The following is a 72,089-nucleotide window of genomic DNA, read 5'->3' on the forward strand; positions in this document are numbered from 1 at the left end:
ACTTAAATTAATAATTTGAGAGACTCAGTAGCCTAGATCACCTTCCTTACACAAATTTTCATTAACACTTGACAGAATTCTTGGATATGAGAAGAAAAATCTGACATGAAACCTCTATCCGTGTCGCACAAAGGATTCCAATAAACACACAATTAATTGATTAACAATGACAAAAATTTATGCCGACACACATGAAGTGAAAAATTAAAGTAACATTCCTGAAAGATAGAAAAGTTTACAAAGCTTGTTTGGACAAATTACCCCGCACGCAGGCATTCGACACTAACTGCTTGCTTTTTTAACTTGGCAAATTACGTCTTCAACTAATCAAATCGGGCGGACTTCCAGAATAAAAATAGCGTAAAAAACATGCATGCTTTGGAACCGCCGCGAACCAGCTAGCAGCAGTTTTTACGTTGGTTCTAGTATTTAAAGAAACACCACTCCCGCTATAAAATTATGTTCTTTAAAAATTTACAAATACACCGCCAATCACAATTACACTTGATAACGTCGACTTCGAAAGAACGCTCCCAGTTTACACCGGAATTACGCGAAATTCTTTGAAACACCCCTCTTCTCTTCTAACAGCGATAACAACGCGTGCGCAAATTAAACTTCGTCAGATAACACCCCTTTCATTGGAAGACAAATTAACCAGACGTCGAAATTCAGCAACAGCAAACTCTTTCGATGAAGGAGAACTACCAACAAATTATGAAGGTACAAGTGAGCTTTTCCGGCAAATAAATCAGAAGTTAAAGTGCCAATTTTAATTATTCAAAGATATTTAATTTGAAGGCTAAAGTTTCAGGAATCAAATTAAATTAGTTTCGGTTTGGCCTTAGTTATTAATAGATTATAATGCGAGAGCGTGAACTTGGTTGAAATTACACAACTCGATGCTCGATCAATTGCATAAGAAAAGGTAATTGTCCAAAAAATCCAGAAAACTTCAACAGCATTCATTCCGGCAAGGTAACGTACTTTTTTCTGATTTGTATAAAAAATAACGATTGTTTCTCTTTAAGAAATTTTTGCACGTGAATCGAAGATCCTTGATGTTCGTTTGGAAGCTACGCCAGCAGAAGTTTTCAAAATGCACGTTTCTCTGTAACTTCAGTTATTTGCCTAGGTTTTGGGGTATGCCCGTCTGGTTTTGCAAAACATCTACCTACGAACATAAACTATTCTATGTTACTTTGTCCATTTGCAGTTTAAGGTAGACTTGGAAAGCTCAAACATTTCAGGTAGTGTGCAATGATCTATTGATTGAAATAATTTATTGCAAATAACATTTGACATTCTACCATTGTTACATTATTACATAAATTCTTCATGATTAACGAACCACAATTAATATTTAATATCCTATTCGAATTTCAAGCAGAATATTCATTCTAGCTTCGCTATGATATTTATCACGTATTAAATTACTCTTTTGTATTTCTAATTCGATCTAATGAAATTCTACAATGAATTAATTATGTATTATTTATAAGAGGTTTCTATTATACTTACAGAACACCGTTCAAAATAATGATACGTTTCTAAAAATAATCACGTATAATTTGCAATCGCAGCTAATCCATTAAGAAACTCTTAGCTGCCCTCGTCATTTAACAATCGATTATTCAACCGAAATTACTGCGAAGGACAATTTTTTCCCCCCTTAACTGTAGGAGGAATTTGTGCGATGCTATCTCGTGCGTTATGTTTAAAAAATAACATATCAGTCTTCGACACATATAATTGAAAGCAAGCTGATGGCCGATGACTATCTGACACTAGTTATAGGTTTCTATTGACAGGCTACCGAAGAATGACTTGTGACTTCTTTTGGGCTCTCAGTACCACCTTGCAATTGTAGCTTTTCATTATCGTAGACAGTTTCACACGTTATTTTTTTCCGATGGACGTTTTTTTTTTGTTTAACAAAAAGAACTAACGTATTCCAATGTCAAGCTTCTGAAATCATTTGATTGTGATTTATTGCGAATGAATATTAAATTGAAACATTTCAATGGCGCGTAAATTATTCTATTGTTATTAATAAAATTGAATACTCTAACTGTACAGCTTCTCCTCATCACTAGGTTCGTGTGAAAGCGCATGTATCACATCTTTACAACTCGGTATATGCATGCACTTATATACAGTATGGACCGTAATCATGATTTAAAAAATTCAAAATTAGAAAAGATTCATCCATATAGCTAGAATTAATTTATACAAAATCAGTCATGTGTCAAAGGCTCTTGAAGTCGTATAGACTTATACACTATCGTTTTCAAATGTCTCCAAAGAGATTCTATGACGCCTTCTCTACCAATCCATTTACTAGAATACCAGATGCCGTCGATTGAGTCACGGCCTAAAGGCTAGATCATAATGACGTGGAATTCCATCCTGCTGAAAGCAGAGATCTCGACCTATTGGAAATTGATGTATTAATTATCGAAAAATAATCTTTAAAATAATAGCGTGTAACGATTTATTTTCTTTATTACAAACATTTATTGGTGTTCACGGTATATTTTGTTGAAAGATCCTCGTAACTTTTGGGACGCAGTTTAATAGATGGCTCCATCTATTGTTGGAATTTTAACCATGCAATCGATTGTCACGTTCATCATTCGTTTTTCCTTCCTTTCTGTCGAGAACCGTATTGGGTTACACTTTATTAAAAACCAACAGCTGAAGTGTCAGTTTAGAACTCATGGAATTTAAATTGCCGTCATCCATATTTTATTAACCCCTGGCGATTGGATAAATTAATTTGGAGATTCCGGAAGTATTGTTAGTGAACGGGCTTTGATCCGTAGGAGGATTTTACATTGCGTTTTTTTTTCTCTTTATTGTAAATACCACCATTTGCATTTAATTTAATTCAAGTGTACATGTTGTTTAGGTTTCGGCTGATATTTGTCATATTACAATTTCCATCGATCATTGTTGCATTCATCTATAATTAAGATTAACTCTCTTTTTTAAGAAGTGTGTACATTTCAGTTTATCAAGGGTTACCTTTGATTTTCTTTTAGGGTTTTAATTTTAAGGTTCATGTACTATTTTAATTATTACTAGTTTAACGGACCTGTACAAATTCATTAATTCAATTGTAAGGATCAGCTTACGTTTCCGAGACTTTTTCTCGCAATTTTGTCATTAAATTCACCAGTGCGAGTGCCAACTCTTTCGAGATATTTTTCACCTACTGATAATGAGCGGCCACTTTCTGGAATTGGGTCACCGGGCCATGAACGAGATTTGATAGCGAGAATCGATCTTCAACAAAGAGACGTATTTTTTAGTGTATTAGTATTAACTATTTTTGCCCCTTCTGGGTTATATGCTATCACTTTCTAGTAATTTGTTATAATCTTTGCGATCTTGGTTAAGTTATGATCGAGTTTGTTGCTTGTTACTTTGAATCAGCGTAACATATGCCTTGAGATAAGCACACGGTAAGCTCAAGCAAAGTAGAGGTGGGTAGGTGTGAATATTGAGGCAAAAAAATCAAGCACAAATAAGCAAAAAGTAGTAGAAGTAATCCGGATAGGCGGAAATTGACAAATATAACAAAATTACCCTTGAACTTCCGGTCTCAACCTTGAGAACTCAAAAGGGCGCGTTCATCTTTTTCTGTAACAGAAAACAACACAAACAAATAAATAAGAGGGGTATGAATCGCGCTGCACAAAATATTGCAAGGTAGAAATTTATAACGTCTGACACGGGAGGCTAAATGTATACGAAAAACTGTAATTCATAAATACTAAAAAGAATCAATAATTCGAATAACTTTACACCAGCAAAAGCAAAATTTGATCGACTACAGATTGCCCTTACATCTGTATATGACACCATAAAAGTGACATTAAATTTAAGAAAAATACTTTACGAGATACAAATAAATAAATTTTTATTCAATAGCAATAGCAAAGTAGGTGATAATTAAGTACAGAGTAAATCAGAAGTAAAAGGGTAAGACGAAAACGCCTAGAAATAATTATTAAAAGTAAAAGGTAACGGTGTAATTGTTGTTAACATACCGCAAACGGCCTTAACACTAAGGTAAAAGATAAATCCGGTCAGCGAAAATAACGAGAGAAAAACTGTCAGTAGATCTCAAAAAAGGCAGACAAAATTTGTCAAGTAAGTAATGGCGTGTACGTTCTTGCAAGTAATGATCGAAATCGCGTGCATGCGCAGAGAGGAATTAAAGAAACTCTGCACGACCTCGAACGGCAACAGAATTAACTATTGAAAGAAACGAAGATAAAGAACCAAGGCAATAAGTAATCTACAAGAAGAATACTTTACACTACAGAACTAATTTACAATATACATCCAAACGAGCCAACCGGCTTGGAATGCTTTCTTGCTAGCCGGTTTTGGGATCCGAGAACTGAGCTCACTTCTTGGCGTCAACGTTTCATTTTATGCAATGCGTTATATGTTTTACTTGTAGTTGGCACTATTCGTGCGAATTTTTGCCCGAAGTATCAATTTATTTGTGAAAAGTTGTATTAAGATTCAGTAATGTCACCGGGAGAAATACAATTTACCGGATTGCAGATATTTCTCTTGGTCTTGTTCTAAACTAAAGTGATGATGTGCCCCTTTGGCAATAGCCGAAATATCGGGAAGTTCTACCTGCAAAAAGTCTATAGGTACCATGGTGGTGCGTCATTTGGGCCACTAATGCCGGCGATTTTGGAACTGTTGGTTTCTTCTTCGGAGATGAACTTTCGCATCGTCGCCTAAGAATCTCCTCCAAGGGTTCTCTCACAAAGATCCAGGCCGGCTTGGTAAGTTCTCTGGAAATCTCATCCGATTATAAAACACTAATTGACATAAAGCTTGAGCTTATTGTATGAGAACCCCAAATAACAAATATACCAATATTAAATGAAATTACAGCACCATAATACACATGATGTTTGTTTTAACATTTTGACATGCGAAATAGAACTCATATATACGTAACAAACAAAAGGTTATCGCACAATTAATTCTTCAGAAATCAAATAATAGAACGAACGGAAGCATATTTCACAAGTAACATTAACTTTATGAGTACCTAATGCTATCTTAATAGATGATATGCATGTGAGAATAAATAAATAAATTAGTAAATGCAAGCTGTGATACCGTAATTATCATTTTTAATATTCCCATTGGAAATTACCGTTCCTGTTTTAGTTATTATACGATTACGCTTGATAACATGCGCGAGATATAGATTATTCCAAAGAGATCGGGTGTAGGTAAGTGAATAATTGTTAATAATCCATAAAAAATGTTTCAAAGGCATTGGTTTCTAATCGAGAAAAGTAGTAGAGTGAAACTGTGCTTGAAAAATGAATTTTTTTAAATTAATTAATTGTGATAAATACGTATATCTGTGGTGATACCATTAAATTGAGCCACCACCAGCGACGTAACTATAATTTTGAGGCTCCCCCGCAAAAATTTTTATTGGCCCTCTCCCCAAGTCCCTAAACAAAAAGGCAGTGCCTAAGAAGAATTTTTATTAATTTTTACAAGTTTATAGGCTATTACTTTTTCCGTCAATCCTAATAATTATGTACCTACTTAAACGAAACACAATATATTTTCCCTGTCGCATCTAGCAGAAGTTGAGAATACTCAAATAAGGAGATTAGTTGGGGGCCCCAGCACTCTGGGGCCCCCCCGCAGTCGCTGTAGCTGCGGGTACCTAGTTACGTCCCTGGCCACCACTGCTCTGCTTTTAAATAAATGACATTTGAAATGTTATCAACTGTATAAAGATTCGCAGTTATTTTGGATCACCCAGTATATTAATACCAAGGAACGTTCACAAAAAACGTCATTATAAAATATGGTAGTGAACCATGGCAGCGAACAATGGTAGCGTACATAATTAGTTATTCGCAGTTTCTCGATTTTTGTCAATCTTGTTATTAAATTAATCCGTTGTTGTCCAATGCATTAATAATAATTATAATCATCTATGATTACAACATTATGCTCGTACATAGTCATTTTGTTTAAAACAATTTAGTCCTATCAGGGATATAGGAATTTCAAAAGTTAAATTTGGGAAAATATGTATAATCTAAAACAGCGGATACAATTTATAAAATGGTGTACGTATTTCCCTCTAACGGAAGCTGTTCGTATTGCGAACGACAGTAATCTCGTGCCAGCTAAACATTCTTGTCGTTTCTTTACGCCTGTTACGTTGAATAGTTGGTAGATAGTTTACTGTAAAATTACAGATTAAGTATTAGCCCACAACGTGTAGCTGCTGCGTTGGTTGCCTACTAACAATTCATTTATTTGCACGATTTGAATCCATATGAAACTTATTTACATTTAGAGAGTAGAAAAGAACCATTGAATAAACTTAATTTTTTATTCAATGTCAGAACTCAATAAAAAATATGTCTCCTTTTTCATTTAATAAACATTTGCAAATGTGCATAGTACTTAACATAAGCATTATCTATGACTGTAAGTATAAGAAAATGGGCATATTTAAATAGTGAATCAATATGATGTCATTGTTTAAATACTTTATTCACTACTAGCATTACAACGTATAATTAGTAGGCTGGTATTCGATGCTAGATTTTATTTTTCTCTACCTCGTGAATAATGAATTTGACATTTGGGTTGCCTATAATTAGGGGCAATAAATAAATAACTATCGTTGTACCAAAGAATACTTAATAATCTTTGGTTGTACCAAAGAGTATATAACGAAATACGCTTTGGTTGTACGTTATGTTAACGAAGTAAACAAGGATTTTATTGAACTGAACAAACAGAACTTATAGAACTTACTTTTGAAAATTATAATTAATCATACAATTATTGTACGCGATATTCTTCGAAATACACCACCATAACATTTTCACTAACTTGTGAAAAACATTTTGTTTGACGCCACTCTAAAATTTAAATAAATTTTATTGTAATAATGTTTTGATTTTTCAGGCAAGAGGTCGTTAGCGGCCACGCTTTTTGCTGCCTCTTGTATGTCTGGAGGAGTGCACGAAAATTCACAACCCATATTTATTTAACAGAAATTAGCGAAACACGCAAAATGCGACTTACAAATAATGTAATGTCAAAGTCACAGCCTTCTTGTAAAAGTACCTACCTATTATACTTAGGTACTTAAAATCCCCAAAATCGTGTTTTCTAATGATATTTAAATATGTGTTAAAACATTTCATCTGCTAGTAGTGAATAAAATAATATATAAACCACGGTAGAGAAGACTTTTCATCGCCTCGCGGTATTATTTCCCGAGGCGCTTCTTATTTCCCTCGACGCGAAGCGCCTCGGGAAATAATACCGCTCGGCTAAGAAAATCAACTTCTCTACCTTGGTGTATAATTACAATTTTGTACTCCATGGACTAAATCAACGTGCTTTGTCATTCATTTAAGGGACTAAAGTGCAATTTTTTTTCCTGGAGGGAGAAAAACGCGACGCGGGACAAAAAGTGACAGTACACACTGAATTGTCAAACACAATTTAATGATTAATGGTTACATGTATTGTAGGTACATATTTATTCTTGCACCATATTTTACACTTATTATACCGTTTTCCATATATCTTTTTGAATTTGGAAGGCAGTAGGTTTCCTTATAGTTTGTTCTTCAGAGTTTTAAACGATCATTTGTACGCCGTAGTTTTAAACTAGAATCTTTAATTAAATCAAACTGACATTTATCGTTATACGGTCACAATTTGACATTACCAGGTACATTGATCCTACAATCAATCAAATTTTTCTTTCAAATTTGCACTTTAACATTGAAATTGCCGTAGCTGATTACCGGAGTACAAAAAATAGCGTATATACCACAGAACTAAAGTGCGTCCTAATCCCTCGGGTGCTTGTTGCCCTCAACTATGTTTCGGCTTTGAATATTATATTCAAAGGTTTCGAGCAACAATCTGCACCCTCGGGATTAAAACACACACTTTAAGCTGGATTCACATGCATACGAAATCCGACGATACTGTACCTAATCCGAAAGGCGTATGATTGGCCAACAATTTCAAATGTGCTTGACATTTGAAATTGTTGACCAATCATACACCTTTCGGATTACAGTATTGTCGGATTTCGTTTGCATGTGAATCCAGCTTTAGTCCCTCAGTATATAATATACTATTATGATGTTTAATAAAATTGAATCACAATTAATCGTAGATTATTCCTACCTGAACAATAACGTTAAATAATCAAACTAGGTCACCACCTTATGGGTGGCGTGGAAATATGTACAAGGTGTGCCAAATTCGAGGGTGATCTTTGGGATCTCGCCAGCAAGACACACGAATGGCGGTCGTGAACGCGTCGCTCCATAAATGTTTGTTGTTATTTTGTATGTTTTTTTAATGCAGGTAGTAATCTTTGCATTTGTTTATATCGTATTTGTTTTGTATGCCAGATTTTATATTTTTGTGTGTGTTTCAATCTCTGTTTTTGAAATTTACTTGATTTAACCGCAATGCAGAATCATGTTTAATACCGTCATCCTTTTGTTTATAACTGTTTACGTTTTTGGTGTAATGTTTGCTTAATTTACGTTTATGTGTTGATTACTTGGTCTTGTCCGAGTAGTCATATAAATTTTGATCATTTTATTTTAATATGTGGTAATTACCGATTCGTTTGATGTATGTACTGACTTTGTTACTAGCAATTTTCTCCGTGAATGAAGCAGTCACGGGGGTGGTAAAAACTGTAGTCAAAATTGAGCTACGACACCTAATTCCGTGATTGTCTTCGACATTCAACTGTTGGCTCGAAACCCCGGAACCAGGGGCGGGATACCTATCTTGCAGGAGCGGGATTACGCTAATCAAAACTCTTCAGTTTAGAATCTATGTGCGATAAATTAGTTACGATTCGTAATTTCCACATGTCTTGTTTTTAGTTAAATTTGCCTACAAGGCCGTGTAATTTTCCAACATGCTTTTAACAAAAGGACTTTATTGCAGCAAAGATGAGTCACATCCTGTGTATTTCACTCTATCTTAGAATCTTGGTACCTGCTTACCTGACCCATAATTCGCAAAACTTGTTTTTAACCTATATGATACCTCTTGAAGCCTACATGCTACTTTTTGTGATGTTATAATTTTATGTTACGCATTCATATCATTACAAACAATTAATTTTACTACACAATATAATATTAATTTGACGGCTGGTTTTTAGCGCATTTTTGAAAAAAATACGCTATTATATTCGTCATTGCTGGCAGGCCGGCTGTCCGCGTTAGATCTCCACAACTACAATAGCTAGAGACTTCAAATTTTCACTAAAAGCTTTCTGCTATAGTGTAGATGTGCAGGCACTAGTCTATTTTGAGTTAGATTACTTGTGAGATCGATAATTGAAGAAAATAATTTCGATATGGGTTTCGGAGGTGCTATAATTTTACCGTTAGATAGCGCTACCAGTATAAAAACTTATTATTTACTTTGTGATTTGTTTTACAAAATGAAGACGTACCGTCAATTGAAATTAAATAAAATTAATTATTTAACGCAGCCAAAATTACTCGTGAGATCGATAATTTTAAACTTCGCTAATAAAATACTGACCTGCATTACCAAAAATGCGCTTTAATCATGCATATGCTGATTTACAACTTGTTTTATTGGTAGGTTCTTTTTTTTTGTCAGCCTATTTCTATTTTGATTCGGTGAACTACCGTTTTCAAAGTTTATTTTTGAAATGTAATTTATTTCGAGTTAAATTTCCGAGCTTTCACAATCTTAATAATTGCGATTATTATTAAACAAACTTTTCACAATTTCAGTGTTTTATTTAACGTTCCTTCCCTACTGTGCTTCAGGTCATAGCATTGTTTACAACTAACGTAAGGAGGCCCTACCTTAGATGTTTGATCACATGCCAATTTTCAAATTTAAGCGGGATCTTGTTTAGTTTTGGAGGGAATAGTCATTCGGGTGGCGATTTTTAAACGTTGCCGGGTTGACTTTATTTCCGTGTTCTTGTAGTGTGAAGTTAGCGTAGAACCTGGGGGTTAGATACTACTAACTTACACTACAACGCGTTACTGGATTGAATATTTGGCACTATTTATACAAAACTTTCAAAAAATACAGCAATTCTTTCAAAGTACCTATATGCATAACAAGATACAAAGAATTGCATACGATTTTTAGTAGGAGAATTTTTGCCACGTATTCGGAAACCAGACTTTTAATCCGGCTCATATTTAATAACCACAAGCCACAAAAGTTACCTCCCGTTCTAAAAACCAACTAAGGAGTGGTAGATATCGTCAGTTGCTAGTGATACCCAAGCACCGCAAAGAAATCTTCAAAAGATCATTTAGTTACAATAGGGTGAAAACTGTCAACTTTATTTTAACAGAACCAGGCATACTTCAAGGCTCCGTGGCATCACTGAAAAGAACGATAAAAGCGCACATGTTGGCTACACGACGAGTATGAATCACGGTTTGTAAATAATAATGAAAATTGTGCACGTTAACGTTCGTTCGTTGATCAGTTAAGTTTAGTAATTTTTAGGATATGGTAATCAAGGGAAAATTTGATGTCGTTATGGTATCGGAAACTTGGCTGAACTGTGATATAAGTGATGATCTTATTAATATTGTAGGATATACAGTTCTGCGTAAAGATAGGTGCAGTCGTGGTGGTGGTGTTGCTATTTACGTTAAACAACCGTTGAATAATGTAGTTTTGAATACACCATCCAGTATTGAGCAATTATGGGTAGGTATTGAAATCAATCGTAAGAAGGTGACAATGGGTTGTTTATATAGACCGCCGCATTGCGATCCCAACTTTTTTGTGGACGAGCTCGAGGAGACACTAACCAATCTGATTATGATCCATGACTATGTACTTGCCATGGGCGATCTTAATTTCAATCTGCTATTGCACAATAACTCCTCAGTTGAATATTTTACTATGTCGTTGCAAAACATTGGGTTTTATCAATTGGTTGATTCCCCGACTCGTATCACGTCAACAACTAGTAGTCTCTTGGATCTCCTAATTACCAACGACTGTGGTTTAGTGTCCGCTTGTGACGTAGTGCCAGTCAGTGATTTAGCCGATCATGACTTGGTTGTGGCGACTTTGGAGTTGGATGACCATGTTGTACCGAATCTCCCTGTACTATACCGTGCTTATAAGCAACTAGATATGCATGCTTTTGATCAAGAACTGCATTTGCTTACCGTTTCTCGATATGCTAGGATTAGAAGGAGTTAACTTAAAATTAGAATACTTTAATAGTCTGCTTACTTACCTACTGAATAAGCATTTACCTCTCAAATCCAAAGTTTTTAAGAATACTCCTTCACCGTGGCTGTCCGAGAACACAAAGTTGCTAATTAAATTAAGGGATAATGCCCTGCGGAAAAGTAGGCAAACTGGAAAACCGCAACACTGGGATTATTACAAATCTCTGAGGAATTTTACTAATCTTACTATTAATTAAGAATGATAAAAAAGCTTATTTTAATTTCCGTGCACGACAATGTACTTCATGGCTTAATTTATGCAGCAGCGGAATCATATCTAAAAAAGTCGTCGACATATAGTACCTTTGCACCTTCAAATACCTGATGATATTAATACGTTCTTCATCAAGTCTGTACCTAATCTAAACGGTAATATTGATCGAGTTATAAAGTTCTATAATAGTGGAAAGCTTAATGCTAACATTCCGGAGTTTAAGTTTCAAACTGTCACACCTGATCAAATATTTGACATTATTCTAAACCTGAAATCTAACGCTTGTGGTGTAGATAATTTTAATGTAAAATTCATCAAATTGTGTTGTCCTTTCTTAATCCCATTCATTACTCATCTTGTAAATACAGCCATTTTGGAGTGTGAGTTTCCGTCCTTGTGGAAAAGAGCCATCGTTAAACCGATACCAAAAATATTAAAACCAGGAAGTTATTCGGACCTTAGGCCGATCAGTATACTGCCAATGTTATCTAAAGTTTTGGAAAGATGCTTAGAGTTGCAAATAAGAAACTTCGTCACACAATTCAATCTACTACCGGAAATGCAATCCGGATTCAGACCAAATCATAGTTGCTCTACAGCCTTGGCGCATGTGATGGATGATATACTTTGTGCAATTGATGGTGGGAAGATTACGGTGTTGGTTCTATTAGACTACAGTAAAGCATTTGACACTATTGACCATAATATACTGTTAGCAGTGTTACGGCACCTTGGCTTTGGTAACTGTGCACTTAACCTCATGAAAAGTTTTCTAGAGGGTAGATCTCAATTAGTTAGTTTAAATCACAATACATTTTCTAATGTATTGACTGTTAAGTCCGGCGTACCTCAAGGTTCTATATTAGGACCACTGCTTTATACGTTGTACACAAGTCAGTTGCACAAAGTTCTAAAGACTTGCAGTTATCATCTATATGCGGACGACACACAATTATATTACTCCTTCTTTAAACATGAATTACATAATGCTTGTACAAAGATAAATGCGGATCTGAGTTTTCTCTATTCCCACTCCAAAGATCATAATTTACTGCTCAATCCTAAGAAATCCGTCGCGTTGGTATTTGGTGCAGGAGCATTACTTTCTGCTGAGTATGTAAAATTACGTATTGATGATGTACCAATTACTGTAAAAAATGTCGCTAAAAATTTAGGATTGTGCGTAGATAGTGATCTTGCTTTAGAGAACATGTAAGGAACTGTATACGCAAGGCTTATGGAAATTTGAAATGCCTGTATCCGCACCGAGCATTCCTGTCCGTTAAGACAAAAAAAATGTTGTGCGACTCGTTAGTGTTGTCGCAATTTAATCATTGTGACATGGTCTATGGGCCATGTCTTGATGCTGCCTCTGACAAACGTATACAGGTTGTTCAAAATGATTGTGTTCGCTTCATTTTTGGTCTTAGGCGTCGCAGTCATATCTCACACAAATTAAGAGAATTAGCGTGGCTTAATATGTCACAAAGGCGGAAGCTTCATTCTTTATGTGTGTATCACTCTTTAATTACTACTGGGTTTCCGAAATATCTTAATAACAAGATACGATACCGTACCGACGTACACAACGTGAATATACGGGGATTATTATCGATGCCCTCCTTCAAGTTTATTTCTAAATCAGCTTATCTGAAATCATTTTCTTACAACGCAGTTGTAATGTACAATGCCCTTTCACCCGAATTGAAACGCTTACCCTTAAAATTATTGAAATATCGTATGACATCTTTAATGTTAGACGATTAACGTGCACAAAGCAAATATGGCAATCACAGTAGGCATCACTGTCTATAGGGTAACACTGGTCGGATTATATTTACATTCTGTCAGTTATGGGTTCTTTCGCAGCAATTTTGAGGTTAAGTGGTAGAGCGGAGAAGAGCAGTCCCTCAGTATTGCTCTTCAACCGAACTTCGCCTTTGGGGTTGCAGTCTATTGCATATACGTGCATCTGTATCTTTAAACTGTAAAAGTATGTACTACCTAATCGTATTTGTCAACTGCTGCATCACCCAATAAAGCTATATTATTATTATTGGTGTTTCTTGTGAGAACTCAGGTGTAGCCTGGTTAACTAATCGCACGGATTAAAATCAAGTAACGATTAGTGTCTGTGTCTGTGTCTGGTGAAGTTATGTAGGGTCCTTAAAAAAAAAAAAAAAAAATCACACACGTACATTGGACATCTAGGGATAATGTAATTCGTACTTACCAACATACCTATTGTTGGGCACAATAGCCAACGCTATCAGGAAAGAGGAAAACAAAACAAAAAAATCATTATAATAATTCCTGTAATTTTATTAAATGGAGTTTATTGTGTAAGTGTTTCTTTGGCTTTGCGTTTGGGTTGAATACGAGTGGGTTGTGATAACGTGGTGTGTTTATGTGAAGAAGGAGTTTTGTGTTTTTTAATTGTATTTATGGTGTTTCTTTGTTCCTGAGGTCGTATTATTATTATTATTATTATTATTATATTATTATTATTATGAATTACTGCCAACAGTTTCTTTTTTTTTTGTTGTTCTTGTTTCTTTATCTTTACTTTCGAGTGTGTTGTTTTTTTTTCGTTTTTTTATTTTTTTATTTTTTTTTTCGTTTGTCAAGGTCAATGGTAGAACGCTTGATGCAGACCTTTCTGCATTTAGGCGAATTGATCTTTTTGGCTGAGATTGTTTACTTACACATTATATATACGTTTTTTTTTGTTGTATTCTACATATGTTCAGTGTATAAAGTGCAATTATTATTATTATTATTATTATTAATAGTACTCATCCTTGAACTCGATTGGCGAAGATTTGACATCTCTCTTTTCGTTCTCGAGGAACAGATGGACAAAACCATCACATAAATGGATTTTTTTTCTTTCGAAAAATTCTCCTAAAAACGTGAAGAAAAGGATCTTGCTTCTGTAAAGGTGAAAAGTTTTTACGTTTCTCTTATTTATAAAACGAAATTTGCTTACTATCTAAAGAATTTGCTTCTAAACACAGGAACCTAGGGTACAGCAACTTTTCTTATTGTATCATTAGTTGCCACGACATCTCAGGGCCTGCCTAGAAATTTGTGCATTTTCATGTAATAAAATCTATTTGCAAAGCGTGTTTTACTTGCTGAAAGTCGAGAATGAAAGAACTTTGGGAAATTTTGTTGAATTTACATATGTGCTTTATATGCTGCAATTCTGTTTCACTTTCAAGTGAAATTTTGCTAATACCAACCTAAAAAAACACTTACATTAAAGTAAAAGATACAAGCAAAATCCTCCGCGAGGCAAGGACCGGCGCGTCGGCGTCTTCCGCTCAACACACCGGCGGCGACCCCGTCTCCGCCGAAGCCGAAATCTTCCTCGAAGGCCAAAAAGACATGCAATGCTAACTTTTTTATTCTCGAAGATATTTAAATGAAACTTTGTATGTAAAGACTACGAATAAAGCTAAAATTTAAAAAATCCCCATATTTCTTTGGATTGTTTTTTTTTGGAGTTTTGATTTTGGTTTGGTTTTTGGAGTTCTTCTTTGGTGGGGATGTGTTGTGGCTGCTCCATTGAATACGCTTAGCGGATTTATATTTGCAAGTAATTAGTGTGAGGTATGTAAGGATTATGACTCAGCATTAGCCCTAATAGATACATATTTTTTAAGGCTTTCTTTCCCTCATGCGTCTCTCATAATTCCCGCATTGTGTTCTTCTTTTTCTCTTCTGGATTACTTTTTCGTTATATCTTTCTGGATACTACCACGTCAACGTCCGTGGTGAAATACTACGCCGCATTTGACTACTACACCTTGGAATCGCAATGGCTAAGAACTAAACTGTTCGTTCAATATAGTGGTCATAATTATTCGGTAAAGTGATTTTTCAAAATGTCTATAGATTGGATTCCTTATGAAAAACATCTATAGGCATGACTATCAAAATCTTGATGAACCTGGAGTATCAAAATTACATTTGGTGTGTACATTTTTGTACTGTCGAAAAGGACTGTAATAAAATGTAATAGTTTATAAATTTGATGGTATTGTGCTTATTAGATCGGCACAAGCAATACGTATGAAAGTATTATATAAACGATAGCTAGTACATTACATTATATTGAAAAAACCTAAATATTTATTCGTTGAATAAATTACACAATTTACAAACTACGCATTGTTGTAAACAAAGCTCGAGAGCCGAGCCGTTGAATTGTTTAGCTATGTCGTAATTCGACAGATAATGTGATGAAATTTTAACTTTCTCTCTCATCAGGAAAGATTGTCTGGATCCCTTAAACCGTTCGGGAACAATAATATTTTGTTAACAAAATAAACTTTCGGTACGAAGACTTTTTTAAGTGTAGGTGTAAAATAAACAATTCCGAACTTTCACTTCGGAACGTTCAGCTTTTGTGAGTTTTTACAATGGAGAGGAGTCACTCATTTGTGCAATGCAATTACTATTACGAGACGTAGGTTAATAGTATTTAGAGTGTGTGTGGAAGACAGGTTAAAGAATGTTTTGTCACAAACGGTTAATTTATCAGACACGCACCCGACAGACGCATTTACAACTTCACATGCTTCGCAACCAAGCGAAAAAAAGAGATCACGCTCACTTTTCCTAAATTGTAAATAATTTGTAAAAAATGTTTTTAAACAAGTAGATGAAGCAGAAACAAGTCTCTAAAAGCTATTTTTCTAAAAGAGTTTAGCAAACAACATAAAACTCCGAAAGGTCCATATGGGCAAAGTACCTACCCTTCTTCTGATACTTGGCCACTTATGATTTATGTGGCCGAGCCACTTAATTCACAGAAACATGTTGTAAGGCAATTCTCACCCTAATAATTATCTCCAGATAATTCGCATTCGAACACTGCAAAACAGACATTGCACAGTCAGACAACTGGCACACCACGGCAAACTTTTCCAGCATTTTTGCATTTTTGCGGGTCAGGAACAATGAAAATCGAAAAATTATCATCAAGTCAGGTCAGATTATTGAAGCTCCATTGAGAGGACGTCATGATAATGAAAAAAATTTCCCCTTATAGCTCAACAACTGAGTAGTAGCTAAGACTGGGCTAATCTTTAAACCCCGTTAAGTCCCTTGTCCGGCACTGCAATTTTGACTTACCCAGTACAACGTGTCTCCGGCTCGATGACTCATTACGCGAACATGAGAGGAGGTAAGGTCTAATTAATTAAGGAGAGGGTTATTAGCAAATAATTACTACCAGAACGATGTGCGAATAAGCGGAATTTACATTCGGTATGAACTTTATCTGGTAGACCTAAAATAATGCAATATATAACGCCGGTCATCAAAGTGACATTCTACTCACACGTGTGAAATTGCGATTAACTCCAGCCTCCATAAAAGAGCTAAGTGTAACTCGAATTCCACCAAACATTGAAGTTACACCATACTGATGAGTCGTCAAAATCACTCAAGCTTTTACTTTAAACGGTTGCAATTCACCTCATGGGAATCTTTCCCAACACCTACCTAACTGCTTCATCTAAGCGTGCCGATCCAAGGACATTGCAGACGTCTCAATCGCCCTTTGTGAGTACCCACTTCCGACAATCCGTTCTTGGGGTATAAGGGAATATACCCGATCACGATAGGAGGTCGAGGAGGAGGGCTATGATTGGTAGAAATTAATTCATTTCGTTGAGACCTTTCATTAGAGTACCATCAAGGATAAAACTAGTCCCCCCCCCCTCTACCTCGTACTCTGATAAGAGGACAGAAAGAAGGGCAGTAGTTGGTAGAAATCGGTTCCTTTCGTTGAAACCTTTAATTAGAATACAATGGGAGACAACATAATTTTCTCAACAAACCGTTACGTAACACTGCCCTGCGTGTAATATTGCAGTTATATGTTATGCAGTGCATACATAATACATGGTCAACCAAATACACACTTTTTGTATTCGGTTAACCATGGATCGCAATCAAAAGTAATTTTACTTAGCTGGCAGTCCTATTTCCGGGACGGAAACGGGCTTTGGACGTATTCGACTACCCTGTGCATGGAGGAATTTCGAGAGGCACATCCTGAACATGTTGATTACTAGAACTTACTCCGCCACTTCATGTAGTTAAGCGATTTGACGATACAGGAAGTGTTGCTTGTGGAAAATCCTCTGGTCGCGCAACGTTTGCTAACGAGGCGGTAGTAGAAGATGTGCGTGCTCATCTTGAACAAAGCCCGCAAACGCCAAACGTGACCGGGCCTTCTATTCCTAATTACTCAAATAATTAAATAATTAACAAACAATATAATCAAAAGTCTTTATACGACATTACTGACATCACATTAAACCAACAGACTAACTACAACCTTAGTAAAATAAAATCCAACACTCTTTATCGATTACGTTGCATTAGTGAATTAGTACGTGATGTAAAATCGCTTAGAAAAAATATGTTTACATTTTTCTAATTGATTCTTTACTTAAAAAAATTTTCTTCTCCAAGAATTTTAATCATCATGTCGGCAATATTATCTTCCGAACACACATATTCAATTGCAATAATTCTTTTGTGAGGAAATAATTTTTTTATAAGTTGAATCGTTTATCAAATGGTTTTTGATGTGTATAATTTGTTTCTAGTTTCCAAATGATTTCACCATACAAAATGCACCCTATTAGCTACACACGACGCACTGCTTTTCACGATACAGTGCCACCATGCTCAGAAAAACCCCGGAAAATATGCGAACTAATTTTGAAATAATTCAGGCTGGCCAATAGAAAGTCTGCAAAACAACGCGATACATTCCGCGCCATAATTATTAATTATTCCGTTTTGACAGTTGACGCTTCACGTTATTTTAGCTTACACTTTGCTTCTTGTATTTGCTTTATTTTACGTTTTCCGTCTCCAGTTTTATACACACTCGTCTTTTTCAAGACGCATATAGCTTGGATCTACGATCTGATAAAATATGTAATTCCCTTAAAGTGTTTTTTAATTTTGCATCAGAATGTACGGTCTAAATGTCTAGCGCCCTCGGACACGCCCTGTCAGGGACTTTCTGAGCGTGGTGCCACTTGTACTCTCTTTTAAATTCAGATCTTAGACCCCACCCCCTGTGCTGAAATTGCCAAAGTTAGATACTCAGCATATACCGTTGATAATCACGATCGCTTTCTTGAAAACCAAGATACTGGATATCTTTAATATAGCTAATACCATTCCTCTACTAACACTTTTTTTTTGCCCCGGGGTAGGAAATTCATTTCTGATGTATTTTTCAAATTTTTCCCACTTTCCACGATTCCTCTGAGGGATTTGTTAACGACATTAACTCCAAGAAAACTTTACGATGCACAAATAACTAAATTTATATTCAACAGTAATGCAATCTAATTAATTCAAAATGCAAAAAGGGTAGTATGACCAAATTCTTCGGAGTGAATCAAGTAAAGTAACTAAAAATTGGCCTCTAATGAAAAAAAATAGAAAAACCTTTGCACGACCTCGGGCGGCAAAACCAAGAACTATTGTTATAAGACACTTGGATTGCCTGTAGTGGTGTACATAAAAGAACACAACAAGAATAATTCACATTTATACTAGTGGATTACAAAGAGAATACTTAGATGGATTAATTATTAATCTATCCTGTTGGAATTTTCAACTTCTAGTAAAAGTAAATATATCGCATATAGTAAAAATCAGATGTGCGCATGTGCAGATTGCCCAATGCCAACTTTCTTATTAGTGGAGATACTTCTTTAAAATTTGACCAAAGATGCTTTCAGTAAAAGCAAACGTATCGCATATTGTAAACATCAGAATAATGGGCACATTTCCTTATATCAAATTTTGTTAGTCTAACCGTTTCTGCTTAAGCTTTTGTGTTTGCCATCAGGTTCTTCAAGTCTTTTTAAAGTTGATCACCGCCGTTAGTTGGGGTAATCATTTTCGACCTTTAGATCTTTTATATAAAGTGCGTTGTAAAGGACATCATTCTAGACTAAACAAAATAATGTGGTCAAATGCTCTCCTTGCGAGACATGTGCGGCTCTTGCCTTTATATCTACCATAGGGATGAACATGTTATCTAGACAAGGCAACGCTAAAATTTAGTCACAGAAACGAAAGCTGCTGCGTGGTGCAGTACAGTGTAGTAACTCCTTCAGAAACAATTATTATCGAAGTGTAGGTCCACGTAAACATCAGGTTTGGTTTAACTGAAATGGCGGTGGCGTCTGCCGTTAATGTAGAAACTCATCTATCGCGTGCATGAATTGATAAAATGTCGCTGGACCACCCCAATGAATTTTTCTTGCGCGTTATTGAGAGAAACCAAAATTCTGGTGTTTTCGATGTAAAAAACAACAAATCAAGCAGGTAATAATGAAGAAAGGAGTAAGCCAGAACTAAGATGCCGACAAAATGATTATTCAAAGCCAAGGGTAATGCATAATTTTTGGTACATACCGAAAACGGCCTTATCCGCTTCAGCGAAATGTCGAAAACAAAATTACAAAAGAAAAATTTTACTAAACTTATAGAGCCACAATAGATCCCAAAAGGTAGACAGAAATGTCAAGCAACCAATGTAGCGTGTACATCTTCTTACAAGTAATTGTGGAATGTGGTTTTGTACAAAAAAGCGCATGCGCGGAAAAGAATTTAAAAAAACCTCTGCATGACCTCGGGCGGCAAAACCAGGAACTACTGTATTAAGAAATCTATAACACTTGGAACAAGTTTACTACAGGAACAACTTACATCTTAGTGGATTACAAAGGGAATACCTAGATGGCGTAATATTTTAAATAAGAACACAAATCAAAAAGATACTTCGCCGGAATTTATATCTGAAATATCAATAGTAAGAAAATAACGTTACAACTGCAAACATAAAATCGGCGACCAGTTATTAAACGAAACTGAAATCATAAAATATTAATTTTCTCTCATCTTTCAATCTTTGAGATGCTGAAATTTAAGTATTGCCACGGGAACGGTTACGAAACTGGTTAATTATATACGGTATCTTGTTTATACCATCAGCGGTTGAAATACGTGCGCAACAGACTAAACCAAATAATTCTAGGTGCACTATTTCCAACTAGAAAAAAAATAAAATAAATATGTCCATAAGTTACGGTTTGTGTGCATTTATATGTAATGCGGTCTGGTAGCAAAACGGGCGCTTTTTTACAATATAATCTAAAACGCTTAAAAACCACATAAACCAGAGTTTATGAATTTTCTGGAACCCCTAGTGACTAGTGTAATGTAACTAAAAATTGGCCTCTAATGAAAAAAATTAGAAAAACCTCTGCACGACCTCGGGCGGCAAAACCAAGAACTATTGTTATAAGAAATCTAGAACACTTGGATTGCCTCTAGTAAAAAAACTATACTACAAGAATAATTCACATTTATACTAGTGGATTACAACGGAAATACTTAGATGGATTAATTATTAATCTATTCTGTTAGAATTTTCACCACAAATTCTTCTAGTAAAAGTAAACATATCGCATATAGTGAAAATCAGATGTGCGCATGAGCAGACTGTCCAATGCCAACTTTCTTATTAATAGGGATATTTCTTTAAAATTTGGTCAAAGATGCTTTCAGTAAAAGCAAACGTATCGCATATTGTAAACATCAGAATAATGTGCGCATTTTGTTAGTCTAACCGTTTCTGCTTAAGCTTTTGTGTTTGCCATCAGGTTCTTCGAGTCTTGTTAAAGTTGAGCACCGCCGTTAGTTGGGGTAATCATTTTCTAGCTTTAGATCTTTTATATAAAGTGCGTTGTAAAGGACCTATACCTACCACAGGGATGAAGATTTTATCTGGACAAGAGGTTTCCGCAACGCTAAAATTTAGTCACAGAAACGAAAGCTGCTGCGTGGTGCAATACAGTGTAGTAACTCCAACTACCATTAAAATACATGAAAAATAATACACTAATCGTTACAGTTTCTGTTCTTCAAACAATCGACTTTCCAGATCGTTAAACAACATCGCACTGTGACGGTTATGTGACATGCTGAAAAGTTATAAAGTTTCTCGCTTTACCAAAACGTGGTCAATAATTCACGCAGAGGGATAGCTACGTGTGTGTGTGCGCTCATCGGCTGTACCCGTAAATTAAAATGGTGCATAGGCAACAGATACTATACTTAATAATAATTAGTGTAGCGATTGCGAGGTGTGATAATTACGGAAATACGACCAGAAATAAGTATCTTATGCATTTGAGCAGAAACAGTCGAAGAGCGAATCAAAATTGGTACCAAAACTTGCTTAGTGATAAACTGACCGATCGGCAAAGTAGATGTGAGTAAGCAATATTGTTTTTACACAATTTTTAACTGTTCATACATATAAAGATCATGGTTCAATGCCTCTCTTCTAACTTTCGAGCTTTGATAAATACACTGTATTCATCAAAGACTTAAAGCTTGTTCCATCATACCAGGACAATATTTGAGCATGGAAATCGTTTATTAACAACCATTTGGTTTTAAAACTTAAAGATTTCAGCAACCTTCAAATTCTGAATAATCCCAACATCAAAAAACGAACCCGTTTGGTTTGTAAAGCAATCAGTCGCCATAAGCTCAGAATTTAAACCATGAAACGTTACGGACCGTTGTTTATTCCCACCAAAGATGTTCACCCTTTACTTTCGACATAGGTTTGGCCTTATGCGTTGCACTTTCCCATAATTGAAACTGCAGCCTGGTCTTTGAGCCAAGAGACCCTTGAAACAGAAAATCAGCTCTATTTATTAGCTCTTTTTCAACTTTTCATGCTAAAATCTGAATGGTTAAGATTTGATTGTTCAAATTCAAATTTAATATTTGTGTTATTTGCTATATTGACAATAATCCGACTCAATCAATAAATTAAAAATTGATTCCTTATAGTATATTAACTAGATCGGATTGGAGCTCGCGTCGCTCGCTCCTACCGATCACGGCGTTTTGTTATCACACGCCGTTTTTTGTGGTTTACCGTTTGTAAATTTTTTTTTAGCTCGACCGTTGTGCGATTGTAGTTTGGGTTGTTTTTAAGTCACGTTGGAATTTTATAAAATGCGAAAAAAAAGGAAAAGAATTTTGATTCGGCTCAAAAAAGCACCAATATATCGATAGTCTTTTTTTTTAGTCAAACTCGGCGTATGTGTTTGTAAAAATGCTACGCATTTTAAGACTTCGCTAGCGTGAGTTGATTTCCGCCTAATTCCCCTGAAAATGGGGCATTTTTTACGTTTGTGTTTGTATGTTTTCGTTGTAATATAAACCTATTGGATTTTGGATATTGTGTGCTATTTCGTTTCGTTCCATGCTATAGGTAACATACGATTCTGTTTTAACTGTTTCCCAATTTTTTATCATTTATTGATATAAATAAGAAAGTTGATTTTTGCGCATTCGTAGTAGGTATGACTTTCTGCGTATGTATTTTGTTTGTTTTTTAAAAGAGACGGCTGTTAGGTTAGGTTGAAATGTGCAGTTAGGTTAGGTTAGGTAGGGATGTGCTGTTGAGCTAAATCGAGATTTACTTTTGACTTTTAACTTGAACTGGAACTTGAGTTTGAACCTAACCTAACCTAACCTAACCTAACTCTAACTTAACCTAATCGTTCATTCGCACGAATGTCTTTTAATTGGTTTCCTTTTGCATTTCAAAATTTGTCCTCTCATCAGTTAGGTTAGATAGAGAGATTTCTAAAGACACCCATGAACCACTACCTACTACGTTACGTTTTCGAGATATCATGATTTAAGTGTTTTTGTGGTGTCAAATTACAAATCGCTATATCTCCGTTGTTTACCGTCCGATTTCGTTCAAATTAGGTATTAAGAGGTTGGAGAAATGAAGTCAGCCGTTCCCACCATTCCGGTACTTTTATGTCCATTCCGAAATTTTGACCATCCCATCGGTTAGATTACATCGAGAGCTTTCCAAAGATACCCATAAAGCCCCATCTACGACGTACCCTTCTCGAGATATCGCGTTTTAAGTGTTTTCGGTGATGTCAAATTACAAATGGCTATATCTCAGTTGTTTACCGACCGATCTCGATGAAATTTGGTATTGAGAGGTTTGGGGACCCGGGCAATTCCGAGGGCAATTCGATTCCGTCATTTCCGAGCTTGTATCTCAGTTTCCAAATTTCGACCCTCCCATCGGTTAGATAAGGTCGAGAACTTTCTAAAGACACCCAGGAACCCCTATCTACGACGTTTCGTTCTCGAGATATCGCGATTTAAGTTTTTGATAAAAAATCCAAAAAACAGTTTTTGCGTAGATCGTCGAGAAATGTCGCGAAACGCGTGATTCCGAAGTATCGAGGTCGTAGGTTGAAAGACAACAGAGATGCGTCGATATCTCGAAAAGAGGTGGGGATGGAAAAAAATTGAAAATCCCGTTTCGAGCCCCCGACCGGGTGCAGCTACAGTTCAAATTTGGTCCAGATCGGCCGGTAAATAAGGGAGATATTAAGAGATGCGCGGCCCTTTAAAACGCATCCGTGCGCGTGGACGTGGCAAAAAAGGCACACCCCCGCCTCCCGAGCGACACTGGCCCCCCTCTTCGGCCACAGGCTGACGCCCGACGCCTACTGAAGACGCGGTCGAAAATTTTCCCGTGTTATATTTATAATTTCGGAGATCGATCGCGTACGAGTAGATACGGGAGTGTATATATACAAACTGAGTATATATAAATATAACCATTTGTGGCCAAATTTTTTTTATTGACGTTTCGCGACCCGTTTGTTGTCGATAAGGAAAGGATACAATTTGGAAGGTTCGCGACGGTGGCGCCGGGTGACGTCGCCAGGCATCGCCAAAATGCGAATCTCGGTAACGGAAAGTCGTAGGAGGGTATGAGAGGTATCGTCGGAAAGGTCTCGGCGGCGAGGTTAGGATAGTTTAGGTTTAGTGTGGATCCTACTCCCACCTCCCTCGGTGGTCGAGGCGGATCGAAAAAAATTATAAAAGTGGCCACCTATAACGGCTACGGATTCCGAAAGTACCGAGCCCGTAGGTCGAATAACTTTTCCTCCAAGTCCGAAAAGGTGTTTTTTCGGGTTTTTTTCACGTCTTACGGCAGCCCCCCCGCGGGGGGGGGCGAAAAAAATTCTACCCTACACGGTTCGACGCGCCCGTCCTCGGTACCCCCCCCCCCGGGCCGCGGCGGCGTCCGCGTGACTCTTACCGTCCGTCCTCCGGAGGGTGTTTTATGGGGAAAAATGGGAAAATTCATTCTTTTTTGCGGGTAAAAAAGTTGCCTTATTTGCTTATTGTATTTATGAAACTGCTGTATGTGCCTTTATTAGATAGTGCCTGAGAGCTGATGCTGTTCTATTTCACCTACTCTTGTGGAGTGAGCATAGTAGGTACCTAATTATTAAAGATCCTGTATAGTTTTGTATTGTTATCCGTCCGTCAATCCGTCCGCTTTTTAAAAGTGGTCGATCATGTTGGCGTCAGGGGTTCGAACCGCAACCGAAAAGAACCGAAACCGATTGCATTTATAAACTTCTGACTTGGAACCGGAACCGTTATTTAAAAGTTATGAAAACCGGAACCGATACGGGCAGTTACAGTTATTATTAGTGCCAAAGAACCAGTATTTTTCGGTTCCCTCTCTCTTGTAGGTAGGCCGACACGTTGCGGTTTGCGAAAGGCAAATGCGTGTTATATTATTGCTCTTAAAATTTCCTTCTGAAGTGTTGGTCTTTTTTTTCATAGATTTAACATTATTCAATTTGCTTATATACCTAGGTAGCAAACGGAAAGCATTTATTTATTTATTTATTTATTTTTAGCATCTAGAGAATCCTAGAGTCAAACCTTCTGGAAAGTACACATCATATCCGTTTTCATCCCCTATCAAAAATAAAATCTTGTAATAGTAATTTTATTTATTTATGTTGGAACCCTTAAAAACCGAAAAAAAATCTGGAACCGGAACCGAAACCGCAATTTACTGGAGCCACAGAACCGGAACCGGTACCGAAACCCTTAAAAAATGATTTCGGAACCTTTATTTCATATGGGTTCCAACCCCCGGTTGGCGTACGGGTATTTTGGACATTAAGGTAGGACGCTATTGATTTTTAGGAAGCTGGATCAACAGGAAGAAAAGTTATAGAACTTGGAGTGAATAAGGAATAGCAAACGCTGTGTACTCAATAAAATAAAAATCAACACATTTGCTTCCTTAAGTCATGTATCGATTTCGGACTTTCGCTAGATTATTTCCTATGATTCTTAGATGGCTGGGTTAAATTAGCACCTTAATTTCTTACATCTCTCAAATATCTTGCTCATTTTATGCTCATTTGTGCGCCAATCCCCGCATTTTGTGCGCTTCTCGTTCACGAGAAAATCAAAAATTTATATTGGGGGTTCAACTTAATTCTGGAACACCATCACACATGTGGCCTCAACCCTATGTCATGGTTTTCTGCTTGTTTTGTGCTGATTTGTGCTCAAATTCTCAGGATTTGTGCGCCTTTCTTGTCGGAGTAATTCACAATTTCTAAAGGGGGTTACACTTAACGCAGCACCCCTTCTAATCGGAGCGACTTGAAACCTATGTATACTTTTGTGCTGATTTTTGCGCCAATCCCCAAGTGTTGTGCACCTTTTGTTTCCCAGAAAGAAAATTTTCCGTTGGTGGTTCAACATAATAGTAAACCACGGCATCCTCGTATCGCCCTGACACTAAATTCATAGTTTTGTACGTGTTCTGTTCCGATAAGTGCGCCGATACCGTGGTTTTGGGTGCTCAAGCCACAAGGGGAGATTCAGAAGGAACTGCTCTTTCATCTAACCCTTCAACTGCAAAACCAATCATAATTCGTGATAATGAGCAATATTTAAAATAAACTAAAATATAGAATATCGAAATAAGGCACAATTGATTACGTCATAAGTTCGTGACCTTGAGATTTTCCTCGTTTCTGAGATAAGGATTGGCCTTGTTTATTGCTTACCTTATTAACGTATGGTACGCTTTTGGTTTTGCTGTGTACGCACTCATATTACAGATTACAATAACGTCACGCCTTAGTTACGGTACCAAGACCACGACCTTGAACAACAAACAGGGCCGCAATCCTTAGCTAGGCAAACCGGGAAAATCCCATCCCAAGGTCACCTTCGAGTAATGATCAAAACTCGGGGCCATGGCTTTGGTTCAAGATCCAAGATCATAACTATAGCCCAGCGTTCAAGACCATTACCTTGGGTCAAAGTTCAAGGTTGCGACCTCGGGAAATCTCAGAAACATTTCAAGACATGCCGGTAACTTTGAATAATGCTTTAAGAGAATTTCAATAGAATTGCAAACGGATATCACGCTTAAGTCACCGAGAAGTAGTGGGATTGGCGTGTTTAGTTCAGCTTACAGGAAGATCTTGTTTATTTTGTAGTCTTGGTTATCCAGATTTGGTGGGATTTCACTCCTCGTGGAGTTGACGTCAATGAATCTGATTAGACGGAAACATTAGTTTTGATTGGTGGAACAGGCGTAACTCAAAAAAGAAAACTTGGTTGTTCTGGTCGATCCGCAAGGAATTCGTTTTGAATCGCGGAGCAATTAGAATCTATCCGCGAGACAATTCGCGTTGAACCGCGAGCTAAGGTTAAATCGAGCACCTATACCAGAGATTTAGAAACTCGTGTTTTGGTTTTGGTTATTTCTACTACTAAAACTACATGACGTAATTTGTCGCTTGCCTGCAGCGACTGTGCGCAACTCTTTAGAATGACATTGACGCTTACCCTCAATTTAAATTCTTTTGAGTGATCGTATTTCAACTTCCAATCAAAGCAGCCATTTACTAGACCCAGGATTATCGGGCAAAAAAAATCTGAAACAGAATCGACTTTGGTTTACCACCCGCAAGTTTTTTTCATTGAATCGAATACAAGAATCACTTCATTTGCCATTTCGTCTATGGACACGTGGTGCTTACAAATCGATGATATTTGTGTCAGACGTCTCTTCCCTATTTCGAACATTGTTTTCACCTTTCACCACAACGCGTAACCAGAAAACAAAGAATTAGGGGGTTCTATTTCTAATTCTTCAATAGAAGCAGGTATACTACACGGTGCTTTCTTATTGAATATAAAACTGCAAAGTATGCCAATGTCGCACTTTTTACATTTTTTAGTAAATTTGAATGCCATCATCATTTCTATGAATTACGTCCACGTCTCGTTAAACATAATTACGCTAATTGCCGTGATCAAGTGGCAACATTTTTGAGGGGATTAGAAAGCAATATAAATTGCAGTCAAATCACTTAATCGTCGCGAACTGGTTGACTAGATTGTAGGTATAATTGCCTTAATTTAGCTTGCTAAAGAATGACACAAATATGATTGTAAAGGAATTACCTACAGAGACACACAAAGTCTCGTACGTAATCAGCATGAGATTTTACCTAACCTCAACCCCTGACATGTGTCCATTTTTCCTTTGTTTTCTATCGTAGAATTGCCAAAATTTACATAAACCGCATTCAGGGGTAGAGCGCTGGGCTATAAATCTGGAGGTCGGGTGTTCGAACCTGGGTTGAGGTGAATTTTTCATCTGTGGCAGAGAGGGGAATTACCTTAGACCAATTTCCAGCTTCTTGAAAATCCACTCTCACTGCAAATCGAAGACGGAATCGAAGAAAGCACTTATAAACTGGTGATTGTTCCCCAAAATCGACTTCCTTTTACGTTCTGACTCATAAGACAGGCCCTTTCAGCCCTCCAGTACCAATTCATAGCAAATATCCTGAATTTCGCCATTTAGAGTTTGGTTTTCCATCAAAGAGAATCTCGTCGGAAAAGAAGATGTGGATAGTGACATTATTAAATTTTTGTTAAATTGTCTTAATGAATATTGACTTTATTGGTACCACTGGACGCATTTTTCAGTAGCTTTCCAACGATGTGTCACAAGTATGGGGTTGCCATTTAGGATTTTTGAAGAGGTGGTGCTGGGGGGTTAAGGGGGGGTGGGGGTTGTCACTCATAACGTCATTCTTATATCTTCTTTAGTTTGGAAAATATGGCCGACTGCAAGTTTTAAAATTGACACCCTGTATAAAAACACCCTACTTAATTTATGGTCGATTACGTTAAAAAAGTCTTACCTTTAATGATGTCATCGCTAACGTCAGGAAGAAGCTCGGTTCCAATGCTGCCAGTCATCCAGTCAAAAACAAAGAAATGAAACAAGACACCCCAAGTTAATGCACCCGGTAATTAAAATTACGATTGCTTGAGGAGTCAAACCAACCCAATACTTGTATCTAGATCCACGATCGAATACGTTTACAAGGCACTTCTATCCCATAAGGTGAAGGAATCATGACACGAACCGAATCGGTCATGTATGAATAGACTAATTGGCATAATTTCTTGACGAGAAATTATCCACTAATTTTAAACGTAATTAATTGAATAAAAAGACGTTTTAACATGAGTGACTGTTTGTCGCAGTTATCTCAAATAAGGACGTCGACTTTGTACGCACGACCGTATTCCCCGAATTTATAAACTCGGAACGGGTCAAAATGCCATTCGCCAGGTTTCAATGATAATTCAATCTTGAATTTTTGTGTAAATGTGGTTGTAAAATTATAACTTGAAAATAAAACGTTAACCGAAACTGAAAATCCTGTAAAAAACACATATCGGTCCCATCCAAAACATAAAATGCAACGCACCTCCGGACCGACAGAAAACAATAGTACGGCAACGGTTGAAAATTCAATCGGTTCAAACTTCGAATAGCGAACGCATAGAAAGAATGCACACGATTAAGGGAAATTTACCGTACTTACGTATGCATTTATTTCAAATTGAATTTATAGCCTCCAACATGAGGGAATCGGGATATCGATCCAAAACCAATTCAAGATCACAGAAAATCTGGTTAATCGCCAGAAATAATACTGCAAAGTCTTGCAATTACACCTTCATTGGAATTTTTAACGTGTCCACCTACAAGTACACCACGAAAAGAGAGTGAAAATATAATCGCACATGCGCATCCAACTCGCCTTAATGAATGGATCAATAGTAATTCGCCACCAACCAAGACAATTGAAAACTTCAGTGACCTTCAAACGAAAATTACAGTTATATTCAACCGTATTCAACCAATAATAATTTATATTTACTTGAGAAAATAAAACCGTTACACATTGCCGTAATACCTTAGGGTTCTTTCATTTTAAAATTTTCCCTACTCACAGCAATACAAATATCGAACTAAAATTGCTTTTACCTTGCGAATACAGTAGCAACCTTAAATTGTCTTGAGGGTTAAAAACTTGACCAAATTAAAAGGATCTTCACGCATGTGTATGGTCATAAAAAAAATGTGCGTAAGCGGACAGGGAGTTCGCAAAAAGGCCGTATAAACATGTACGCCGAGGCTGGCAGCGGGCATCCCTTAGTTTCAGATGAGGCAATGACGAAAACTGAGGAACCGCTCACTTGCAGATCGGCGTGTGACTGTGCGAGAGATTGCCGAATAGATAGGGGACGGCTCTTGGACTACCGTAGGGGTGGTTGACGCATATGCTCCCTGATGAACACAAAAAGAAGCGCATCGAAAGTGGTCGCGAGTTTCTGCGCCGAAGAGAATGAGGAAATTGCATTACATTACCGTTCTCCAAATATCAAGAGAAACGCCGTCAGCGGGGAGGGTGATGGTTTCGGTATTCTGAGACCGGAGCTGACAAAGGGAGTTCGCTTGCACCATGACAACGTCCGCCCTCACATAGTCCACACCATGATGAATCTCAGCGCCAAATTCGAGTGGGAAATCATTGACCTTCGCCAACCTGAAACAACACTTGGGGGGAATGAAATCATCAAACGGCGAGGAACTGAAGGCAGCTGTCTCTTCCTTCCTGAGCAGGTCGGTGGGAGAGTGGTACGATGGGGGTATGAAAAATCTTTCGGAACCCAAAAGATAATTGATTGTGACGGGGACTACGTTAAAGAATAGCTAAAAGTCAAAGATTTCAGAATCGGTAATTGTATCATTGGAGACCTTAATTTTACGGAAAACCTTCGTATATATTTTTAGGAAAAGCAGCGGGGGAACCGCGTTCTCGCTCCACTACACCCCTAAATCAAAGAGGCGTTAATCTGATCCAATTTCCAAGTTTCGGTCCTTGTTTTGCTTTCTCCACAACGTTTAACAAAGACTAGGATGAATTGTGATTCTTAATTCTTCTACAGAACTAGGTAGTATTAAAGCCAAAAGTAGGTCAATGTCGCACTTTTTACATTCTGTAGTAAATTTGAATACCATCATTTCGATGAAATTACGTCCACGTTTCGTTAAGCACCATTACACTAATTCCAGGGATTAGGTTTGAGTAATAAAGTGACAACATTTTTTGGGGAGATTAAAATGCAATATAAATTACAGCCAAATCACTTAATCGCCGCGAAATGGTTGACTAGATTGTAAGCGTAATTACCTTAATTTAGCTTAAAACATAATTACTAAAGAATGACACAAATATGATCGTAAAGGAATTAAAGACTAAAAACTTCAGACAATTACGTAAACCACATAGCTATGATAAGTAAACGACTTTTTTAGATTAAACATACGTAACTAGGATCGTAATTTAAGGACACCGCTTATTTAAATTAAAGATACCGCCTGTTTCGCTTACGTTTATTACTTTGTTTTACCTGAAAATCTAGGTAATTAAAATCCAATACTTGTATCTAGATCCATGATCGAATACGTTTACAAGGAAAAAAACGTTAACTTGAGTGACCCATTGACCCAATTTTGTTATCTTTGCTCCAAGCGCTGTTTGTTGCAGTTATTTCAGATAAGGTGTCGACTTTGTACACACGGTTGCATTTCCCGAATTGACAAAACGCCGAACAGGTCAAAGTGCAATTGGCCAGGTAATTAACACGTGAACTCTTGAGTAAACGTAGTTGTAAAATTATTACTTGAAAATGGGGAAAATGGCCGTATTACGTATATGCGTTAACTTGAAATTCAATTTATAGCCCCCAATATAAGACAAAGAAGTATATCTACCAAAACCGATTCGAGATCACAAAAATCCGGTTATCGGTTACATGACGTTAATAAGCCCCCAGGTACAATCATGAAATTAATAAAAATGGCTAGACAAAACAAAACAAAAAAAATTGCGGGAGAAACCCTAAATTTATATTTTATATTACTCCAAATTTCATGATTACTTTTATGGTGGTAAGAGTGCGTAACATTCCAACAATTTTTAAGAGGTTATGTTAATTTTCACCGAGTTAATAAACGTTAAAAAATAATGTACAACTACCCATGTGTTTCTAATTATACCATAGTAGTTCTCTACATGTTTTACATACCTATGTGTACATTATTTACAGATGGGCAGCAATTTTCAAGTTTCAAATACTTACAAGATTTACGTAATTCTGAAGATTGTCGAATTTTTCGTTTCAAACCCATCGAAACAACGAATCGATAGTTGATAGGCGGAGACGGTCTATGAAACATGCGAAAGATGTCCCTTTTCCTTTCGAATGATAAGGGCACTCTATGCTAGTCACCGGCCCATGATACGGAGGAGGCGTTCGAAGTTAATCGGCGGTCGCTAACAAAGAGGCGGTCTATAGAAGATGCGAAAGATGTCCCTTCCCCTTTCGAATGATAAGGGCAAAAGGACGATGCAAAAGAATTGATATATGGATCATGCAGGAGGTGCCGGGGTTTCCCCTCCAGGTGGTCGATATGGAAAATTCGATCTTTTCCAGATGCAAAATGTAACGTTCTCTATCCCCAAGGCATTCAAGTTTAGATTGTATGCGCTTCCAAAAGTGGTTTTATTGAAGTGTATCCACATGTGACAAAGAAGTGTCGTTTATTTAGTGTATATTATATTGCATATTATACTTATTATACCACTTTTATTACATTAACTGTTAATATATACGTTAAACCCAGAATATTTCTATTTATTAGGCGAAGAAGTTAACATAACCTCTTAGTCTTATAAAAATGTACTGCACCTCAGATTTTTCAGTTCCGCCATGACAAAATATACTAACATAAACTAACAAAAACAGATTTTTATGTGACCTTTGACCTATAAAATCTAATTCGATTGATTGGATCCCACATCATAGAAAATTCGCGAAGAATTCATTCCAATAAAACAAATTGAGGTATTTGACAACAAACTGAAATGGTTATGATCCCTTTCGGATACCTAATTCACGACATTTTAAAGATAATAGGATTGCCAAATTTACAATACCTTCTACTCCGTCTTACCCTGAGGTAGCATCGCACTCCATAGAAGTCAGTTTGATTGTGAATTTCCCTAGGTCAAGGCTCGTATTCGTAGTATTTGAAGAGTTTACAGTGGTCCGCGTAGATTGAAGAGATTTCCTTAATGACTTTATACGACTTCAGATTTTCCTAGGTCAAGATTTGTCCTTGTTGATAATGGATTAATGATTTCGGAGACAAGAGTTCATCAATTCCGGTGCCGCTTCTTTTTTGTAATATTGTTTTTGGAAAACGAAATTAAATTGCGTCGCTTAAGTCGATAGCAAACAATTCATATGCCGATGAGGTATGATTTCACATCTCATTCCTTCTACCATTAAAAAAACACAAAATGCGTCTTTATTGGCATCATCAGTCCGTATCACTCAGGAGGCTTTTCCGATAACCTGAAGTCTCAATTTCACAGACGACACAGACTTGCAAGAAACTATGATTAAGAATGTGAGAGAAGGGTGAGGTGGGGTGTGGGGTACATTCATACACTATATGTTGACACCCATACAAATAGTGTTGGGAGGTACACTTCTTAAGACATGTTTACACAGCCTTTCAGTTGGCAATACAATCTTAGGATACCTTGACTTTTCTCGCCTTAAGGAATACAGAACAAAGAAAATATAACGGGAATATTTAACTATTTACCAACGAAACGCATTATCCTAATAGCCCAGCTGAAATAAAATTCCCAGTTAGTAAATTAGAATGAGGTACATGAAATGGGCAAATGGAACCACACATTCCTTCATTCAGAAAATAAATTCAGTGAACGGTGGATCGGAAATGAATATTTATCAGGTAAATTTCAGCCGTTAACTGTACATCATGCAGACCAATTTTTAAGAAATATCAAATATTGACATTACCTAGTATGCTAATATACAGGATGTTCCTAAATATAAGGTAATATATATTGAAAGTAATTTTTTTAATGGTCTAGTGGGCGTTTGAAACTTGTGTTTGCATATGTTTGTAAATTAAAGGTGTAGGGTGAAATTATAACACCCTGTACTATTAAAACTCTTCCATTTGATATGACATATATATTTTGAGGTTAAAAACAATTTTTTTTATACGTGGTGTTTGAGTGCGACCGCCATCTTGAATTTTTTTGATGGTAACATGGATCATGTGATACGTAATTAGAAAGCTTATTTTTTTTCTCTTTCTTAATCATGAATGGTACGTGTTAAATTAGAAAATATTGGAGAAATAAGTGTGTTAAATGATCCATATTTCACAAAATTAAGATTTATTTCTCACGTAATACAATGTTTGTAAGGAAACAAATCATAAATGTACTGTGACATTAAACACCTGCTCGTAGTTTCATTGTTTATTTTTGACGTTCTGTTAATAAGGTACCTATCTAAATGTACGGTAAAGTTTTTCAAATTTTTGTCATTTAAAAAAACTCAAGATGGCGATCGCACTCAAACACCCTGTATTAAAAAAACTGTTTTTTAACTCAAAATATCTTAAATAATTTCAAATGGAAGCGTTTGAATTTGAAGGCAAATTATTTTCACTACATCGCCGAATTTTTTTAATCCTGCATGAAAAGTAATTTGTTGGACTGCCTGCTACTTTAGGTATTTATTATTAATTTTTGTCAAAGTTTATTGTCCTATCAATTGTTTGTTATTTACTTACCATGACGCGTCGTATACAATATTGTAAATTGTGCAAAGGAATTATACTATCATTATAACATTATTATCCTATTATTATAGATACTAAGAGAAACTGGTTTTGATCAACAGATTTTTTAAATTTTATAATGCTAAATTATAATTAATAATTAAGTGCGACCCGAATTATTAATGGAAACTTATTTATTATTTCCGGACTGTCCGCACACACATTTTTAATAAACATTTCCTTTTCCAGTTCTTAACCTCTTCACCGTGATGAACATTGACAACCTAGCATGCGTTGGAGTTACAGGTGAAAGGGGCACCTGCCTAACTCAAAAAGAGTGCCAAAAACGTGGTGGCAAACCAAATGGTGGATGTGCGGGGGGGTTCGCTTACTGCTGTGTCTGTAGGTCTGCCAAAAGTAACTCCCGATAACTTTACTGTTTACCAAATTTCAGTTCTAGTCACTTGTGGGGCGACAGTTCGTGAAAACGGTACTTACTTCGTCAACCAAGGATTCCCTCAAAATTATGATGGTACCGGCTCGTGCCAAATCACATTAGTCAAATCTTCTCCAAAGATATGCCAGTACAGGTAGTACCACTTTGTCGCAAGTGTTAAGTACTAAACTTATTTTAGGGTGGACTTCGACAAGTTTGTACTAGCCGGTCCGGAAAACGTGAACAACATCTGTAACAACGACCAGTTTATGGTATCGGGAGCGAGTAATGTGCCTCCAATTTGTGGGAAAAATTCTGACAACCATAGTGAGTTGGGAAATGCTTAGTGAAGATTAACTGATTTTACTTTTGACAGTGTACATCGATTCTGGCGAAGGCAATACTGCTCCAATCATTCTATCTGTGGTGACTAGCGGACCTTCGTTTATGAGGACGTGGAAGATGCGGATTTCGCAGATACCATGCACTTCGAGGAACCGGGGTTGGTCTCAGTTTGTGCAAGGTGCGTAAATAAACACCTCGAAACTTTTAGGAGAGATGGGTTGTTTGCAATACTACAACGGAGTTTCCGGACAGATCAAGTCGTTCAACTATGACCTTGCCACTGGTCTGCAGCTCTCAAACCAAGACTATAGCATATGCATTCGCGCTGAAAGGAATTTCTGCTCAATACAGTACACGGCATGCCCTGATACAGGTTTACATAGTCAATGAGGTTTGGTCTGGAATAACAACTACGTTTCAGTTAATAATCGCTCCCAATCGTTCACTCTGGCAGGCATCAGTACCAACGTCGTCCAGGCAATGACAAGCACCTGCCAGGCAGATTTCATCATAATACCCATGGCACAGAACGTTGGCCGACCGGCGGGAACGACCGCTATTACAGCCGATAGGTTCTGCGGGGGAACCTTAAGTACGGAAACCAACGCGATGCTGTCATCTACACTTAGAAGTAAATGCTGACATCTCTGCAATTTCTCTAACTATTTCTTTAGGTAACGTCAAACCTTTTCGAATTTGGTTCCATACAGACAATGTGGAAAGTCCAACGGACATCGGAAATAGAGGCTTCTGTTTAGACTACGTGCAACAACCTTGCAGTAATATAGCGACGTGAGGCAAATTTCAGTTTGCCCGTTTTCACAGTACAATCTAATCATAAGGTTATGTGTTATGAAATGTAGGTATATTGATAAGGTCTTTAATAAAATTCTATTTCCGCTACGTTACAATATTTTTGTATTGTATCCAGAGTTAACATCATTGTATAGCATATCCTACAGCTACATTGAAAAATCTAAACAAGCGTGCAGGTGGAGCAACCAAAATTTTCCAACCAAAACCATTTTCCGACCAAAATCATCGGTCGGCCGTCTTCACCAGTGAGGATGCAGCACGTTTTAGTTTGATGCCGGATGAGCATGCGGCGCGTCGCCACATTACTCCTCCTCCAGTGTAGCGATATGGAAGTTGGCATGGATCCTCGTATCTTGAAAAGTATTTGTGTGATCGCATTAGTGCAATAAGGTTTTGTCTCAGAATTAAGCCCCCATTGGCCATGGACCCGAACTTACGAATACCCTGTATACGCCAATGACTTATAGCAAAGAGTAACTATAATAAGAGATCCAACGGTATAGAGAATAGTGTTGCATGTGTATTGTGTGTTGCCTAACAAATTTTAGTGCTTTTTCTCAATTTTATTGGCGTACGCTACGCCTAAGGGGCTATTTCAAGGCAACTACTTGTAGGCCAGTAAATGAACGTGGAATACGGCGATACTGTGTAATTTTCCGCGTCTCCACCGAATCGCATGAAAATTTGGATTTAGGTTCCTCTTACCCTCTACTTCAAAGGTGAACTTGAGCCCAGGGTTGCTTTTACTTGGGGGGTGAATGCCACCCCTTCTCGGGGAGGAAAAAAGATACGTTCAAAATAAGTCCGGAAATTGATAAAAAAATGTTGAAGTCTTTTTTTTCCAAATAACTATTAGTGTATTAGTTTAGTTTACTACAGTGGGCAATTTTTCACTAACTAAACTAATACACTAATAGTTATTTGGAAAAAAATGACAATTTTTCAAAATTAAAAAATTTTTTTTTACTTCAAAACTATATTTTTTCAAAAATAAGCACTTTGCACCGGTCAAACTTACAGATCATATAAACAATACATAAATAAAGTAAACTGTAAAGCGGTAACGCTTAATTACAATTGGGGTGCTAATTAGGGGGTGATTTCCTCAATTATTTTTACCAAAAAAAAAGGACCAACTTTATTTTGAGCGTAGCTCACTTAGTTTTGATGCTAGGAACTTTTCTTAAAAACAAAAAGAAAGGTTTTTTCAAACACTTTAAAAAAGTATTCATAACTTTTCCCCGAAAAGTGCATCATTTTTTAGTTATTTCATGTTGAAGTACTCGATTTGGAATTTGACGAATGAGAACCTACTTTTCATGAGCTACAACTTTGCTTCTACTGGGTCTACAGACTTCATATATAGGCCATTTTGTTTGTCTGTTTATAAGCTAAATTTTTGCTAAGAATACTTTGTCGATACAATACTTACTTTTAGAGTTATTTGCGAAAAACCGTCTGAAAACGTAGTTTTTTTGTTGAAAAATGAACATTTTCCTCGCAATTAACTCGAATACTATTAACTTAGTGAAAAAACTCTATAGAACAAAAGTTGCTTAGAATTACTCAATTTATCAATTTCCGGACTTATTTTGAACGTCTCTTTTTTCCTCCCCGAGAAGGGGTGGCATTCACCCCCCAAGTAAAAGCAACCCTGGGCTCAAGTTCACCTTTGAAGTAGAGGGTAAGAGGAACCTAAATCCAAATGTTGAAGCAAATCCGTCGAGGCGCGAAAAATTACACGGCAAAACGGTCATTTACTGGCCTATTGTTTAGAAGTTTATAAATATCATTGCAGAAATCCCAGCGTTGCCAAATTTTTAGTGTTTGCTTGCACTTATTTAGGTATCTATTATTCCTTGAAATGTATGATGTTTAAAGATATGTAATTCCATTCTACGATTATGGCACAATTTATTAAGGTCCGAACGCTTGTTGGTTTGATTCATAGGTGCGAAGATATGTTCTTCGTGTAACAATAAGCCATTTTTTGAGCGGGAAATAATAGATTTTTTACTGTGTATCCCAGTAAGCGCGAGTAATACCTAAGCTCGCGTTGATTACGTCTCTGCCCTTTGTACACACTGTCCGTCGTCCTACCGACGTGTGGAAAAGTCGACCGAACTAGATCGTTTAGTTAGAGGAAGTAGTCTAACGAACGATATTTACTTCCGATTTGCGAGGAAATAAACGAAAATTTTTTGAAAAAAAAAATAGGCCAATAGACGTTTTATAGTATTTATTGTACAAGTACAAATAATAAGAGAATAAAAGATTCCCGGAAAAAATGTTTCATTTTTTAATTTTTGCCGGCCAAACAATATAATAAAAACAAAATAAACTGCCTCCATTGGATTATAGTTGTGATCGAATGGTTCAAAATCAGTTAAAAATGAGATCTGTGGACCAACGCAACCCCACCTCTTTTAAAATAGTTTCTTTGCGATAACTGAAAAACTACTTGGCCGATTTGGACCATATTTTTACCAGTCGATGTGACTAATGTCCCCTTTAATCTCATTACATTTCACTCCGATCGACCCACGCATTCCGGAGATATTTAAACGCTCCAGAAACCCTATACTATTTGGAGTGGAAGAAAATGTTGTTTTCAAAAATAAGAACATACACTGCATTATCAATCGTTTAGATGGATGAATCACTATAGCAGAATGCGCGGTGGCTTAAGTTGAGCGGCAAATTTAAATACATATACTTGTGTTTTTTCCGCTAGCCAATGGTGACTGAAAAACATGTGTACGAAGCTTAGTTGCTAGGAGACCGATGCGCGCTAGTGCTGCAGCTTAAAATGCGGGTCGAGAGTATTTTTTTAATTAAATTGTTTAAATGAGAATAACGTGTAAATATTTAATTAAATTTATTCGACGGGTGCAGATTTATTAATTTATTATTTAACTGCACTATATAGTTTGACTGATTATTGGATTAGACTGATGTTTTTTTTTCTGAGGACATAAGGATTATTGCATTGTAATGATTGATTGTTAATGATTAAACAACTCAGCGTATGTAGGCATCTATACAAAAATAAAGCAAACAAAATTTCCTGTAAAATAATCGCTATGCTCATCATAAAATCCAATTTGCTAGTGCATTTTATGAAATATATTGTCCACTTTAATTTGATTGTAGGAGACGATCTAAAAAGGATGGATAATATCAAATTTAATTTACATTTTTACAATTGTACCTGTTATTGGTTATTCAATTAAATAGTAATTACTGTCTATTCAATAGACGCCAACTAAACAGGAAAATACCAATGTAATTAACAATAGGTACTGAATCGTTGCTGATTTCTTTTATACTTAAGTAATGTTTTCTAATTATATCATGTCCACATTTTATACAGCCAATAAGAAAGAAAATTAAATGTGACAACCGCGCAAATATTTTAAACCGAAATTCTGTAAAGAATTCTGTAAATTTTCAATACGCGCCAATATTTAAAGAGGCGGTTAGTTCTGGCCACCTCTACGCGAGGGCCCGCTTTTGGAATCCTAGCGGGCGAGGTCTTATAGCCAACACGCGTTTATACCATTGCGCTGTATCTCTTATTATGGATACTCTTTGCTTATAGCCTTGTAATTTAAAAAATTTTTTTACAATCTGTATTGAGTGTTCTTCTTCTAACACTTACTCCTGTATGAGACGACTAAACAACAGCAAGTCAGCCACAACCCCAGCTCTTGAGTTTGGAGGTGTAGGGGTGTTTGTGGATCAACAAGAGATTAACTTGTATTATGACTGCTAACTGGTTATGAAACTTACTTCTCAATTGTAATGATTTTAGACAATATACATGGTAGTGCCAGAAGGCGACTTCGAGGACTACTCTCTAGATTTGGAACCGTGTTATTATGGGACTCGAGTTTTCGCAATTTTTAAGGGATTTTTGTGTAGCACGCCACTGATGCAGAACTGTACCTGAACCTACCACGTGCCGGTGACCTTGGAAAGTGTGTTAAGATGAAGCTCAGAGGGCATTCCCCCCCGTTCTCCTCTAGTATCGGTACGTAACCTTGGAAAGTCGGTCAAGGTAACGCTAAAAGGAGGTCAATAATTGTGGTGTCATTTCACTTTCAAGATCAACAAAGGTCAATGGACCAATTTGCAATGGGGATTTCGTTCTCAAGGCTATCAAATGTCGATGATCCCAATTTTTCATGTCATTAACATGGTCATCAGAAATCAATGATTCAACTTTTGGTGGTGTCACATTTTATTTGCAAAATCATCAATCAATGCCAACTTGAAGAGTAAAAATGACACCACTAGGATGATGGTTTAAAACTTCTTTCTATATTTCATAGCTCTCAGGCACTAATATGTGTCATTATCGGACGTCGTTAGCAGAAATCTGACACCACTGATTTTACAGGCTGCCAGTTGACCTGAAAAATAAAATATGACCCCATTACGTGAACACTGATTGCACCCAAACGTGAACGCGAATTGAATCCAGACGTTAACTACCATTGAACCTTGACATTTGGGTTCGCGTTCAGGTTTTGATTTGCGTTCCCATGAAAAATAGACTGATCTGTGGGGTCGAGAGACCTTTGAGCTTCACCTTGCGCTACTTTCCATGGTCACACGCTTTCCACGGTCACTACCAGAGAAGAGCGGGAGGGAGGGGGCATGTTTGATAAACTTTACCTTAACCTACTTTCCAAAATCACCACCAAGTAGCAAATGACATTTGAACTTGACCTGGACCTACATTTCAAGATTTAGTCCGGTCCAGGTACGGCTCTGTATGTAACCTGACAAGTTACGAAAAACAACAGGTATCATAAGAGAATTGGTGTAGTTTAGATTACACTGCGAATGCGATGAGCCACAATATTAACCTGTAACGTGGTTATGATCTCTAACCTTGTCAAACTCGGTAAATTGTTTCAAACAAATGTGACAATTTTCGCATTAAAAAAATGTTGAGACTGACTAGCACATAAAATGTTCTTAAGAATTATGTTAATAATGTATTTATTAGTCCACTGTGCAATGCTACGAAGTTCCTTAATGAACCGCATTGCCCCTATAGCACCTAAATCCTGATAAAGAACATGTTTAGAATGAAATATATGTATGTTATTTTCGGGACAAGTTACGTTGCCTACTTTTATAAAATGCTTTCTAAATCCGCAGAAATTCCAATGGTACTCTTGCCTAAAAACAAAAATTTTGAAACTGTAAATACTTTTCTGCTTTTCTGATTTCAGCACACTCATTTATTTAATTACAGTAGATGGCATGTTTCTAAAGATCTGTTGAACATCTACCTCTAATAGTAACGGAAGTGTTTATATTTACTTTTAAATGTAAAACCTCATATAGAGCCCAACCAGAATCTTTTTCAAAAAACTTTCAATTTTTGTTGTAATTTAAAATAAACGTTTTCTTTATATTATTGACGTATATTTACGGTCTTGTTGCAAATATTTTAAGTTCAACAGTATGATTGTGAGGTAGAATAAAATTACAAGGCTATATTTTCTTGGTTGCCATCCAGGCAGATTTTAGCGTCCGACCTACTTTATCGTTCGCCTGGGGATGATATGCGGTAGTTGCGGAGATGTTTGATTCCGACGATCCTGTTGATTTCAGCAAAGAAACAGACTTTATCTTTGAGCATTCGCGGTGTAGTCACATACTTGTACTTGTTAAGTTGCAGCAAAAAGTTTATACTTATCTGGATCTTGCGACGTCGCGAGCTGAAGACAGGAAAAATGGACACGTCGGCTCCTCTTTCCACTAAGAATTGGGTGTTGGATTTAGCGCCTTTAACGAGTAGGCGACCAATGTTTTTACTGTCGTCGCACACTGCCGTGGATGGCCATAAAGAAATTAGTTTTCCAGACCGGCAGTCTTGCACGGAAAAAGATTCGTACAATCGGACGCCGAACCGTCGATAATGCCAGCATTCGCCTGGGCGTGGAGCGGTCAATGCCAGTAAATGTAAACTGGAGTTTGTGATGAGCTAACAGGAAGGACGAAACGAGTGCCATCCTTAGAATTTGTATTGGAAGCTTTCTTTCAAATTTTTTTAGAGTTACGTATTAAATTTTATTAGGGTAGGCCAGTTTTAGGGTACTGAACGTTATGAGGGGGCTGATTAATCCAGCAATTTGTTATTTTAAATTGGGGATCTATATTTTGTGAATTACTTGCGACCGGATGCGTCATGACCGGTTAATTGTCTGAGAAAGGTTATCGACGCCAGTCTGACGGGCGATAACGCGAACTTAATGGGCTTTGACAGCTGAATTAGAATTACTTGTAGTGATGTCATGTCAAAGATGGCCAATTTAACCTATTATCACCATTTTGTAAGCAAATTAAAAAAGAATGGGAGTGCTCCGGAGACTAGCGATAGGGCATTCGGTTTGGGGCCACCAGAGCGTCAAGTGAGTGGTTGGGAATAAAGTTTTTTCTGATACTAAACGTGAAGTCGTCAATGGGAATATTCAGTACGTTGTACGTGACGCATTTTTTAATAACTGTACTAAAAAAAACCGCATTAGTGGTAAGGAAGTGTATGTTTGGTCAGTAAATAAACATTACGAAAGAAATGCTTAACGCAGTCGGTGATATTCCGAACGTGGCAGTGTCGGTAGAGGTAAATTAACCGGACATTTCGTGGACCAATTCAGAAAAGATTATCATGGAAGTTCAGTAAATATTGGTACAGTACCTAGCTAGAACTGTCGAAAAATTATCACGCTACGAGTGCACTTTAGCGGCGAATAAACCAGAAGTGTCGAGTGACCGTTTAAATAAATTTCCATTTCAAAAGCGAAAGTTTCAAGAAACGAATTAAATCAGTTTCAGTTCGGCTTTGGAGTGAGCTATTAATAAATTATATCGCGAGAGCGTGAACTTGATTGAAAGCAGACGACAAAAGTAAAGGGTTCAATGCCCGATCAATTGCAATAGTACAAAAAAATCCAGAAAACTTTAGGAAATCCAGGTTAAATACTATATTGTGACACGATTCGACCTAGGAAACTAAGTGTGTTCAGTTGTGCTATGTTTGTACACGTACAAAAGGAATACCGCAAAAAGCTAGATGCGAAGGTGTGGAAGAACATTGTGGGGTACACGCACTGAGATGGTCTCTGAATATATATTTTTGAAATACCATGTATATAAAAATTTGAGTAAATGAGACGTGTGCGCGCATTCAATTTGACATAAGGAAGAGAGAGAGAGACGAGTGAGGTATGCAACAGAAGCTTGAAGTATATGTACATGTGCATTTAAATTAGTTATATTTAGTGGAAAAGGTGCTAAATATTGTTTCACAAGTGTCTTTCCATACACATCAACGATGGATCGAAGTGTAAAAACTATTTTCAACACCAATCGGTCAGCTTAGAAGAGATAATTGCAGTTGCCTTTGACATCGTTATACTTCTCTGTAATTTGTTGAAACATGGGACATGTGACGTCACAGTTACACCAACCAACGGTTCAAGATAAGTCATATGTATGTTTACATTCTACGTATTTCAAATAAACTAAATTGCGTTTGCGTTTCACTGGACAATCGTTTGCACGTATGACTTTGGGGTAAATTATAATTGAATTTATCTTTAGGATTAAACTTTACCCTATAACGTTTGCATCATAAATAACACAGACGCTGTAATACCTACATTTGACAGTATTTATTGATTTGAATGTATAATTCAGGCAACGTATCGATTTTCAGGGGGGTTATAAACTCGTAACATAAATTGAACGAAAATATATATGGTGCGAAGGTCTAAAACAAACCACTGCATATTTTCCGTTATTTTAATATGAAAACTGGTGTTACAATATTAGCATTTAGAGACAGTTACTGAATTCCAATCTCTTTTTCAAGCAGATCGATATATGAGAAAGCGTTATTTATTATAACTTTTCCTTCATCGACGCTAATCGGTAAACTTTTATCGACGCTGAGTCCCATGAAAAGCCTGTCATCGTATGTGAAGACCGAAAAACCTACACCTACAGATATTCTCCGATTAGTTTTTTTGTACAAAAATTAATTACGCTTACCCATATTTTTCAGATGTGGTATCCAAAAGCCGATATCGGTGTAGATCGGCGCATCGCGTCCGCAAGTCACCTTGCACGAACCTGGCATGATGCTTACGGCAGCCGTGCAATTAAGCGTTCCCAGGACGAGTCGTATTAGAGCCCGTGGTAGCATAGAAAGTGCACGCATGAAAACATAGTTAACCTCAAAATACGTTAATGGTGGTACATTGCCAAATGCGCAAACTCACCTGGTAATCGACGGAGTTGTTTATAGCCTTAACCTCCTCCTTAATTAAGTTCAATCTGGAAACGATGGAGGTTTTTACGCACAACGGCATGTTGAGCAAAACGAGCGCGTAGTTGTTGGAAAACTTTATTTTGGAGGCGGTTAAGCTTCCGGGTTTTAAGTGTTGCAGCTGAGCGGCTCCGGGAACTACTGGTATCGCAACCGTGATGTGTTTAGGTGGATTTGAAGATTTCTAAAATGTGTCTCCAATAACAATTGGTGACGCATGTGTATTAATATCGACGCCCGGTAGTAGAAAATAGACACTTTTTTATGGTCCACGCCATAATAAATTAAAAACGTATAGAAGAAATAATTGAAAACTAATGGAACAGCAATTGACACAACAACGAGGCCTACGATGTTATAGCTGTTAAAAAAACGAACACATTAGAAAAAATTGCCCTGACAGCACATCGACCAATAAACCAGAAACGGACCCAAGAGAAGGTACAAACATGAAATAAATGCCTAACGCAATATCAAATATCAACGAGTATGTGATATATCCAATCGTCAACAATACGTTGGACGTTGGGGTGTTTCCATCTCCCGTAAGGAAGGCTGTACATACCAATTTTTTCTACTACTAGTGATTCTCTGGAGACCTGAAGCTGGTGAAGTGTGTTTCCTACAGGAGCTATTATCCTGTTAACCGGTCTTGTGATAAGTCTTTACAAAAATTGTTGAAATGTACCACAGGAGTTAAAACAACTAAAATTCTGGCGGTGGAAATATTGCTCTGTTGTTTCAACTCCCGAAGAACTCCGCAACTATTTCGTAAGACAGTTAGTTGCTTGGAGGACGCACGAAGGACTCATCGTGCAAGTACCACCATAGAAATAACATGATGAAACGAGCGTAACTCAAAAAATGCTCTCCGTCGTCGGTTATGAGAGACACAGTTTTAAGAGGGGTCGGTGTTCTAGGACGGTGTCGCGCCACCATCAGGTTGTGGTTGATAAAAAATTAGTCCCCGGTGATAAGGAAAAAATCGGATCTGACTCAATCTTTCTATGAAATATGATATGTCGAAACTCGAGAGTGTTCCGTAATTTTTGACAACCAAATTTAATTGTGTCAAAGGAATAAATTTGTGAATAAAAATACTGCAAGATGTACTTACCTCATAGTAGAAGTCGGAAAGACTTGCAGATAACGCAGTCAAAATAATGTCAGGAAAACTCGCCCCAGGCAGTCTACGCTTGATTGCCTTCACCTTCTGAAAGTACACATCATCTTGTTCTACACGAAAAATTAAGTGTGACTCTCCATTTAAACGCCCATCATGCAAAAAGTTCTGATCGGTACCTCGTACGAGTAAATTGACGAGTATTGAAGATGGAGCAAACAGCGCCACTTTTAAGCTTTCGACACACTTCTTAGCCACGCTCATGAAATTGTTTTCCGGCGGTTTCTTTGGGTAACCAAGTTTACTGATACCTTCAACTGGACGGGAAAGAACACCAACTACGAGCTTGAATACAGCAACACCATCGGCGACGCAGTGATGAATTCTGAACATTGAGAGATGGTAGTTTTTTTGCGTGCCACTGATTTCTCTCAATCTGATAGGACGCGCACTGATCCAAATGTCCCAGAATATCGTGTTCCCTCTGGGAAAGTCGGAGTTGTACGTATCGCTGAGCAGTTTTACCAAATCCTCGTCATCAATCTCCTCCTGTGGTTCTATTTCCCGAATACACTCACCCGCATCCACAGTGGTGCGTACCATGTAGGTGTAACCCATGAAATTGTGATAAGTGGCTTGAAATTTTTCCATATGTCTCAAAGTGCAATCAAAATGATCCCTAACTGCATCAACAACGCTTCTTGCAGATTTGGAGTAGTCGTGTTCAAATATCCCCAATACGCACGTTTTGCTGTTCGTAGGTGAGTCGATTGTATGCACCGCATCTGCACCACTAACCAATCCAATGTATTGGCGGCCATGTTTAATTTTCAAGATGAAGTACACTGCAACACGACATATTGCGCCAATAATTAGTAATGCGAGTAGTACTGGTAAAGATGCTGTGATCGTTAGTATTCCAATTGCAGCTACAACAGTGGAAATGTTTTTGGACGAGATGTTAGTTTCCTAAATTAGTTTATTTTTACATTGTAACTGGACCTATTCTCTTACCTTGAATTTTTTTACATTTTTGAAGACGACAATACCTAAAATCAGTATTATGGCATGTACCCCAAAGGAACAAACCGTTACCATATTGGTCTCTGAAATGAAAACCTGTATCATTTATGGTTATGCTGATCTAATTCTACGTTTATTTTCAAATTGTATCAGAATGAAGCTGGTATGCTGTAACTAAATTGTAGCAAGTTGCCGTTTCAAATGACCGGGAGGCAGCGTACATAGTAACTAAACCATAAGCGACAAAAAATTCGACAATACAAGCTGAAAGTACGTTGAAAACTAATAATAAAATCACTCGTCTGCCAGTCGTAAGTGGCAGCATTAACTTGGGGCGGCGCTGAAAAGGTGACTTCTTTAGGTGATCAACTAAATTACCAAACTATAAGGGTCACGGAAAAGATTTGTATCAAGAAATCCCATTTTTTCCATAGTTTTCAAATATGCTATGGCAGACGATTTCAAGTGCAGCGTTGGTAGCGAAAGACGCCCTCCAATGTAGGGAAAAACACCCCTGAACTAAACCATGAGGACCGTATAAAAATTATACATAAAAAATTCCTCTTTTTGTCACTACTTTAAAATATATCCTGGCAGACGATATTAAGTGTAGCTTTAATAGTGGCAGACGTCTTAGAAGTTAAAAAATTTAGGTATAGTAAATCCCAGCGAGTGCGAGCGTGTGAGAGATAAGCGCGCGAGAGCATAACCAACAGAGATAGCGATAGGATACTGACTACTGAGATCTTTCATTTGATTCTAAACTTCTAATTCACATAGTTCCATCCACTTCAATCAAACGGATTGTAGAAACTCAGACATTTTTCGGTGGCATTCGCCCAAATTGCGATGAATTAAACTATGAGGACCATACACAAGTCATACATCCGGTAAATGCGTGGGAACCCTGCGCGTTACACAAATCAACAGCCAAATTCACGAACATCTCTCGAAGATTTATGAATTTCTGCGTGTTATTGGAAAAGAGACCTACTTCCATCTATACCTTGATGGTAGCGTCAATTTTACATTTCCCAAAGCAATAACAGCAATATCCATATCGGAAGCGCTTTTGCTACTTGTTGGTAGTTTACCAAGATGGTAAATTATTCGAGAATCTGCCTCTTAGTGGCTGCAGCACAATTCAGTTTTTACCACATCATCTTCCCTTGTCACAAATTTATAGCACTTATCTTCATATGTGGCAAACACAACTTTCCTTTCAAGTAAAGCGCAACAGGTCTTTTTTGCCTATGAACGGTATAAGTAATCTATAAGAGAGGCTTTGAGCTATCATTGCGAAGTGGTTTTATGAAATTTGCAGGCTGCTTCTGAGTGGAAACAGAAATTGAGTAGGATTGTAATCTTTCCTTATTTTGATCCCAACGATCATGTTCTGCGTCCTTCATGGAAGGGGTAACTATCTGTCAAAAGTAAAATGTACTTCTCTCGCTGACACAGCACAAATCTTGCCGAGGATGGGTTCAGAAAATTGCTCAAAGGTTTACCGGAGATCTTTTAAAAGATGCAAAAAAATAATCCATCGATTAAAACAACATCTACAACTGGCGATGGACTAGGAGCACTTGAAGAAATCATACTTCCGAAAAAGTTTCAGCAAAACAAACTTGTCGATTTTAATCATCGATCCATCAATGTTGGATAGAGACAACGGAACTGGAGTCAGAGGATAGTTTAGAAAGAGCTGAAGATCTATCTTCTTTTGTCTTCAAGTTTTCTGTTTCTCAGTCTGAGAAGAATTCAAGAAATACCGACAATCTTATCGAGAAATAAATAATTTATTATTTTCCCTAATTTAATTCGTTTGGTAACTCCAAGCGGTGCGTAAACCTATAGCTATCTCGCTGTGCTCGTTGTGCTCTCGCGTGCTTATCTCTCACACGCTCGCACTCGCTGGGATTTACTATACCTAAATTTTTTAACTTCTAAGACGTCTGCCACTATTAAAGCTACACTTAAGATCGTCTGCCAGGATATATTTTAAAGTAGTGACAAAAAGAGGAATTTTTTATGTATAATTTTTATACGGTCCTCATGGTTTAGTTCAGGGGTGTTTTTCCCTACATTGGAGGGCGTCTTTCGCTACCAACGCTGCACTTGATATCGTCTGCCATAGCATATTTGAAAACTATGGAAAAAATGAGATTTCTTGATACAAATCTTTTCCGTGATCCTTATAGTTTAGTAATTTAGTTGATCACCTAAAGAAGTCACCTATTCAGCGCCGCCCCAAGTTAATGCTGCCACTACGACTGGCAGACGAGTGATTTTATTATTAGTTTTCAACGTACTTTCAGCCTGTATTGTCGAATTTTTTGTCGCTTATGGTTTAGTTACTATGTACGCTGCCTCCCGGTCTTTTTTAAACATAGGAAAATTTTCACATATATCGCTTCATAGCGAACATGAACAAACGTATATCTGGCGATAACAAGCGATAACAATAACCGTATTGGGTTGCCAGGATCTTCTTCAAACTTAAGAGTTTGGTTTCGTACTGCTTAAAGTCAAGTTCGTGACAAAAATGCAGGTTTACTATTCGTTAAAAAAGCCACGCTAGTCGAGGTCTTTGCGTTCAGAAAATAGGTCTAGTTTCCGAAATTTTGACGGGCGAGATTGAAATAGCGCGAGAAGTGGGAGAGCATTCTAAACTAATGTTCGCGAGCGGTCACGTACAACTTGACGTACGGTGTATATAAATTCTTAGCGAAGTTACCAGCGTGAGCCCAAATTAGGGAGTGACCACGTAGAAAAAAAATTGATACGCAGTGGACATTTTTTGCTGTGTTGTAAGAAATATCCTTGCGTATGTATTCGTGGTGCGATATCAAAAATTAGAACATGGATTTATTGAGTGAAATCTATCCAAAAAGTAGTAAAGGATTACCAGTTTAACTTCGGGTAAAAACATAGAACTCCCCAATTTCGAATACGTGGTGGAGAAACATTAACACAAAGGTGGGTTTGTGATAAATTGCAAGTTACGTTCATATTTACATGTGTACGAATAAACGAATTACGGCAAATTTCCAGACGAAGAAAAAACTTTTTAGCAGCCTGATTCGTAGCAAGCCCTTTTTATTTACTGGTGGTGAAATATACGCGAAGGAACATTATCAAATCGGAAAACCGCTTTTCAAATGGGATTAAATAAACTGACAAACTCTTTATGATAAACCAAGAAGTTTCCTTCGAATCGTCAAATATGCCCGCTGGTCAAAGGAAGTTCCTTAAAGTTGAGTGACGTCATGGGACAGGTCCTTATGTAATTTGGCTAAGGAATTTTGTTCAAAGTAATATTAATATTCCTAAAGGAATCGACCCGTGTTTATTAATACAAATTTTGTTTCATTGATTGGAAAATTGGATTTAATTACCGTGACGCCATTCCTTTGCTTGGGTTAAAATTTTGTTTAGCATATTTTAAACAGGAGAATGTACCGATAATTCATGATGTGATAAAGATGAATTTTAGTTAAGGATCCAATTTAGCATGGACACGTGATCACAAAATAGGTTTTGCATGTTTACCACCCTCACGTTAGTAAGGGAGGTATTGTATTGGAATGACCCCCACTTTTTTTTACGAAAATACGCATTTTAAAGCACCAGCAATCCGAATCAAACAAAATCTCAATTATGTCGGTCGGTCTATCGAGCTCTCATCTCCGGCTAAACGGCTGAACCAAATTTGGTGCACAAATTCTAAGACATGCGCAGATGTACGGGTGGCATCTGTGGTAGCCACACCAAATTTTTTGTATCTCTTTACCTGAGTTAGATTTTGAATCTCGAAAGGGCCAAATTTCCGCAAGGTAAGGGACACGAAAAACATTTTTATTGCTGAGCTAGCCGTAGGTAAAGTAAAAATGATTGTTATATTAAAACGTTTTGCCAGTGCCGTGGAGATTCCATTTATTTTTTATGCAAGTAAGGTCTTCCACTCTTGTTGTAAGCCGATGGAAAATACAACTTAAATGGCTGAATTACGATTACACATAGCGACGCGCTTGTATACTGCGTCGCGTCGCTACCAATAGTTTTGCAGATAGAGCACGGACGACATACTGCCATCAACTTTTGGCTCACCACGCAACTTTGTCAAAGATGAAGTTGACACCAGACTAAGCAAACGCCATGTGATTTTTACCGTTATCTCCTTAACGTTTATACATAATCAATGTAATGTCATCAGCAGGTATACAGAAAATAGCACTAGTATATTCCCTAATGGATTCATTAGTCAGTTTGCCCTTGCTAGGGTAGCTGTCCTAGTACTGAGCACTGCACCAGTAATGGACACCCTTGCCTGAAAATGATCTGTGAATTTCAAAATAACCGCCAAAATGTTCTGGTTTAGTAGTTACGTTGATTCGGTAGTTCCACTACGCATTACTCTTGAAGCTATTCGCATCTAACTTCAGTCTGTAAATAGTAATTGTGGAAATATTCATGGCGCGTGCTCTGTTTAACAGCTGTTTCAAGTCTTCCTGGCGTTGGTGCGTTACAATAATAAAAAATTTTGCAGTTTATACGTATTACAGTTTAGTGCGCGGTTTTTACTTTAGATACGGTAAGTCAAAATATGTTATGTTTAATTACAAATACGACATTGAAGTGATTACATTTTTTGTGATGGGTGACCATTACCCATACACGAAATTCTACAATGTATCAGTAATGGACCCCCGGGTTGTCCATTATTAAAGCAAAGACTTTTAGTAATGGACATCCATCTTAATTAGTAATTTATATACCCATGTAGATATTCTATCAAATATTCATTTAGATTTGTATTTATAAAGCAATGGGTAACCAAAAAAAAAATGTAATCCACAAATATGAGGACAATTATTACCCAGGTGAGTAAGGTACCTACCTACTAATTGCCTATGTATAACTTAGAAGTGTTTCGATGATTAATTGCAAAGTCTAAAGCATTATTATTTTCTTTTTTCAGGAATTATCTTGAAGAGTGATCCAGAAGGGGCAGAAATTCGATCGATGGTGACTGCAGGGATGGATTCGTGGAAATGGCCCATCAAACACGACATATTATATTACTTTAAAGATGATATTGTATGTAATATTATAGATCCTAAACAAAAAAACCAGAGAGGTCACTACAGTGTACCTGCGATGCTTAAATACCAATAAAAATAAAAAATTGAAATGTGTCCATTATTGGCTCAAAACATGTTCATTATTAGCGATAGTATGTCCACCACTGGCACATTTGACAATTAATTGTTTAAAAAATATTTTATAAAAATTCAGCTTATCAAAAGTTATAAGTTTGAACATATACTAGAAGGAAGAGCATAAAATTTACCTCATTTAGACATATGTCACATTTAGTATAATAAAATCTAATCGTTTTTGCGAATTTTTCAAATTGAAATTTGCTCTTGAGTGTCCATTACTGGGACAGTTACCTAAAAACGATTAAATTAACAAAGTAATATTTAAAAGCATTTTCATGTACATAGTCAATATAGTTAGTACTCATTACGCGAGCTATCTGTGATCTATGATTAACTAAGAAGACACTCGTAGAAAGCATTTACCGTTCTTATCGTACTAGCTATGAAGCTATATAATAGCACAACTCGAAACAGAAAAGCAGCATTTTTGTTCGGCCCACCTGAACCTGCGACAGTTAGCGTAAGAGTTACACTTAGTTAGGGGTTGACAGCCCTTCCATTGCTCTCCGAAGGGGTGTTTTCACATCTTCAGCACCTGACCACAAGTAGAAAAGCTTGCCAGCGGACGAACAAATCAGAAGATAGAAGTTATTATCCGGAAAACCGCCAATAATCGCGAGCCTCTTTCCGCATCGCGGAAGATTCTAGTCCTCATTAGTTGAACATCGTGCAAAACGTGACCATCGCGGGGCAAACTTCCACCTGCGTCAACCGGGCCTGCCAGTGGCGGTTTCTCAATAAGTGCACATGAGCACGTGCACTCCCAAAAATCATTTTAAAAAAACGAAAACAATAACAATTCTATTTATGTATTTAACATTCTTGCACGTTCGTATCTCGCAATAAAAATAGTTCACTTATCTTATCTAAATGCAAAACCTAACGGGTACACTGACACACCGCTGAACGTGTATTAAAAATTATTCCCATCCCGCCTTCCCGTGCAGTGCACGGTTAGCTACGATCTCTGATTCGTTCAAACGCTACGTCGCCTTTCCCCGTGCGCCCCGCGAAGGTCAATGTTGTAAAGTATAGCAAGAGCACACTCTCATTGTGAACCAGTATTCGCCGGACTACGAAGTAGGGTTTGTTGATCGTTTCGGTTTTAACAAGTAACGTTGCGACGTTACCGTTCATTATTTAAAGACAATTATTAAATTTAATTTACTAAAATTACAAGATCAAATTAAAATAAAAAATGCGGGTTTGGAAATATCGAAAATCAATAAAGGAAGTCGGGATTATAAACGATCGTTTAAAATAGACATGTATGAAAAAACTGACTGGTTATGCGGTTGTACCTTTAACAATAGTCTATTGTTTTCCGTGTTTGTTGTTTGGTGATGAGCTCGGTGATGAGGCATCAGAATGGACAAAGAATGGCGGTACAGACTTAGTGCATTTATCCGAAAAAATTAAAAAATATCAATCTTCAAAGGCACATCATATATCTGCTAAGTTGAGATTTAATTTATTAGGTAAGCATGATATACGGCAACAGTTAAATAGTGCATACCGTCTGAGTATCGAAAAACGTAATGAGGAAGTAAAAAAGAACGTTTTATCCAAAATTATAGACCGTATAAAATTTTGTGGTGCTTTGGAACCTGCTCTCCGCAGCCATTGACAAAACGAGAAAATTCAATAAACCCTGGAGTATTTAGAGGTCTCATCAATAAACTTTTTTACGCCATTTAATAGGCCCAAAAAAATTCGTGTTGCGGTGACACTCAAAAAATTTTCGCCTCCGGCTTTTTGCCCGTGGCCCATTTTTAAATTGTGCACCCCCAAGACACACCACTACGCGCCGCCACTGGGGCCTGCATAAAGGAACGAAAGGTACTGTAGTTCATTTTACCGTTTTTGTACAGTCAACTACGTGTGTGTTCACTAATATACATCAATGGCATTTCTTCCAAGTTTGACTTATTTGTTTATACTCGTATATTTGTTTTTGTAATAACTGGCTAACTACCTTATCATCGGCGTTTCGCATCGCACGTCCTTTTAAATGGTTGACGTTTGGGTTATCTTAAATATCGTTGCAATATTCTAAAAAGTGAAAAAAGAGCGAAAAAAAATTAATTCGGCTCAAAGGACCAATATCTCGCTCCGTACTTTACTATCCATTGTATACGACTCTTATTTGTTTCACAATTATTTCCTAGAATTATTAAGGATACTTTTTTCTTGTTTGTTTTGTTAATTCATTTGGGTGACAGTCCAGATTTGATTTATTGGGTATTTGGCTTATGTTTATAAAAGGTTAATGTAATTAACTAGAAATAAGGTTGCCTTTTAATCGGAAAAAGGCTGTTTGATTTCGTAGAAAATGATAATACAAGATAATTCCGCGTAAAGTTTGCGTATTTAACTGGAGAAAGCGTCCTGTAGCGACGCTTTCCTTGGTTTATCGAGTTGCCAAGTGTCGACACTTGGATACGAAATTTAGATTTGTTTAAGGCGGTAAGTCCGTTTAAATACCGGAGTTAGCGTTTAGAAGGGGCCTTTTGTCAATTGCGAGACCGGGGTGCTGTCCGTCTAAAGTCGCCTTTTGCCAACTTGAAGGTCTAGTTACGGTCCGTTAGAAGAAGCCTTTTCCTCAATTTCGAGGCGGCAGGGGTGTTGTCAGCCTATAGTGGCCTTTTGCCAAGTTCGAGGCCGAGTTGCTGTCCGCTGAAAACTGACGTTAAAGTTGTTGGCAAATACATTTGACAAATGATCAAAAGGCGAAACATGTTTCACTAATATCGAGCATAAATCAATCATTGACCGTCCCCAAACCCGCTATGGCACACTTCCCAGACTTTAGTCGAATTTTTGAGACCTGTCCCGAATCTCTACCTTGTACGAGTAAAATAAGCGCAAAATTAATAGATAATACTCGTACAACCAGGAACAAAACACCACTTATTCGGCGCGCTTATTATTTGTTTGCATTTTAATCACTTATTTAACAATGAATACTACGCAAAGGAACACTCTCCCAACGTTCCCAAAATACAGCCAAGCACGATGAACACAAATAACAGCCAAACGAACGAATTACGCACATTATACAACGCAAGTAACATGCAGCCATAACAAATCGTAAAATGAGTGACGTCACGCCTCATTGTGAGGTGGTTTTGGCGGGAATTTGGTTCGTTTGAACTTTAGTACAACATTTTTGAAATAATGCTTAAGATTTTTTTGTTTAACACGTGACTTTTATCTACGTGTCCTTCGCTTTTGTACATTAAAAAAAACATTCAAATACCCTATTAATTGCTTTAAGAGATTGCAAAACGCAGTTTTATGTAAAACAAAGTGCCATTCGGAAAAATGTTAATGAGACATTCGATTTTTCCTTACATAACGCTAAAACATTTTGTCAAATATGGTACTTTCTTGGAACCAGTAAGACCTAGAGTAAGACAAATTTAGGTAGCACATTCAGATTATGATCAATAAAATTTAACTATGTAGATACTACCAAAAAATATAATTTAATTGCGGTTTAATTATTATCTACAGTCTCATACTAACTGTTTAATTGGGAAAACGCTCACAACAGGTTTATTGCGTAGCCATATTATAAGGAATTTTATACCCAAATTGAACCAACAATAAAATAAACTCGGAGAACCTTATCTTGTAAAAAATTATGTGTGATGTAACGTATCTTTGTAACTTTGTCCTAAAATCTGACAAAGGATGAAGGAGCACAAAAATTAGTTCTTGTGAAGCAAGGTAATGTTTTTGATCGTTTTTCTGACGAAATTGGTAAGTAAATGAGCAGCTTGCTCTATAACTTTACCCAAAAATGAAAAAGGCAGATAACATTTTTTTTTCAAACCAGATAAATTTGTCTTACTATTTCACTGATAAAAAACCAAAATTTGCAACGCCCTTAAAGTAAACGGTACTGTTTTGAATACAAATACAGAAATGGTTACCTTACTCCAGTAATAATAGCGATATCCCCTGAGTTGTCTAAACTCGAAGCACGCTAAGTTACTCGAAATGATTGAAAAGTAACAGTCGACACAAACTCCGGTCTCGTCTAATGATTAGCTCCTTTGAGTTTCAATACGATTATTAAAAACTACGTCATCCGGTAAACGGCAATGTGATATAACAAATGTTCTTTACACACGATCAACCGCTTCAGAAATGCGAAGACATACAACATGGAATTAAATAAGTCCGTTCTTCTGGCTTTCATGGTCACAGAAGTTTAACATATTCACCATTGTTCCTACACATAACCAATCCCTACCGTATCAGCATAAATTTTTCCGAAAGTAATATCAGTTCTCGATTATTAGGATGTCACGCCAATATGTAAAACTACCCTACGCTAGATCACAGATGACCGACCTGATTGCGCTGGCGGCCCAACGCGCATTCTAACAACGCAAAATAAGCTCCAGCCTACTGTAATTTACAAGGGGTTGACGTGACTTAGCTCACGGTTCAACGCATATTTCGCGTAAAAATAAAAACCACCCCACGCTGAATTACAGGTGACACTTAACTTCGTTGACTGCTTCGCGCTATTTCTCTGACGATTCCTCCAATAAAAACTAATTTTTCCGTCTAATCAAATTCCTTGACAGCTCACCTATATACCCCTGGTCAAAAATAGGGGTAAACATGTTTATTAACTATTTCGGTTTGTCACTTGTCCGGCACCACATTTATTCGTGCATTTTTTATCTAAAAATATTGAAAGTTTGCTACAAAAAGAATCGTTTTCTTTAAATTGCGGTAGTTGAGATGGGAGGAAAAGTGTAAATGTTCTACCGTTCTTATATCTATATATTTTTATGTCATTCTTTAACTTATTCTAATTTCTGATTTTTTGGAATGATTTTGAAAAAGGTTTCTAAGAAGTTTCCTAAGAAAAAAACAAAACCAAGAAAATCAAGATATTTCGAAAACTGTTGGAGGTAGGTATAAGGCATTATTCATAAAAGTTTATTGAATAAATTAAAAGAAACCCGGCCCACTCAAAAATAAAGGCAAATAAATTAAAATAAAATAAATACCAAATTCTGTAACTTTAGACCTGTACGGTGTGATTGATTTTGCGTGTCCAAGCGTATATTTCTTTTATTATTAGAGATAGGGAAAAAGTGTAAAAAGGAAAACTACTTTACTTTCAATTTCTGATAAAGCTACATATTCAAAAAAAATCAAAAGAGCACCAGAATACAAATTAATGTTTTTAAATGGAACGGTTACTTTTGTCTGTAATATTCTTAAACAGCTTGAAATTCTCCTTACAATGATATCAAATATGTTATGATTACCTTAAAGCTATAGAGGACCAATCGCAGTAGCTGTGGAAATTTAAACAAAAACTTAAAATTATAACAGGAAGCATAAAGAAAACAAATGAAAATCAGATACAGAAACAACTACTAGGTATAACTTACGCCAAATTTAAATACATTGCACTTGCATGTATCTTATCATCACATCGAATAAAAACTCTTAATATTTTTCATCATTTGTGTAATTATGGTTTTGTTGCATTGTGGATCTAAGTTATTGTTCACTAAACTAGTTTTGTGACAGACATGACAAGTCAAAAACTCGCTCTTGTTTTTGTTTAAATTTCCGGTTACTGCGATTGGTTTCATAAACATTACTATAACTTTAATTTCTAAGGTAATTATGACCTATTAAGTATCATTGTAAAAAGAATGTCTAGCCCTTTAAGTATATTGCAGAAACAAGTAACTGTTCAATTCAAAAAAAAAAATTTTTTATGATGCTTCTTCGTTTTTATATCACTTGTTTTTTTTTAATCTGTAGTTTTGTTTTTTACACTTTTTTCCTATTTCCAATAATAAAAGGAATACAATCTTGGACACGCAAACTCAATCACACTGTATATATAGAAAACATCCTGTAAATGAACATAAAATATTAGATCCCAGAGGGAAAAGTTCTATGGGAAACATGAGTTCTCTGAAAATTGCTCACTTTCAAGAGCCCGTAGCTCAAAGACGTTGCGTTCGTTTTCTCGAAAAAATGTATACAACAAAATTGTAGAAAATGTTATGTGCTTTAGATTTTGAATTTTTTACATGTTTTCGAGATATAAGCGAAAAACATCAAAACTGTACCCTCAACCCCCTCCCAGGGGCACCAAAATCGCTCAGTACTTTACTACACAATCATCAGTAGTCCTTACAACCACACATTCCCGAAAAAATTGGAACTATATATATTTCCTAAAATTACTATACTAATATGCCCTGTACTAATTTAAATTATTAATTATAAACAATTCTATAAACTTACGATCAAATTAGGAGGCTGGCTCTATAAAATGCACATAATAAACTTACCTACGCAATAATTTCACTGCAAAACTTGGGCTCGGTGTGACTTTTAATACTTTCGGTATTTAACAAGAACAAATAAGACATCGTTATCTTTCGCTTTTTGCATATTTACATTACCTATATTATGTAATCTTCATTAATCATTTGTATTGTATGAATTAACATTGACACAAGAAACCTCAATAATGCAGTCTATTGTTGACTTTTAAGGTGTGCAAATTACGATTTTGAAAATTATTTCCCAAAATCGTCCTGAAACATTCATTTTCAGGCCTACTTTCTGTCCGGAATCTTTAAAGTAAATTCGCCTCTCAAAAAACCAAAGAAATAGGAGTTACTTTCAGTCCATGGTCATCTAATCCCCTTAGGATTTTTGTGACTTCATTGACTGAGTACTGGGGTTGTTTTAGATAATTGTAGAGCCTAACTACTTTGTAGTAAAGCGAGTATTTTTACCTTTACTAGAAGCATCTATGGTTAAAATTGCAAAGAAATGTCTATAAAGTTGGCATTGTGCAATCTTCCCATTCGCACATCTGATTTTGTAATATGCGATATGTTTGTCTTCACTAAAAATGTCTAAAATTTCAAAAAAATCCGCTAGTTTAACGGTACCTGCGGTGAAAATTCGGCATAAATAGCGCAATAAATAACAAAGTTTAGTCGCAAATTCGATCGAAAAACTAGGTTCAGAACCTGTTCCTCTCAATAAAGGATAAGGACCCTGTTTAGCCTAAGTTGCTACACCTTGTTGAAGTCGACACAGTGGCAGACCATAATCCACATGCTCGGTAGTTTTGTCTGCCTCGCTACAGAATCTGCAGGTGGGCTCTCCTACAAGCCCAATGTTGTCCAAGTGATACTTGACCCCGTTAGGACACCGGCCACTGATCTTTCTAATCTGGCTTCTATTCAGTTTTAGAAGCTTAAAAGACCCAGATTTGCTAAGGGACTCTGCTAAAAAGCCCTGGACTATCTGAGTCCAGTTTCTTGTTGCCACTGAGCCCGGAATAGACTGGTCACCCAGTCTTTAATCCTAGACGCACCCTCGATATCTAGAAACGCTCGTACTACTTTCCAGTCGGTCGGCCTTAAACCGAGCCAGGTAGCTCCTTTTGGTGGATCCGCAGTTACGTAGTCCCCAGTAAGTCTGGAAAGTGAGTTTCTAGGAGACATGTGAGAACCTCACCCGCGGTAGACGTATATTTGCCGCACTGAACTTCTATCAGGAAGAACAGACCTGCGTAGCTCAGATGAGTTCGCGTTAGTAGCTACAAGGGTCCTGGGCGAGCCATTAGTAAAATTAAAGTATGTACATGAAATGAATGGTGGGTTTATACTATTATCATCATTAGTTCACTATCATTAGATCGTTAAGAAATAGCCATTAGAAACAGGGGTATGGTTTCGTTAGTTAGCGACGCACAATAAACATTTGTTTCTATTGGTTATTTAAAAATGAGTTAATGATAGTGCCCTAATGAAAATGATTCTGTAAACCCACAATCAATGATTGCATAAACTCACCATTGGTCAAGATTTGTAGGGCGAATACATAATGGCATTCAAATGGTTGAACATATTATGGAGTACTGATTCCGTGAGGACTAATTATCAGTATTATACCGTAGCTTATACAGGGTGTTACATATAAGTATGTAAAAAAAAATTGGGTGATAGAAGAGATCAAAACAATCGCTTTTTCCAAATCCAACGTGTTTCGTTTGGGAGCCACCCCCAAAGAAGTGGTGAAATTTGCATTTCCTCTTTAATTTTTTTCTCAGTAACCATAGGAGTTAGAAAGACGGGTGGCACGTCTTTGAATAGGTTTTCGGGTATGCCCTTACCATTGTCGATCATAATATAGACTTAAATCGTTAATTTTTTGTTATTTGCGACATTTTCAACTAACTACATGCATAATTAGACGACTCACTAGTAGTCGGGGGACACTTGCTGTGATTTAAAAAAAACTGTTCGACAATGTTGTTGCTTAACTCATCAAGTATGTACACAACGAATTTCTTGGAATTCTCTTCATTTTCGTTGTCCGGCCAAGAATTGTAGTGGAACTTTTTTTCGAATTTTTCATTTCAGATTCGTGATTTTCATATTCAAAAACTCCCAGATACCAAATTTCGTCAATCATAATTTTTTGCAGTCCCATTTAAGGTGCGCGCTTTTGTAGTAGGAATTTTGAATACATTTTTACAAAATCGGCAAGGGTATACCTGAAAACCTATTCAAAGACGTGCCACCAGTCACCAACTCTTATGGTTGCTGAGAAAAAAATTATAGAAGAAAGCCAAGTTTTGCCACTTCTTTCGGGGTAGCTTGCAAACGAAACACGCTGGACCTTTGGTTTATTTAGAAAAAGTGCTTGTTTTGACTCCCTCTACCACCCAATTTTTTTTACATACTTATATGAAACACCCTGTATAGAAAACATTAAATATACCAGTTTTAATAATAACGGATCTTAAGCGTACGCAATCGCAGTTAATATGCAGACAATTTGCGTTAAAAGGGTACATGTAGTTTTTACGTTTTCACAACTTCCGGTTTGCATCGGCAACGGGCCAGAAAAGTTTTTGAGAAAAATGTCAAAATGTCAATTTTCAAGCCTGTATGATAAGGGTTCCCACTAACCCCTCGAAGAGGTAACATAAATGTTACATTGCCTTTACATCTCATGTCCTTTGTGAAAACAAATACTTATCAATTCCATTACATACAAAGATACAGGGTGCTTCTCAAAGGTGAAAGGAATCTCTATATAGAACATCAATTCTGAATGTCTACAACATACATGGAATATCTTATTATTATAGGAATATTCATGGTGCCTCTACTTGTCAGTATACTAATATATGAAGCATGTCTAATGAATATACATAAAACATCCAAAACGTTTATACTATGTATTACCATAATATAACAATAATAATAAATAATAATAATCTTTATTCCAACCTAGATACAAAACTGCAAACTCAACAAAAAATTATATAAAGTATAAATTAAGGACAGTGCGAAAATAAACGAAAACTTAGCTTAAAGATAATGTACTAGGTGAAATAATACTACACCAGTAAGAGTAATGAGAATAAAATTACTCTGAACACTGGGAGGAAAAGCAAATCCAAGATCATGATACAAACGCCATACACACGTACAGAAATCTAAATAGAGATCAACAGATATAACTATTTAAATTTAATGAACATATTTTCAGATAAATAAAATGTACGCAACGTATCGCTAGTGAAGCATTGGTGCAAATGAAGATGTATAACATAAACCAAGCAACATTAATCAAACTGTAAAATTAACTTAAAATAAGATAGTAGGTACTAGCGGTATACCAAAAGATACTGCATTTTCTTATACCAAGGTGCCACTTGATACAGATGTTCCTTAGAGCCATTTAGACGATTTGGCCCGAAGAACACGTGACATTTTCCGTGTGGGTAGATTTTAGAGGGGGTGGGGGTGATTTATTGTAACATTTTTTAAAAACTAAATATGGCCTAGAGACGAGATCTGGGTGTCGATTTCGTATGATTTTAACCCGAGGAATCCAATGGTAGCGCCAGAAATGTAATCCGGATACCGGAAGTCCGTGAAAAGCCGCCATTTTTAGAAAATGATAAACTTTTGATCGAATTATATTTCTAAGGCACACCGGGTCGTGTAAGGTGTCTAGAGTTATGTTTTTGGGGTCAGGGAATTCATTTATGATAACAAAAACAACCTACTGGCATCGGAACTGCATGAGAGGCTTCCTACTGCACTTTTTGAAGACGTCGCACGCGGTGAAACCCAAGATATTCCAAAGTTATTAAACCTATATAAATTTGTAATATTTTATTTAATAAAAATACACATTAACAAAACATAAAATATATTAAAAGATGGGGTAAAAAGTTTATAAGCCTATGAAAGATCACCAAGTACATCGCTGACCTCCTCTGAGATTGCGTTAATCACCACTGAAAAGGAATTTCACATATCGGGTGAATATTTTAAAACCGAACGTAGGAAATTAACATGCGAAAAACGTTTTTTGCCGATCGTTGCTCTCCATGTTAACTTAGAGGGTTTGTAATGACACCAATCAAAAGAAGATTTTTTTCTCATCTAATGATATACGAATTACCTTATTTTCAGGTGTATTTCTCATTATTTTATCAAAAATTCGGCAATAAATCCAATTAGCAAAATCATGTTAAGCCATGGAAATTTCCTAACGAATTGAAATAGGTTTTCACATGCACGGAAAACAAATATCGCGTACTAGAGTAAATATTTCCGCTGTAAACGTTGTTTATTATAAATACTTTTTCCTCAGTGAACCGCATTTTACAAAAAAATTAATGCCAGGTGTCATAAACTGATATTGATTTCGACGTTTGAATCTGCTTTTCGTCTTAGTCATGGCTTAACATGATTTTGGTAAGTGGATTTATTGCCGAATTTTTGATAAAACACTGAGAAAATACACCTGAAAATGAACTAATTCGTATATCATTAGACGAGGAAAAATCTTCATTCGATTGGTGTCATGATCAACCCTCTAAGTTAACTTGGGGAGCAACTATCTACAAAAACCCCTTTTCCCATGTTAATTCTTTATGTTCGTTTTGGGAATATTCACTCGGTATAAATATTAAAGGTTCGGTAGTAAATTAGGTATATCCAGAAGTATACAATATTCTTACCCTTTGTTTGAGCAATCTACCATACATTTTTGGCAGGCAGGGGAACAGGGCAATCCGTGTCGCCGGCAGCTGCACCGAAGGGTCTCGCAGCCTGTCGCGCAGCCACACCTGTTCAGAGTACAGACTGCCTTCCATACTTGTGGCAGCTTGGACTACAGTACAGAACCTTCCTGCCTTTGGCTTCAAGAGTCCATCCCCATCCTTCTGGACTTGTAGAGCTTCTCATCACCTGGTTTGCACATCCCCAGATATGGCCAGCGACATACGCCGCCCTCCTTATATGCTCCTCCAACTCGTGCTGCGGCGACACGAATTACCATGTTCCCCTGCATGCAAAAAATAATATAAGTTTATATATTAAAACTTTGGAATATCTTGGGTTTCATCGCGCGCGATGTCTTCAAAAAGTGCAGTAGGGAAGCCTCTCATGCAGTTCCGATGTCAGTAGGTTATTTTTGTTATCAAAAATGAATTCCCTGACCCCAAAAACATAAGTCTAGACACCTTACACGACCCGGTGTGCCTTAAAAATATAATTCGATCAAAAGTCTGCCATTTTCTAAAAATGGCGGCTTTTCACGGACTTCCGGTATCCGGATTACATTTCTGGCGCTACCATTGGATTCCTCGGGTTAAAATCATACGAAATCGACACCCAGATCTTGTCTCTAGGCCATACTTAGTTTTTAAAAAAATGTTACAATAAATCACCCCCACCCCCTCTAAAATCTACCCACACGAAAAATGTCAAGTGTTCTTCGGGTCAAATCGTTTAAATGGCTCTAAGGAACAACTGTACCAAGTGGCACCTTGGTATAAAAAAATGCAGTATCTTTCAAGAATTTCCGTTATACCGCTAGTACTAAGATACATGTTTTCCAACAACACAATAACACAACAAGAGAGGAATAATAAATAAATAAATAAATAAATACTAATATATAAAATTCCACGTGCGATGTTTATAGCTCGTGCTATGTGGAATGTAAGCCTTCTTTAGCTTCAGGCGATTAAATTAAAGTAATCCTTTCTTTGAACTGGATCATAAAAACTAAAGCAATTACGTTAGTATTAACCTAAATCTTGTGCTTTAATCTCCATCAAATAGCATTTTCGCCACGTATCGTATGTCGTAATGACAGCTACGCATGATTAAGATTACATTTTCTTATCATCTTCTGAGAGTAATATAAAACTTTTAAATGTAAAAGGCTTATATCATTACTTGTTATAGATCTAAAATCATTCCCATCTCTACTGCTGAGTGGCATGTTCTAATTCACGAATCCGCTCTTCAGAAATCCATTCAAGCGAAATAATGCCTTTAGAAAGAGAAGTGTACCATTCCCAAGAACCTGGCGAAGATGAAGTGGTCATATCGGGAATATCTGGCCGTTTTCCAGAATGCGAAAATATGGAAGAGCTTAAGCGCAACCTATTGGATGGTGTCGATATGGTAACAGAAGATGATAGAAGATGGCCGGTGAACATGCACGGGCTTCCAGGACGCATGGGAAAATTGAAAAATTTAGAACACTTTGACGCCGAATTTTTTGGAGTACATTCCAAAATGGCTGAGGACATGGACGTTCAGTTAAGAATTCTCCTAGAGGTGGTCTACGAAGCAATTGTTGATGCTGGATACAATCCGTCTGAGTTGAGAGGCAAGCGCGTAGCGGTATTCGTAGGTGCGTGTGTTACCGATACAGGTGAATATGTCAGACAAGCAGCTGATAGAGTTTCACCATATTCCATAACCGGAACTCCTCTGTGCATGCTGTCGAATAGAACCTCGTACACATTTGACTTTAAAGGGCCTAGCTATACCATCGATTCGGCCTGTTCCAGTAGCATGGTGGCATTTCAAAAAGCGTTTATAGCAATTAAATCAGGAGATTGTGATGCTGCGATTGTTGGCGGTGTAAATACGTGTCTTAATCCTGTCCTGTCTGTTGCGTTTCAACGTTTTAACATGTTAAGCAAGATAGGAAAGTGCAATGCCTTTGATCAAACTGGAGACGGATACGTACGTGCAGAAGCCGCCGTTGCCTTGTTATTGCAAAGGACTAGAAACGCACGTCGAGTTTACGCTACTGTTTTGGGGGCAAAATTGAATATGGACGGCTATAAGGATCAAGGAATCACCTACCCATCGGGTGAAATGCAAAAGGAGCTCATTGAAGATGTATGCACGGAAGCTGGAGTTAATCCGGCAAATGTGGTTTTTGTTGAATCTCACGGTACTGGAACGCCAGCTGGGGATCCAGAAGAAATGAAAGCAATCGCAGCAGTGTTTCTCAAAAATCGTAGTGAACCGCTTCTAATTGGTTCAGTGAAAAGTAACCTTGGTCACTCCGAGGGTGCATCTGGACTGTGCGGTATAGCGAAAGTTATTATCGCAATGAATTGCGGTGTTATATCAAAAAATCTGCACTACTCATCTCCAAACATTAACATACCCGCATTAAGGGACAAAAGAGTGAAGGTTGAGAAAGTTCTATATAACTGCTGAAAATTACAGTTGATTTTCAGATTGTTACTGAAAATAGAAGTTGGAACGGAGGTTTGGTTGGAATTAATTCATTTGGATTTGGCGGATTAAATGGTCATGCCCTGCTACGTTCTCATTCAAAAACCAAGAAAACTGGTACGGTTGCGTCGTTACCTCGTTTGGTAGTTGTTTCAGGTCGAACACATGATGCCGTTTGTAAATTCTTGGACAGTTTAGATCAAAACAAGGAAGACATTGAGCTTATGGCACTAGTCAACTCTATACACTCACGCAATGTAACTGGTCATCGTTTTCGAGGTTATCGCCTTTTAGGCAAAACAAACGCGCAAGATATCGTAAGTTACGAATCTAGCAAACGCCCTATTTGGTATGTGTTTAGTGGAGTCGGATCACAATGGCATCAAATGGCAAAAACTATGATGGTATTTGATGTGTTTAGAAAGTCTATAGAGAAATCTGCTGAAAGTTTAAGATGCTACGGTATAACTTTGAATGACATTGTCTTAAATTCTAGTAACAATCCGGAGAACGATATCTTAATGACATTTGTAACAATTAACGCCGTCCAAATTGCTTTGACGGATTTATTAACAAGCTTAGGAATAGTACCCGAGGGAATTATAGGACACTCTGCTGGAGAAGTCGGTAAGTACTAATGACATTGAGATAAAGAGTTCAAAGAATCGGTTTCAGCGTGTGCGTACGCGGATGGATCTATGACACATGAAGAGACAATAAGGACGGCTTACATCCGCAGTATTACGATTTACAAAGAATGTGCAGCTAATGGAGCAATGGCGGCTATAGGACTATCGTGGGAAGAATGTATCAAGCGCTGTCCACCGGAAATTCAAATTGCCTGTCACAATAGTATAGACAATGTAACCGTATCAGGTCCAAAAGAGTTGGTTTCCAAATTGGTTGCTGACGCAGAATCCAGCGGTATCTTTGCAAAAATGGTGCCTAGCAGTGGTTACGCATTTCACAGCAAGTACGTTGCTCCTGTAAAAAATGCACTACAAAAAGCTTTGGACGAAATCATCCCCCATCCCAAACCTCGCAGTGCCAAATGGATATCTACGTCATATCCTGAATCCAAATGGGACTCTCCCGATAGCAAGCTGTGTTCAGCAAAGTACCACGTGACAAACGTTCTGTCACCGGTGCTTTTCTATGAAGCTCTTCAACATGTCCCCAAGAATGCCATTGTTATTGAGATTGCTCCCCATGGACTCTTGCAAGCCATAGTTAGGAGGGTACTTGATTCTAATTGCACTTCCATCAACCTCATGAGTAAAACAGCTCCTAACAATGTAGATTTCTGCCTTTCTGCTATTGGAAGGTAAGCATAGATTTTCGTCGCACGTTTCCAGGTTATTTTATAGAATATTCAATGCCGGCGGACAACCACAAATATCCACCATGTACGAACAAGTTAAGTATCCTGTTGGCTGTAAGACCACCATGATTAACTCGATGATCGAATGGGATCACTCCGAGAAATGGAACGTAATAAATTCTGCAGCACAATCTTCAAAATCTGGGGAATGCATATTTAAAGTTGATCTCTCCAAAGAATCCGATAAATTCCTAATAGGTCATCAACTTGACGGCAGAATTATTTTCCCAGGTGCAGGGTACCTAGTAAGTATGCTCACTTCAATCTGCACTTTCTCATTAACTCGCGCGTAGATTTTTGCTTGGAAAGCGTTAGCCAAACTGAATAATGAAGATTTTGAAAAAATGCCAGTGGTATTCGAAGATGTGGAGTTTAAAAGACCAATTATGGTGTCCGAAGAAGGATCACTAAAACTCTCAGTGAATATTTTAGAAAGTTCTGGTGAATTTGAAATATGCGAAGGCGGCTACTTGGTCTCATCTGGAAGAATTTTTGCACCTCGGGACATTTCGAAGGAAACGGTTGATCTCATTCAGGATGTAGATACATCTGAGCCAGAACTACTGCAGCACACCAGTGATGATTTTTATAAGGAATTAAAAGTGCGAGGGTACGATTACAGTGGTCATTTCAAAGTAATTATGTCATCTGACAACCGAGGCATGAACGGAAGGATTACATGTCAAAGCAACTGGATAACTTACACCGACGCGGTTCTGCAATACGTCATCTTCGGTTCGAAAAGCCGAGAATTGTCCCTACCAGTCCGAATACAAAGAGTTTTAATAAATCCAAAATTGCATCGGGCCCTAATGGACACTAACGATAGTAAGTGTATCTCACATTGCCATTTTAATATAAGTTTTCCGGCTAGGTCTTCCTATTAAGATGTTTCCATTGATTGGGCTGGCACAAACGGGTGGAATTGAAATGCATAAAGTAGAATACCAGATGACGCCGAGACGGACTGGTTTCTCATCTCCTAACCTGGAATCGTACAAATTTGTTGCGTACGATAATGCCGATCTCACAAACGACATATCCATGGGAAGGGAACATGCGGTGACGATTTTGACACAGATTGTTTTAGAAAATACAAACGCCCTTAAGTTAAAAGTTACGGGGATACTACAAGAGGCGTTCAAAAAAGATCATTTAACACTGCTCATCAAAACCGCCATAGAGTCTGAGCCGAAAATGTCTCTAGATTATACAGTAATAAAATTAGTAGAAACGGACACGTCGGAATTAGAAAATAACGAAATTCAAATACTACCAAAAATGGTAAATAAGCTCAAGGAAAATACGCACCTCGTAGTGATGAAGGGTGCTTTCTCACAAAAAAATGAGGATCTTATGAAAGCCGCTTGTGCTTCATTAAAACCGGGTGGCTTCATTTTAAGCGAGGAGGAAGATAAATTAGAGAACGTCGAGGTGATAGCTTCTCTTGGTTTGCGAGCCATAGCAACTCAGTCTGTAAGCACGAAATCGTTCTTATTACTTCGTAAGCCACTAGTTGCACCTGATGATGTGGTTGTGCTGAAGATCACCGAAGCAAACTTCGACTGGTTAGAACCCCTAAAACACGCACTTCAAAAGTCGGAATCAGAAGGGATCAAGATATACTTAGTAAGTCAAGGGGAGGAACTGAATGGTTTAATGGGTATGGTTAATTGTTTGAAGAGAGAGCCTGGAGGAATTAACATACGTGCCTACTACATGCCCAATGAAACAAAGGAAGTTTTCTCTCTCTCCTCGTCGTTCTATCGGAAGCAGTTAGAAAAAGATTTAGTTCACAATGTTTTGAAGAACACGGCTTGGGGATCATACCGCCACCTTCCCATCAACGCGTTTAAAGAAGAAAATGTAGCCGCGAACCACGCTTACATTAACGTAGGAACCAAGGGCGACCTATCGACCTTAAGATGGGTGAAAGACAGTCATAAGTACGACTTGACGGGACAATTTCTCTAATTAATCTCAATTATTTTAGGCTCGATAACAACTCAGAGCTGTGCTCAGTATACTACGCGCCAATAAACTTTAGGGATGTAATGCTGGCAACTGGACAATTGGCTACTGACGCTCTGCCAGGCAACTATGATACGAATGACTGTCCGTTGGGGTTAGAATTTTCGGGGCGTGATAGTAAAGGTCGAAGGGTAATGGGTGTGGTTAAGTCACGTGGTTTAGCCTTGACCTGCGTTGCTCATCCTAAATTTCTATTGGAAGTTCCAGAAAAATGGACACTTGAAGAAGCAGCTACTGTTCCAGTGGTTTATGGAACGGTGAGCATCCATTAGCCAGGGTTGTGATTTACGTTGGCTTTTCAGGTATACTATGCTTTAATAATTCGCGGACAACTGCAACCGGGGGAATCGGTGTTAATACACTCTGGTGCTGGAGGTGTAGGGCAAGCGGCAATATCGGTTGCGCTCAGCATGGGTTGTACAGTGTTCACGACCGTTGGCAGTCAATTAAAGCGCAACTTCATCAAAAACTCTTTTCCACAATTAGACGATCAACACATTGGCAATTCACGGGACTCCAGTTTTGAACGATTTATTCTTTTCCAGACGAAAGGTCGAGGCGTTGATGTGGTCTTGAATTCACTGTCGGGCAAGCTACTTCAGGCGTCGGTGCGCTGCCTTGCTATGGGAGGACGTTTTTTGGAAATAGGGAAAGTCGACCTGTTCGACAACTCAAACTTGGGTATGCACATGTTTCTAAAAGACACCTCGTTCCACGGCATTCTTTTTGACGCAATCATTGAACAAGACAATTCCCATACGAATCGTATACTCCAGTTAATGCGTGAGGGCATAGCTAGCGGCGCAGTTCGACCGCTGCCCTCAGTCGTTTTCGATGAAAACCAAGCAGAAGAAGCATTCAGATTAATGGCTTCCGGAAATCACATAGGAAAGATTGTACTGAAAATAAGATCCGAAGAACAACGGAAAGTGTGCATGCCTTCTCCGAAATCTATAAACTCTGCTACTGTCACTTACATGGATCCAAAGAAAAGTTACGTGTTAGTCGGAGGACTAGGTGGATTCGGTTTGGAATTAGCAAACTGGTTGATATGTAGAGGTGCAACTAAGGTATTATTGAATTCTCGTAGTGGTGTTACGACGGGATATCAATCAATGTGTGTAAGACGATGGCGCAACGATGGTGTGAATATCGTAATTTCTAAAACGGATGCTACTACTGAGAGGGGTGCCAACCAGCTTGTAAAAGAGGCAGCTCAGCTCGGCCCCGTTGGCGGTATATTTAATTTAGCAGCAGTTCTCAGGGATTCCATGATAATGAATATGTCCAAAGATGATTTTAAGGTAGCGTGCCTTCCAAAAGTACAAGCCACCAAGTATTTGGATGCTGCGACCCGTGCTTTGGCGCCCTATTTAGACCACTTTGTCGTATTTTCTTCGATCAGTTGTGGTCGAGGAAATGCAGGACAAGCCAACTATGGATTTGCCAATTCTGTAATGGAACGTATTTGCGAATCGCGCCAAGCTGACAATTTGCCCGGGTTAGCCATTCAGTGGGGGCCAATCGACGACGTAGGACTTTTGACGAAAATGGACCTGTCTGTAGATGTTATGGGGTTACTCCCACAACGCATAAATTCATGCTTAATGGTGATGGATACCTTCCTAAACCAACCACACGTCATTGTAGGCAGCATGATACTGGGGAAAAGTGTTAAAATGGATAAGAAGACTGGGGTAGCAGACGTAGTGGCAAAAATAATGGGCATTAAAGATTTAAAAACGGTAGCACCAACAGCAACGCTCTCAGATCTTGGAATGGATTCATTAATGGGTTCCGAGATTAAGGAGTCCTTAGAACGAAATTTTGATATAAACCTCAACGTTAAGGAAATTCGCGGCCTTACATTTGACCACCTTTCTCAGTTAAACTCCACAGCGTAAAACCCACACGCTGTTTTTTAGGTTATGTTATGTGCATCGTGAGGATTTTAGAAAAAAATGATTAAAAATCTCATCAACAATTTAATCAATAGTCCTTCTTCTAGTTAACTTTGGGTTTGCCCGAATGATTTAAATTTCCCCCAATTGTATGTTACACGTTAGAACTCGCTAATCCTCGTAAGTACTCAATAAACCATTGCTAGCACTAAATCGCTGTTTTGTAAATTCTTTTACAGGGGGTTATTTCTGTTGTAACGGTACGTTCCATTATGGTCTTACAATTTTTCGATTTTGTGTAAATATACCCGTGTAGGGGCGGGGAAGAATAACCCTACTGCAAAGGGCACTGTGTGACGTAAACGCGACTATAAACAACAGCAATCCAGCCGTAACCTTAGCGCTGGAGTTTTAAGGGTGAAGAGTGTTGGATTGAAAAGATTTTGAATTCCAATTTTTTTTCTCTATTATGACGATTTTAAGCAATAGTAATCTTACACCAGGGAGGGGGACCTCGAGGGGTAGCTTAGGAGTGGTGTTACGAGGGGTTTTCGCGATATTTAAGCGTTTTTGTGTAGTAGGCCACCAGGAATGGTGAAGAACCCGGCACCGTAATCGATGTATTGGCAGTTTAAAGATTCAGATGGTGTAGGAATTATAAGTTCCGGTTCCGCACTACTCAGGTAGAATGATTTTTAAGGGCTCAGGTACCGGTACCGGTTCCAGTTTTTTTTCGATTTTTAAGAGTTGCAACATAAATAGAAAAAATATATTATAGGAAAAAATAATACACAAAATTAAAGTACATTATTATTTTTCTTTAGTAGTCGTTTCATCTATTGCTTTCTTTACACATTAGCTTACTGTCTTTAATTGGATTATCTTTCTTTTCAGTATTACCATTGATTAACATATAACGAGGAAGATAGACAACCGCAATGTGAAATCGTGAGCGTACGCTTCCTCCTCGTTTCTCCCCTCTCGTCAAAAGTAACGAACCTGTACGCTAGCGACGTTTACAGCTCTCATGCAAACACAACTGAAAAAGCAGATATCGCGTATAAGATTTCAACATCGACGGGCGGCCCGTATTCAGTTAAAATTGCCGTATAGTCCGCGAGATCGGACAAAAAAATGTACCAAAAATTTTTTTGAGGTATAACTACATGAGCCGTACTACGTTTTGTAGGTGTTATAATTCCTCATCGGAAATGGCCATTCACGTCATTTTGCTGTGGTCATGACATTTTTTATTTACAAAAAACAAGAAAAAATAGAGTTTCAAAAATTCGCGTTTTTTTAGCTTCACATCGCCATATCTCAGTGACC

At 37.4% G+C, this 72,089-nt stretch overlaps 3 protein-coding genes across 4 annotated transcripts; 2 read left to right on the forward strand and 1 right to left on the reverse strand.

Annotated features, from left to right (window-relative positions):
* The first annotated feature begins 21,598 nt into the window (after nucleotides 1-21,598).
* On the forward strand, nucleotides 21,599-36,221 carry LOC116174028. Its single transcript, XM_031491803.1, has 8 exons — nucleotides 21,599-21,868; nucleotides 34,787-34,939; nucleotides 34,992-35,127; nucleotides 35,173-35,300; nucleotides 35,350-35,475; nucleotides 35,527-35,691; nucleotides 35,740-35,949; nucleotides 35,993-36,221. Exons 1-8 carry the CDS (start codon nucleotides 21,685-21,687, stop codon nucleotides 36,112-36,114), a joined length of 1,224 nt encoding a protein of 407 aa, XP_031347663.1. The 5' UTR covers nucleotides 21,599-21,684; the 3' UTR covers nucleotides 36,115-36,221.
* Nucleotides 36,222-43,961: 7,740 nt separating this feature from the next.
* LOC116174205 lies at nucleotides 43,962-58,195 on the reverse strand. Of its 2 annotated transcripts, none has more exons than XM_031492086.1 (6): nucleotides 58,153-58,195; nucleotides 46,622-46,713; nucleotides 45,602-46,576; nucleotides 44,438-44,668; nucleotides 44,208-44,391; nucleotides 43,962-44,156 (listed from the first exon to the last, which is right to left on the reverse strand). In XM_031492086.1, the coding sequence occupies exons 2-6, from the start codon at nucleotides 46,703-46,705 to the stop codon at nucleotides 44,002-44,004; spliced, it is 1,629 nt and encodes a 542-aa protein (XP_031347946.1). In that variant the 5' UTR covers nucleotides 46,706-46,713; nucleotides 58,153-58,195; the 3' UTR covers nucleotides 43,962-44,001. The 2 variants fall into 2 exon arrangements, with proteins under 2 accessions (XP_031347946.1, XP_031347945.1); XM_031492085.1 differs by lacking the exon at nucleotides 58,153-58,195 and adding an exon at nucleotides 55,794-55,842.
* A 5,969-nt stretch (nucleotides 58,196-64,164) lies between these two features.
* On the forward strand, nucleotides 64,165-70,965 carry LOC116174377 (fatty acid synthase-like). Its single transcript, XM_031492291.1, has 8 exons — nucleotides 64,165-65,402; nucleotides 65,450-66,074; nucleotides 66,123-66,771; nucleotides 66,815-67,073; nucleotides 67,122-67,656; nucleotides 67,703-68,774; nucleotides 68,822-69,116; nucleotides 69,162-70,965. Exons 1-8 carry the CDS (start codon nucleotides 64,236-64,238, stop codon nucleotides 70,761-70,763), a joined length of 6,204 nt encoding a protein of 2,067 aa, XP_031348151.1. The 5' UTR covers nucleotides 64,165-64,235; the 3' UTR covers nucleotides 70,764-70,965.
* The last annotated feature ends 1,124 nt before the right edge of the window (nucleotides 70,966-72,089 follow it).

This window comes from Photinus pyralis, unplaced genomic scaffold (genome assembly GCF_008802855.1).
Source record: "Photinus pyralis isolate 1611_PpyrPB1 unplaced genomic scaffold, Ppyr1.3 Ppyr1.4_LG6, whole genome shotgun sequence".
NCBI classification, from domain to species: Eukaryota; Metazoa; Arthropoda; class Insecta; order Coleoptera; family Lampyridae; genus Photinus; species Photinus pyralis.

Excerpts from the sequence above, each read along its gene's own strand:
- LOC116174028 (XM_031491803.1), top strand. The coding sequence starts at position 21,685 with ATGGTGCATAGGCAACAGATACTATACTTAATAATAATTAGTGTAGCG. Across the intron at positions 21,869-34,786 it reads GACCGATCGGCAAAGTAGAT|TTCTTAACCTCTTCACCGTG; the intron begins GTGAGTAAGCAA and ends TTCCTTTTCCAG. Across the intron at positions 35,128-35,172 it reads CCAAAGATATGCCAGTACAG|GGTGGACTTCGACAAGTTTG; the intron begins GTAGTACCACTT and ends AACTTATTTTAG.
- LOC116174377 (XM_031492291.1), top strand. The coding sequence starts at position 64,236 with ATGCCTTTAGAAAGAGAAGTGTACCATTCCCAAGAACCTGGCGAAGAT. Across the intron at positions 66,075-66,122 it reads ACACTCTGCTGGAGAAGTCG|CGTGTGCGTACGCGGATGGA; the intron begins GTAAGTACTAAT and ends AATCGGTTTCAG. Across the intron at positions 66,772-66,814 it reads TGCCTTTCTGCTATTGGAAG|AATATTCAATGCCGGCGGAC; the intron begins GTAAGCATAGAT and ends GTTATTTTATAG.
- LOC116174205 (XM_031492086.1), bottom strand. The coding sequence starts at position 46,705 with ATGGTAACGGTTTGTTCCTTTGGGGTACATGCCATAATACTGATTTTA. Across the intron at positions 44,669-45,601 it reads TTTCCGACTTCTACTATGAG|AAATCTTCAAATCCACCTAA; the intron begins GTAAGTACATCT and ends GACACATTTTAG. Across the intron at positions 44,157-44,207 it reads ACCACATCTGAAAAATATGG|GTGTAGGTTTTTCGGTCTTC; the intron begins GTAAGCGTAATT and ends GAATATCTGTAG.